Genomic DNA, 72,089 nt, shown 5'->3' with positions numbered 1-72,089 from the left:
ATCAAATTTCTTCTGTTGGTTCTACCAAATGCCCACAAACTTCCTTTGTGACGATCTATCATCCGTTGCCCTCCGGTCCTGATCCTGAAGAATTACATGTCGCTAGAGGCATACCCACAAATTCCAGTTCGCCTGAAATATGCAATGTAGTTCCTAGTCTCGCAAGCTCATCTGCTCGTTGTCACGAGAAGTGATAGAAACTAGCGCAACGGACGTTACCGTTATAGTTATTGAACAAAGGCATTTCACCAATCTCTTGATTGCTTACAAATTTCTTATGTGAAAATCATTTAATAATTTCGCCATGAAATTTCAATTTCATAAGCTTTCAAAAAAATTAAGCTCTATTTGTAATGGGCGTTACACTTCACTACACTTACTGTAACGGACGTTACGGAGTCTCATTATCCTTATATAACAAAGGACGTATTTTTTGATTAAACGTTATTTTTCGTAAACATAATGTAGTAAAATGTCGACTTTAAACATACTTGTTTGAAAAATATTGGGTTGCCCAAAAAGTAATTGCGGATTTTTCATATAGTCGGCGTTGACAAATTTTTTCACAGCTTGTGACTCTGTAATTGCATTCTTTCTTCTGGCAGTTATCAGCTGTAACTTTTAGCTTGCTTTAGAAAACAAGTGTAAAAAAAGTATATTTGATTAAAGTTCAATCTAAGTTTTATTAAAAATGCATTTACTTTCTTTTAAAAAATCCGCAATTACTTTTTGGGCAACCCAATATATTATCGGACTATATCTACGTCGACCGAATATGCCAAAATTTGATGAAATAGTAAGCAGAGGACTTTTGGTTTTTTTGAAAAAAAAAATTCTGGTTTTATGAAAAAACTCTTGGTTTTTCTTTAATCTTTGAGCTTAACTTTGATCGGACTGCAAAATACTTTCTCATTTACATTTTTTGAGCAAGGGGGTCAATTTTTGTGGAATTGCCTATAATTATATCTAATATAACGATAGTATGGGCATTTATTAATTTATATTTTAACAAGATTAAAGGCATTAAGTTAAGCCGGCCCGAACTTTGGACTCCTAGCGGAGTTGAGTAATAAATGAGTCCTTTATTACCAATCTGCGTGACCCAGTGATACAAATTGCCCGTTTGTGCGATGTGCAGGTTGCCCCCTGTGATATTAATCACTGCTGTTATATTTCTGGTGCTAGGATGGTGCTGGTCAAGTTCATATCCGATCATACCAGGGATTTGATTATGGCGAACTCTTCTAGGAATAACTTGATCAGGCTAAACGATGTAATTGGTGGCGAGGTTGACCCCCGTGTGTACTTAAATGATCATCTTACCGCGCCTGCCACTAACCTTGTGTTAAAATGTTGTAAGCTGCGGTCACAAAAGCAAACATTGAGATACGTCCTTATAAATTGAGATATTCCCTAGGTGTGCCTTACGTTTTTGAATTGTGACGTTAAAACAGTGAATGCGTCTGAATGTAACCAATTATTTGGCGGAGTTGATTCAAGCAATGATATTGTTGCAGCAATTTCATTGAGCCATTAGTGCTTTATTAGTTTCGAATACTTGCATCTTAGGCAATATTATGTGCGATAATTCATGTTTTGCTCCTCATTGTGTGCTTATAGTGATAATTTAAATGAAGGTCATCTAAAATTAATGAAATTAAAAATGTTGTTGTTGACAGTTTATTAAGTGTTTCCGAAACTTGACTTAAACCAAGTGTACCGTCGAGTCGATTTGAAATTTCGGGATATTTTGTGGCAGGAGATTCATATCCCCATCTCTGCCCCTTTAGCAGGAATAAAACCAAATCTGTTATAAGAAGAGTTAGTAGGGAAGCGAATGTATTGCAGTTTGAGGGCAATAAAAGCAATTATGGGCGTTGTTAATATCAAATGGACTTGACAGTTGCAAATCGTATGATTGTGATTTGAATGTGGAGGATTTGAATACGATCTTTAATAGACACGTGTTGGACTCCCAAAGTAAATCTCTTGACTATAATGGTTTTGCTTTCCAACCTGAGGGGTTGTGAGGGTTGGATAAGGCTTTTTCGGCCATTAAGTCAAATTGTTCCTAGTATTTTAATTATTATTTAATGTCGTTTCTTTTTAAGTTATTGAAATGCCGGTTCCAATTCTTTTTTTTTTTTTTTGTTAATGAGTTTAATTTTTGCCATTTTACCAGAACTAATCAGTTGGTTCTTCCGAGGGTAGATAATATTTTGAGTAGAATTTTTTTTGTTAGGGTTGCACGTTTTGTACAACACGCTGCCTGTGGATATAACAATTTCAGTTTTTCAACCAGATCTTTATCAAATCGTTTTAGTCTACACTTTCAACACTTCTGATTTTTATGTCAAATTGTCAATCCCTTTTATTATATAGCCTTACGGATTGTCTTTTTATCATGCGTTTTTTGTTAATTTGTTTATTTTTTAATTTTAATATTACTTATTTTTTAAAATTTGTTCAGTTCTTTTTTTTTTTGTTATTAAGTGATATTTTTAAAAAGTTTTTTATCTGTTTATAGTCCTTAATCATTTGTTTTTAAAGCCTTTTTTCATTATTGAATTTTTTATATTTTAATTTCAGTATTCCTTATTTTTTACATTTTTTAATCTTGCTGTAATCATTTTTTTTTATTTTATTACGTTGATCTTTTTAGTAGGATTTTTTTCTAATCAGTTATTGCTTATAATTTTTAGTAATTTGTTTTTTAATTATTATTTAGTTTTATCTAGAATTAGTAAGTGTTAAATATTTTAATTTTATTTAAGTATTTTTTACATTTGATAAAAGAGTGCGTCTTATGTATGGTGGGATTGTTTATAGGCCTAATAGCTTCGCATTGCATGGAATGAAGTAAATAAATAAAAAAAGTTAATTGAAAATTTCAATAATTCCAACTAAAAAAATTGGATCAATTAAAAACTTTAAAATCGTTCAATCATTTTTAATTGAGTATTCAATTTTTTTATTGATGATTTTTTCAATCACGATTTTCAAAAACTCTGATTGATATTATCATTTGCATGATTGAAGCAGTTTCAATTTAAAAGTTAATTAGATAAATTCTTTTCCTGATTGAAACCAATTATTTATTTGTTTCTATGTAGGGTAACGTTTAATAACATACAGTTTGCGCATGGTGCGTAACCAGGGCTGCCAGATTTGCGATTTATCGACATTTTCAAAAACTCTGATTGATATTATCATTTGCGTGATTGAAGCAGTTTCAATTTAAAAGTTAATTGGATAAATCCATTTCCTGATTGAAACCAATTTTTTATTTCTGTGTAGGGCAACGTTTAATAACATATAGTTTGCGCATGGTGCATAACAAGGGCTGCCAGATTTGCGATTTATCGAAATTTTTCCGATTTTTAGCTTAAAAATAGCAACGTGCCGATAATCCGGCGGTACAGGGTTAGTGTTGTTGTTGTAGCAGTGTGCCGTGTTTTATCTTTTGTCTGCGTTGTTGGGTGCGTCGGGCGTCTTGCTTGAAACTTTGAGTGGGACGGACGTATTTTATTTCGCTCAGCAAGAATTTTCTGTAACTCGTAACAGGTAGTTATTTTTCGAAGAAAATATTTATGTCACTTAAGGACAGGTACGATAGTGTTATCCGTTAGGCGGATAACACTATCCAGTGCAGCGGCAGATTAAGAACCCAGAAGTAGGCTTCCAATGTACTCCAAAGACACAACAGCTGCAGCGGTGGTGTCAAACGCAGCATGTCGTCTGCTACTAAGACCTTGACAGGGGGAGAGACGGCGCTAGGCTCCACTAGCCGACAGATGTCTGGTCAGCCGGGGGTTTTGCAAAGCCACCCGGTCAAGTCTTAATGACAAGGCCGAACCTATTTTACCTTCGCATGCCTATAATTTGCCGAGGCCAATGGCCTTCTTCTGCAAATCAATATGCTCTTTAAGAGGCTCAGATTTATTGATAGGCTTGGTGAAAGTGATCTTAAAACTCTCACCAATAAGGTGAGAGGCACCCTTAATTGGGCTCGGAGATTCGCTGCTCAGGCTACTCCAAAGGCTACACGTCTTGATTTGGAAACGGCACCGCAGTCAGCCAAAAGGCTGCGGTTGCCTGTATATCATTCCATACCCAAATAAACTAAAGCGAACAATAGTAATACGGGTCCAAGAACCTTTGCTAATGTCGCTAGGGACAGCTTGGTGATTGAAGTTGTCGAGAAGGGTGAAGATAAGCGAACTATACCTTGTAACAATTGGAATGGGATAGTTAATGGACTGTCATCTCTATACTCTGATGTCATGGGGGGTATCGCTCGGGCCTCCTCCAGTTTAACGATGCAAGCTGGTATCTGGGCCGATACAAACTAACCGCTTTCGGGGATCAACGCTCAACTGCGTTGCGCCATAAGATTGGCGAGATCTGGCCAGGCGCAGCACTAGATTTAGTCAAGAAGGACGAAACTCCGTCTCGACCCATGGCACGCGCTTGGATACTATGGATTCCCTCAGATACTGGATAAATACTTGGTAGGTTAAGGAAATGTAATCCCAATATTTCAACCACCGACTGGAAGATTGATAGATTGGAGGGGGCTGATGGCGACCGGGGACCGGGGACATGGCAACAACAACAAGTTTGAAAAAGTTATATCCAACGGATTCAAGAGGTGCATAGAAGCTGTGGCATTTGGGAATCAGAAGACGACTCACCAGTTGTTTCTGAACACTTGTCTGAGGAACTTTGACCTCATCTCTAAAATCAGGCGGATATCAGGAGACTGGAAATCCACCTGCCCCGGGGAAGACGCCAAAACGGGACTCGACAAGCTCTGTGCTGGTAGGTCGTTCATTTGGATTGGGCTCAAGATATGCACCAGCGTCGGGGATGGATCTAAAAAAGGTACTTCGACAGCAGCAGATAGTGAAGCATCTATGGAGGAATTGTCCACACCGCAAGTGTCCTGAGAAAGAGTGACTGCGCTGCTTTCTCAACTGCCCCTGGATGCGTTAGGAAACTGATCATCTTGTAACGCAAAAGAAACAAGCAGTCGAAAGATAGAATACAACACACTGCTACAACAACAATCAGATATCGAAAAGTCCGGATATCAAAGAAAGGGGTAAGCTGCTTGTCGGATATATTATAAGTTGCAATTTGGCGGTTTGTAATAAAGGGAATAAACCGACCTTTATTACCAGGAACAGGCAGGAGGTACTAGATGTGACCCTTTTATCGGAAGATATTAGCGGAAGGCGTTATATTAGTTTCTGCCTTGGCGAAAATACTGCAGAAATGGTCCCTCGGCTAACAGAAGAAAGGCGGATTGGGATAAATTTCGGCACACATTCTGCACGACTATTCCTTGTAGACCAGAAAATGAAGTGAAAACTGCGGAGGACATAGACATAATGGTCAAGCGGATCACGAAAGCCTTGAATGACTCGCTTGTGTCAGCATATCCTAGTGCCAAGCAAAGGGGCAAACAGCGACCGCCATGGCGGACCCCAAAACTGGTTGGTCTAAAGAAAGACTGCAGAAAACTCTTCAACAGGACAAAATTCACAAGGGCACCACACGATTGGGACGTCTAGAAGGTTCCCAAAGCTGCCGATTGTACGTACCGGATTGACCCGATGAAGTCCTTCAAGAGTTGCCCTTTCAGTGTACAACACACTGCTACTACAATAACCATATGCGATACAGTGAATGTCACGCAGTTCAAACGCCCCAACTGCAATATTCTCTCAACAATAGCTCTCCTGCAGGTGTGTAGGGGCTTTTTCTTTGGTCATGCGGCGCCTACAGACACTATGTTTTTCTTGATACAATATTCGATATCCCAGGCAATGTGGATTACACATTGCCTGAATCGCTTTCTGATAAAAAGTACTGTACCACTATTCCTTATAGAACCCATTGGAACTACAATAACCTTGATAATAGAAGTACATAGACTTCTATACGGATGGTTCCAATCTAGACGACCCGGTGGGCTTTGGGCCTTTGGACCTTCAAGGGAAGGTCGGTGGAGACTGCCCTGCACGAGGTTGTGCATAAAATAGCAGAATCCTTCGGTGCCAAACGTACACACTGACGGTATGCATTGAGGGTGGGAGCAGCTCATACCATCGCGGTGTAATCGAGTCGACGATAGGAAACCTGGAAGGAAGGGAAGAATTTTCCGATCGGATACATGATATTAACCCTGAAGTCGAGCGCAAGGCACTGCTGCCAGAGGCACAGTCTTGGATTGACGGAGCCCTAGTATTGCCATCTGGGAGATCATGTTACGCGGATAGATCAAAGCTAGAGGACAGAGTGGGCCTGGGGGTTTACATTAGACAAATTGCAAATTTTTTCAAATTTTGCCCATGAACATTCCACTAAGGAACAGGGGCAAACTTCTCACATATCAATGAGTGCAGTCCGATTCAAGTTTTACGCTCAATGATAAGGGACCTCCTTTTTTTATAGCCGAGTCCGAACGGCGTGCCGCAGTGCGACACCTCTTTGAAGAGAAGTTTTTCATGGCATAGTACCTAACAAATGTTGCCAGCATTGGGAGGGGAAAACCACCGTTTGAAAATTTTTTCTAATGGTCTCGCCAGGAAGGAGATTAACGCCTTCTCTGCGAATGGGAAAATCCGCATCGTTTAGGTGCCGGGCCATAACGGAGTAAGGGGAAATGAAAAGGCCGACAATTTGGCGGTGAAGGCCAGAGGACTACCGTCAATAAACTTGGTTAACCCGAAGCCTTTCGGGTCGACGCAGTCCGAATTAAGGGAGTGGGCGACGAATGCGCATGCAACATTGTGGAACAGCGAAACGGTCGGTAGGACGGCGAAAATCCTATGGGGTGATCCAGATCATGAGAAGACGAGGCTAATACTGAAAGGAAGCTAGAAGGAGGTCAGTATAGCTATTTGTATAATAACGGGACACATAGGACTACGAGCTCACGTATGTAAAATCGGTGCGGCAAATGATAGCATGTGTAGGACATGCGGGGAAGATAATGAGACGTTGGAGCATTTCCTTTGTCATTGCCCGCCTTTCGCGTCCAACAGATACCGGCACTTAGGTGGAGACACAATATCAGACATTAACCAGTTTAAGGGAGTGGTATTGAAAACAATTAAGGATTTTGTAAGTAGCAGGGAATTTCTAACTTAAAATTTTGTTTTTAGAGGTTACGTTTTAGTTTTTAGAGCGCACAACAAGCCGATTACTGGCTTATGTGTATGTCCATAGTGGCATGGGGCGGATTAATATCTGAACCCTCTTTTCAACTTAACTTAACCTATGCCATCTGGAGGAGCGGAACGGAGGATAGATAGAGGTTAAACAGTGCCGGAGATATCAGGGGTATTATAATTTAGTGCAAGCTCACTTATGTAAAATCGGTGCGGCAAATGATAGCATGTGTAGGACATGAGGGGAAGATGATGAGACGTTGGAGCATTTCCTTTGTCAATGCCCGCCTTTCGCGTCCAACAGATACCGGCACTTAGGTGGAGACACATTATCAGACATTAACCAGCTTAAGGGAGTGGTATTGAAAACAATTAAGGATTTTGTAAGTAGCACGGAATTCCTAACTTAAAATTTTCTTTTTAGAGGTTACGTTTTAGTTTTTAGAGCGCACAACAAGCCGATTACTGGCTTATGTGTATGTCCATAGGGGCATGGGGCGGATTAATATCTGCACCCTCTTTTTTCAACTCAACCTAACCTATGCCATCTGGAGGAGGTTAAACAGTGCCTGAGATATCAGGAGTATTATAATTTAGTGCATTTGTTTGTAACACCCAAAAGGAAGAGGGATAAACCATTTGATAAATATACGGATCGACTCAGAAAAAAAAATCGGTTCAAGTTTAGTTATTGCTCCCTTATATATTCGTCAATATGGTCAATTGTTTGCAAATGGGTGTTTTTCCACATTAATTTATATACAAATTAAAGATCACAAAAAGGCATTTATTTTGCCTAAAGAAGAAATCTATTGAAACTGGAAAATGTCGGTTCAAGTTTAGATACTGCTCCATTATATATTCGATTTGAACTTATATTGCAATAATATGGTCACTTATTAACCCATATTGTTTCTCACGAAATTGGTAGGAAGGATTCCTTTCTGAAATAATGGTGAATTTTAAAGAAATTGTTTCAGATTTAGCTCCCATATATACATATATATCGCCCGAATTCCACTTTTAGAGATTTTACAAGCGCATTTGTCAACCCATCATCCCAAAATAGAGAACAACCCTTTTTCGGTTCAGACCTAAACTTAGCTCCCATTTATATGCTTTGTCCGATCTTCACGAAAATTATCACATATCACTCTCAAATTTTTCCAAAGTCTGTTCAGATTAAAATATAGCTATACATCGCCCTAGTTATACGTATAGAACTGATTTGCTCGAAATTTGTTACGGATTTGTTCGGAATTAGATATAGCATCTATATGGTGGTATGACCCAATTTACACTTAAAGGTGGTCGGCACCGCACGACTTTGCATTTCCTTTCTTGTTTTGTAATACAAAACATTGTGATATGTATATTATATTTTGTTATACTTGTATCCTTTGCCCCACTTCCTTAGTGGAATGTTCATGGGCAAATTTACATTGCATAATTGTATCCTATTATTTTGCTTACAATCTTGTTTGAGATTCCAGCGTTTCATCCGATTCGCACTCCTCACAGGGATATATCCATGATCCAACAACCAAAGCAACGGAATATAGCGCTAGCATTCCAACGTAAACCAAGAATTGGAGGAAAAATTTTTGATTCCTCTCTCCAACACAATTGTTGATCCATGGACAGTGGTGGTCCATCCTTCTTATACATCGTTTACATATACGACAGTGGTGTGCGCGCGGAGGTCTATATGTCTCACATCTTGTGCAAACAGTCCAATTCCACTCATTATTGCTGTTGCCATTGTTTTTCCCAACAGTATGCAAATCAGAGAAATCCAAGCGATTAGCTGGTAGTGGAACTGTTCCCGGATCCGAAAATACTGCTTTTAAGTGCGACAATGCAAGCAGAAATACAACTGTATTGAATAATATTACATGTATGGGCGCCCATATGCTACATAAATATTTAAAACAAATAAATTAGAATGTTTTAATCGTGATTTGCTTGGAAGTCATACCTGGTCTGCATCGTTTGCAGAATTATCCATCTCATAACAACATAATCAGCGTATATAACCATCAGATACGTGATTATTAGGCAAACTACTCCGCAGGGATCTTTCACAAAACGCATTTTCTATTAAATACTTTCAAACACTGCAACACATCTGCTGATTGCCACTAAAGACTGGTCTTCCTTCAGTGGTTAGACCAATTTGCCGATATAAACAATTGTAAAACACTGCGATTAACATGCAATTTCAGCTTTATTTCATACCATTGGCAATGACATAATATTTTAATAATTGCCCCGAGTATTTGTTTGCAACAAAAATTCGACGACTTTTATTTTCCTCTATACAACAAATTTTATGTTTTCATCATAGGCTAGAGCGAAGTAGTTGAGTCTAGAGATGGAAAAATCTCTACTTCAACAATTTGTCGACATGGGAAGTACCAAGCGATAAGTACATTTCAAACATACAAAACTTATAGTGTATACTAACACAAAGTGGTCCAAACACAAATTCTAAAACATTTAGAATGGATAATTTTCAAAAAAAAAAATTTCGATGAAATACATATGTTATTGATAACTTTAAATTCAAGAAAAAAGGTTTTTTTTCGGGTTTGGATTATATCAAATTCAAAAGTACTTTTTCGGCCCCAATTTATGTTTTTTCCAACCCTGGTTGAGTCCCTTTTATTTATATGAATTTCTATTTGATGAGTTACGAAGCTAACCCGTAATTAATATCGACGGCGCTCAACAGAAATTGTCGGCGGTGCACTATTGGCAGAAATGCTTTGGGTGTGTGCCAACTGTTGGCAAAGTTGAAAGGTTTGTAAAAATTTAACTTTTGGGTGTGGTAATGTTTGGGGCTAGTAAGATATTTGACAGAAAATATGTTAATTTTAACGTGTTAGAGCAATGTTGCATGTTGGTGGTTTTTAATAGAGATAAGCAATTCTAATTCAATTTGTGTGCGGCGATTTCTTGGCGCTTAAGGCTAAAACATTATGGTCGTGTTAAGGTGCGTTTCGTTGAAAAATGCTATCAAACTCTGCAAACAAATCCCATAAAAGCAACAATCAAAAGTTAAAGAATTGAAAAAAAAACTAGTAGAAATCTGCCGCTTGAGTACGGTAGATATACCTCTTTGAAATTTTAAATGGTTAGAGCTGAGCTGTTACCGAGATCATATGCAAAATTTTAAGGCCTTTGGTGGTCCCGACGCCTCTTAGGAGGACCCTAATGTTTGTCACCTCGACATTTCGAAAACTTATTTGGGCTTTCAAATCTTCATTTGTGGACAGATTTCGAAATCATTTGTTTACTGGGTCTTACTGAAAATCCCTATACAAAAGTCCGTTTGAGATCTACAATGTCTATTCTGGTCTCTGGCATTATCGACTTTTAATTTTTGGAATTCTTGCCAAGATAGGCTTGTATTTTGTGACTAATGAAGGCATTTATGTTTGGAACCATTTCATTGCATTTTTCAGAAAACATTTCTTTAACATTTCAAAGATATATATCTATATGTTTTCAAACGGCAGACTTTTTCGATTCTATCCCACAGTGCGGCAGCGCAACTGAAAGAAGTAATGAAATGACGTCTAGCCCGTCTTTCTTCTAGTATTCGACCAGATATAGAACATACTATTTCGATAGTTGTAGGGCTGGCTGAAATATATGTATAGTAAATTCTTCGCTAATGCAAGCAACGGTAAGTCATGCGCATTTATTCCAAAATTCTAAGACGGTGGGACTATGGTTTATCTTTTTCTTTATATACGCTCTTATTTAATAGTCCACCACATCGTCATCAGAACTATGACAAAAATTTCCCCCTTTTCAATCATTTTGTTCCCTTTGAATTTCTAGCAACATTGCTTTGTTGTGTTCATTGTTTGAACTTTTTGACCTACCTTTATAAAAGTCAGTTTCTCGAATGGTGGATTAAGAAAAGTGGCCACAAAATAAAAAGACGGAAACAAGAGAGGTCTTTACCTTTGCTTTGACTTTAAGCATTACTTCCGAATGCAGTGGATCGTCGTTAAAATACACTCAGAAAAATGGTGTGTATAAAATAAAGTAAAAACTTAGTTTAAGTTTGTTAGACAATTTTAATCTAATTTGGTTAAAATGTTTATTAAAACAATGAAAAATTTCACGATTTTGTAAGTTTTACTCATTTGTAATAAGTGACAAATAGTTCATAAACTTGGGTTTGGAAATTCATTTTACTTAACCATGTTTCTTCTCAATATGTTAAATATTTCTACAGCAAAGAACGCTTTTATTTAACCAAGATAAACATGTTGTTATTTTGAGTTCAACATTTGCTACAATACTATATTCTTCAAACTGAATAAATATTCGTTCAAAATAGTTTCCGAATTTCCCATATTTGAGTAGAATTGAATAAACTTAGGTTGACAGATTTTGTAAGAGATTGGTTTAAATCTATTAACTTCTCAGTAATACCGAGCCTAGCCTTAATGCAATTATAAAAGTACGTTTTAAACAACTTGTTTGTCTGTCATTTAATCATCACTAAAATATCATAATACAATCACATTTGTGGCTTCACTTTGTATAGGCTATTATATCCATGGTAGAATCCCAAAATAAAATACCATTAGAAACCTTAAAGTTTGCTGACTGTCAAATCAATAGTCGAAATTCTATTCATTTCTTTCCTTTCTAATAGTTGTTTTTCAATTTTATTTTTGCAACGCCACGCTCAAAACCAAAGCTCAACGGGCTCATTCTGTTTTGGCCTTTGGACATTTACTTGTAAACTGCTCGTTAAAAAAATGATAACATAAACCATGTTTCCACTAGAGCCCAAATCCACTTGATTTGAGATAATCTCCAAAACCCGTTACCACTACGATCTATGCAGTTTTTATTTGTCAACAGTGACGTTTTTGACAATGTTTTTATTGTGTTCAGTGTATGCATTGCGGTCAGCAATTAAGTTTGTGAAACGATTTTATTTTTTTTTGAAACTGGAAGGAGATTTTCTGGAAATCTCCTCATAAATATAACGACATTTCCGAAATCTCATCGCATATCTAGATTCGCTCCAAGTGGAAACATTTAACAAGAAAAATCCGACTTTTACATTTTCCTCTGTTTACCTGGGCTGTGCAGTCAAGCATCATGCGCAGACTGCCGCTAAAACCTACGTTTTCGTCCATTGTGATACCACAGGAACAGAAGAAGGAAGATGCCTTCTAGTTCCTACCGTTGAACAATCTAGATCGCTTAAAAAAGCCCAATAACTTGCGAATGTTCACATCCGCTAAATCAGACAGGTTCTCAAAGAAATGAGACCCTAAATTGGAACTCCTTCTGACTGTTAGTGCGGGACACACACACAGAAGGTGTTATATAGTCTTTTCTTCTTCGATGTCCTCAAAGCTTCTGCAAAAGTCGTTGCTGGCAAACTCCAGTCTGTCAGCATGTTTTCCGATTAGACAGTAAGCTGTCATAACAGACACAATGACTGAGACATCTGTTCTAGCCAATGACAGCAAAGTGGTAGACCTCGTCGAGTCTAGATTGGGCCACATAGTTTTAGAATGACCATTTATCATTCGTTGTCCTTCGGGCCTGGTCCAGAAAACTTAGCTAACATGTCGCTAGTGGCATACCCACTGATTACAGTATCCCTGGAATGTATGGGTTAGTTCCTAGTCTTCCAAGCTCGTCTGCTTTACAATTCCCTGGGATATCTCTGTGACCCGGGACCCAGAACAGGTGATTTTTGAACTGTTCAGTCGAGGGCGGTTTTTGTGTTCAGAAATGCTTTCTGCAGCGATTTATATAGCTCGTGTATAGGGCAAGAGTTGCCTTTCTTACCCTTTCCAAAATGTTGGATTTGAAGTTAAATTTCCTGTCCAGCAAAACACCCAAGTATTTTCTGCTTTCTGTAAATGAAACATTCTCTCCTGCTGAAAAGAACTATTTCTGTCTTGCACGGATATATACCTAGACCACATTCGGTAGCCCATTTTGCTGTTGCACGTAGAGCTTCCTGAAGTATGGCAAATTTTCCCCTAACCGCAATAACCCCATTTTTTTTTTTCTTCCTGAGACAACAATATATTGTTAATGGGTACATTCCAAAGTAGAGGAAGCAGTACACCTCCTTGAGGTGTTCCTCTGCCGACCCATCTTTTTAGATCCACATATCCCAAGCCTGCCGAAATGCATCTTTTAGTAAGTAAGTTATTAATAAACTTACTTACGGTAGAGTTGATGCCTAGAAACTGCAACCCCTTCATGATTGACGTCGGTTTTACAATATTGAAAGCACCAATATAAGACTGAGTTAAGAAGATTTAAGTGCGAGCTGAGAAAGGCTCAGAAAAAATCCTGGATAGAATTCTGCAGCTAGAAAAGGAAGTGGAATTCTGCAGCCAGAAGAGGAAGTGGAAACTGCGGAAGACACAAAACATAGTGGTCAAGCAGATCACGCAGGTCCTGAATGACTCGCTTGTGTCAGGATGTCCTAGTGCCAAGCCAAGGTGCAAACAGCGACCGCCATGGTAGACACCAGAGCTGGTTGGTCTAACGAAGGACTGCAGAAAACTCTTCAAGCAAAAGCCACAAGAGCACCACACGATTGGGACTTCTATAAGACTGAGTTAAGAAGATTTAAGTGCGAGCTGAGAAAGGCTCAGAAAAAATCCTGGATAGAATTCTGCAGCTCCGTGGAGGTTACATCTGCGGCCTCTAAACTAAGGGCGATTCTTTTCTTGAGACCTACGGTGGGGTATATTCAGAAGTCAGAGAATGTATGGACACTGTCTAATGAGGAAATACTACAACTACTCGTTGATACATATTTTCCGGGAAATTCTCCAACGAACAACGTGGCGCAAGAAGAGGTTGCCACTGGTATGCATTCGTCGGAGGTTATTAGGGAAATTGTGTCTAAGCCGAAAATCCTTAGAGCGATAAGAAGTTTCGACTACTTTAAGTCGCCAGGCCCTGATGATGTATCACCGGTTGAATTACAAGCTGTGTCTGATAGACTGGTTCCCAGGCTTAAGGAGATATACTCTGCTTGTATCGGAATGTCATATTTACCTGAGATAGAGGGACACGAAAGTCATTTTCATTCCGAAAGCAGGAAAACGCTACCACACGAATTCGTAAGATTTTCGTCCTATTAGTCTGTCATCCTTTAAGCTTAAGACTCTTGAGAGGTTGATAGAAACATATCTTAGGGCAATGATTCATGGAGATCCCCTGTCGCGGCAGCAGCATGCATATAGTAAAGGCAAATCCACAAACAGCCCTTCGCTACGTAGTAGGCAACATAGAGGGTACTCTCGCTGTCAAGGAATATACAGGGGAAGCATTTTTTGACATTGAAGGTGCTTTCAATATTGTAAAACCGACGTCAATCATGAAGGGGTTGCAGTTTCTAGGCATCAACTCTACCGTAAGTAAGTTTTTTAATAACTTACTTACTAAAAGATGCATTTCGGCAGGCTTGGGATATGTGTTGACCACTATGTTTTGTGTCTTCCGCAGTTTCCACTTCCTCTTCTGGCTGCAGAATTCCACTTCCTTTTCTAGCTGCAGAATTCTATCCAGGATTTTTTCTGAGCCTTTCTCAGCTCGCACTTAAATCTTCTTACCTCAGTCTTATAGAAGTCCCAATCGTGTGGTGCTCTTCTGGCTTTTGCTTGAAGAGTTTTCTGCAGTCCTTCGTTAGACCAACCAGCTCTGGTGTCTACCATGGCGGCCGCTGTTTGCACCTTGGCTTGGCACTAGGACATCCTGACACAAGCGAGTCATTCAGGACCTGCGTGATCTGCTTGACCACTATGTTTATGTCCGCAGTTTCCACTTCCTTTTCTGGTCTAGGAGGGATAGACGTGCAGAATTTGTGCCGCAATTTATCCCAATCCACCTTTCTTCTGTTTAGCCGAGGGACCACTTCTGCAGAATTTACTCCAAGGCTAAAACTAATTGCAACTTATAATATATTCGTTGATATCCAGAATTACAGAAGCGGCTTCAACCAGCGACTTAAGGTTTGAAGGAGACATCTCTGAATCGTGTGCAATATATAGAGAAGCCAGCCAGTAATGAGACATATTTATTTAAAATCTGGCTACAACTGAATCTTCTATGTGCTAAGCGGCAGAAGAAGAAAAACATTTGGGCTACTCTTTGCAAGAATACAGGCTCCGTGTTTCCCATTCTCCGTACTCTTGAGTAACTTAAGTCCCGAAATTGTTAGTCCACGAACCATTCCTCCACACACCCATGGTTCCTGGATAAGAACTACTGCAAATCCCCTGCCATCAGGAGGAACTTTAGTGACACCGAAGCGGCTTTACAATGGTGAGGATTTGTCTGCAGAGACTGGACGATGGTCAGGATTCAGAACTATCATCACTGTTGCGTTAGCCTAGTCTTCTGATTCCGCCAGGAGTTCATCCAGAACTATCATCACTGTTGCGTTAGCCTAGTCTTCTGATTCCGCCTGGAGTTCATCCTCACAACATTCGTTAGATCTTGTCATGATGAGCTTCCGTACGCATCCAGGGGCAGGTGAAAAAACAGTGCAAACACTCTTCCTCAGGACTCTGGACATTTGCGGGATAGACGATTCCTCCTTAGATGCTTCACTAGCTGCTGCTGTCGAAGTACTTTCTGAGTTCCGTGCTTCCCCGCTGGCGCACACCTTGAGCCCAGTCCAACTGGATGATCATGCCCATGTGCCGCCGACCGATTTTGAATCTTGATTTCTTTAGCCTCTAGGTGGCGCAATTCTTATCCGGTTTGGATTGTATGAGGTGTTTTGTTATGATTTCTAACAAATGTGTTAAGTATGGTCGCAATCGGTTCACAGAAAAAAAAGTAAAAGATAGGTTCAATCAAAGATTTGTACATTCGATTAAAAAATTTGCTGAAATCGGTTTTATTAAAGGATTTGTGTTATTGGTTAACAATTTTGCAATTTGGATTTATGATAAGCTCAAAAATCCAATTAAGTGGTTTTAAACTGCATAAACCAATTATTTGAATGTCATCTTTTCTTTCAAGCAACTTTTTTACTGCTTTAATAAAACAATGAGTGCTGTCCGATTCAATTTTAAGCTCAATGATAGGGAACCTCCTTTTTATAGCCGAGTCCGAACGGCGTGCCGCAAAGCGACACCTCTTTGGGGAGAAGTTTTTACATGGCAAAGTACCTCACAAATATCGCCAGCATTAGGAGGGGATAACCACCGCGGAAAAATTTTCTGATGCACCTGCCAGGACTCGAACCTAGGCGTTCAGCGTCAAAGGCGGACATGCTAACCTCTGCGCATAGAAAATTTCATTTGCTTAAAAAAAAGGTGAGTGTAATTTATTTGTTTTTTGCGTTTTCATAATCTTCTCCTTGATAGCTTGCCTAGGGTTTAAGGAGACTCAAACAAAGGCGGGCATGCTAACCTCTGCGCATAGAAAATTTCATTTGCTTAAAAAAAGGTGAGTGTAATTTATTTGTTTTTTGCATTTTCATAATCTTCTCCTTGACATCTTGCCTAGGGTTTTAGGAGACTCAAAATCCTCAGATCCCATAGGTCTTTCCCGGGACATATTTTTAGACTTGTTTCTACATATTTGTAGTATGCTCGCTAATACCTTGCATTTGAAACCCATATTGCCTAGGTTGGAGCACCTCACCCCCATTCAGTTGTAGGCATTAAACGTAGGATTTTTAAGAGCCTGAGTCGAGTCAAAATTGCACGATTCCGTAGCCCTGTTTACAACAACAAACATTACATAATACTTTTGATGTTACATTCTGGTGTGTTCTGTGATTTACTTTCACTCTTCCACTAAACTCAATTTGCTAATAAGAAATATCTAATGACGAAAATTTGGGAAATTTTGAAACTTTATGAACGTGATAATAGAAGGTTCATTTTAAGGGGGAAAAAAGAACAGAACAGACATGAACATTTTTCTGATAACAAACCAACGACCATTGACCAGATGGAGTCCTTCATCGGCAAGGACTGCCGCCGCAGTGTACCACACACTGCTACAACAACAAAAACGGATAACAGAGCCAAGCCAGATGTAACCAGTTAATTGCTGTTTTATTTTAGTACATATAGTGCAAATCAGGAATAATCAGCGGTGGTTATTCCCTCCTAGAGCTGACGACATTTAGGCACAATTTTCTCCCCAAAGAGGTGTCGCAGTGGGGCTCTGTTCGGAATCGGCTATAAAAATGAGATCCCTTATCATTGATCTTAAACTTTAATCGGACAGCGCACATTGATAAGTGTTAGAATTTAGCCCCTGTTTCCAATGGAATGTTCATGGACAAATTTGCAATTTACCAGGGCTAAGTCGCATTGAAGATATCAAAGTAGGGATCGATGTTGGCATGTGTTTCTATGAATCTTATATAACTCAGTGTGTCAAACTTTAGCGAAATCGGGTAAAAAGCCTATTCTGAGTTCGAGGCTAAATCCGATCCGAGGCTCTAGCCCGATATAGCCAACTTTGGATTTATTATTTACATCTATAGACTAAAACTGTTGCGTAATATTTCAGCTCAAGAAATATTACACAACGACTATTGAAAGATTATCATAAATTTATGCCGTGTTCACACAGAAAAAAAAAACAAAATTTTTTTACTAATTTATTTTAGCATATGCCATATGAATAATATTAAATGTTCCTTCATGAATAATATAGTTACTTGTTATGTAATAAATGTATAGGCGTAGCTCAAAAGATTTGTAGACATTATTAATTTTTTTAAAAGTTGTGAAAACATTTTGCAACGTATTCAGTGCCGTAAAACATTCATAAATTATGAGTAGGTCCAAAATGCTTAAATCAACGAAAACTTGGAACAAACAAAATTAAAATTAAAAAACGGTTTTATTATAGTGATGATTACGATTTGCTAGGCAATGAATCACAAAACCGTATATTAAAATAAGAAGACCTTGGTTAAACTATTTTTTTAACAAAGGTCAAAAATCTGCATTTCCATTTAGTTCGAAAAATAATATTTACTTGCTATTCAATTGTTAGGACGTTCATCCAGCATATCTTATAAGAATGAAGCAAGAAACCAAATTTAGGCAAACGCAGGCTGGTGGACTTTTTGGAGCATTAGAGTAACGTTAAATTTGAATATTGTATACTATTATATATGTCTAAAAAGTTGGAGACGAATACAAGATTTTATTTTAATTGGAATTTAGGGGTTTTTCTACGAGGATGGCTATCCTTTAACATTTGAATTTTGTTCATATTTCTTTAGTAATGTTAGTTCACGAGTTTTACCGTTGTTGATACACTGGAATGTTTTGCTGCACATTGGTTTGGTATGAAGGTTGTGTTGCAACCGACATGTTCGACATTTGTTGTTGCAGTTGACTAAATTGATCTAGTGAGCTAGCAGCTGGTACAGTCGGTGGTAAGGATTGTGTTCCCATAAAATTAGGTTGGCCGTTTGGCATGATGGTGTTGTAAAGGTGTGAGCTATGCAAAAGTTGTGGGGAAGATCCATTTGCATAAGACTGAGGCTGTTGCAGTGAGAGATGTTGTGGAGACATAAAATGAGTGTGTGGAGCTTGTGAGGAGGATTGTGTAGAAGGTGGGGCCTGGTTAGTAGGGATTGCATTTGTAGTGATTGAAGGGGATTGTGGAGGTATATACTGGTGAGACAACATTTGATAGGAGGGATGTTGCTGAGAATCTCCAGATGATCCAATATTAACTGATGATTGCGGTTGTCCATTAGATGCCAAATAAATTGGTGGTTGTGGATGAGTTTGTGGTATGGATAGTGGTTGTTGTGGAATGATTTGGGAATTAGATTGCGAAGTTATTCCTTGGGGTGTAGATGTTTGTGTGTTTGGTTGACTGTTTTGGTATGGCATTGATATGTTCATTGTCTGATAGTTAGCTGATGGATTAGGATAGGGTGTAGAACTCAAATTACTCTGCATTTGGGGGCCAAAGCTTCCCTGAAATGGTGTATTCGTTCCATACAAGATATGCGCTGGTTGTTGTGGCATATTATGGTAGTTTGGTAGTCCTGGCATTCCTGACATTGATGCGCCGTATGGCGATCCTAGAGAGTTTCTGTCGTCCCTCATTAACGAATGATATAAATTTATAGCATCCACCAAATCGCTGGACAATTGAGAAAGCTGCGCATGCTTCCGATCTACTCGCTCTAATTCGGCATCTATCAAAGGACCCATTTGATGAACTTCCTGCTCCAAGCGCAACATTTCTTCCGTATCTTGAGATGGATCCTCTGGATTAGCTTCATTAATCAAATGCAATAAACGATCAATTTTTTTCTCGTCAATATCTATCCTTTGTGAAGCTGCTGCAGCGGCTGCTGCTTCAGTCTTGTGCTGCAATTCTTTGGTATCCTCCTCAAACTGTGCACTTTTTTTCAATTTGTGTTGTTGATTGATTTCTAAGCGCTCGGGATCAACGGATAGGTCAGCAGACACAAAATTTGATGGAAATAATCCTTCACCACGATGATTATACCCCTTCCACCAGTTCTGGTCGGAATCATCAAGCACATGAATTATATCACCGGCGACAAAAGTTAGTTCATTCTCCTCCGCTGCCTCAAAATCATACAAAGCTCTAACTTTCCTTGCTTCTATTTGACTATTAGAAGACGTCGTAGCGGCACTCGAAACAGCAGGGTATAAAGACGGCTAAAATTAAATGAACAGGAGACGGCACTTAACAAAAGTATGTAAAAAGTTTGAAAAAATTTTTGTTCTGTTTATGCATTGTTAAAAAATTTTAATAGTTAATTGATTTCATTACGTATTTTTTGCCGCTATATAGAGATAAGGCACACAGGTATACCCTTCGAACATTCGAAATTCGTGATATTTTTATTCAGACCTAGATAACTATTTGGTTGCCCAAAAAGTAATTGCGGATTTTTCATATAGTCGGCGTTGACAAATTTTTTCACAGCTTGTGACTCTGTAATTGCATTCTTTCTTCTGTCAGTTATCAGCTGTTACTTTTAGCTTGCTTTAGAAAAAAAGGGTAAAAAAGTATATTTGATTAAAGTTCATTCTAAGTTTTATTAAAAATGCATTTACTTTGTTTTAAAAAATCTGCAATTACTTTTTGGGCAACCCAATAGGTCTGAACAAAATATTTCGATCTAAATAATTTCCCTAAGATATGTATTCATATGTAATTACGTAATTTATATGTTATATCTATTAGGTTTTAGGTACATACTTTTAAGTTTTTCGAGACAAATTTAAGATTATTTTATGTTTAATTGATTTAAATTAGATGCAACCATCGTCAACAATCATTATTCGGAAAAATTTAATTTGATTTAATCGAAAATATGATATTCTTTGTGCAATATTTATTATTTTATTTTTCCAATTAGAAAACTGAAGCAACTAAAAGTCGAATACTTACATACTGATTAACACCGCCGCTGGTTGCAGCACTTGAATGTTTCGGACTATTCTTCACTTCTTTCAAAGACAATTCGATCGCCTTAGCTAAGTCGTCCTCTTCTTGCTGAGAATTTGCTGTTGTATCGCTAGCTGAAGGCATTTTTGCACTGGTTTTCGAAGGCTTGTTATTGGTGGTATTGAAATCGTAATAATTCTCCTGACGCAATTTTGCATACAGCGAGGGTATCAAGTTGAGTTCAGGATCGTTTTTAAAGTCTCCTTCAGCCCAACGTTTCAATACTTGGCACATTCGCTGTAGAAATCAATTGTGTATATTCTTCTTTAAAAAATATAATATGCTGCTTACCGCTGATACTTTTGGCTGGGCTTTGCCCAATAACCTAACAAACTCGTTTTGAAACTCACGGGAAGCTACTTCCAAATGAAATGCTTTACCACAATTACTAATGCAGGCATCTAGTAATGTAATGGCTTGCATAACTACATGTGGGTCATTGTGGCCCATTCGCTTCATAATGGCTTTCAAGCAGTCTTTAGCATTCCTACTGTTCGATGAGGTTTTATCACAAACATCAAGAATCGATGACCAGTCTTCTTTAGTATTTGATTCCCTCGTTGCGTTTTCTAAAAAATATAGATCAGTGTTTTTCTTTTTTATTTGTAGCTAATCTTTAGATTTACAATGTTCTACTGATGTATTGTTAATACCAAAAATCATCAATAGGTTAAAAATTTTATTAAATTATAACAATCCAGGCTGGAAGGTCGTGAATTTTGGGTATTTTTGAAAAAATTAAAATATCTTCGGAGCGAAAATTAAAAAAACTTTATTGGGCGAATAAATTGTATACTGTTACAGATATCCCATACATCAAAGCATGTTTTTGTTAGTTTAGCCATTCGCAGCTCTAGTTGACCAAATTTGAAGGCCAGTAACAGGCCCTTAAGGGCACGGAAATTTTGCACATAATCTAGTAACACAGCTTCAGCAATTTGCAATTTCGAGAAGATAGTTCTATCCTTTCAAATTTCTCCTAATGCATTACCAGGCTAGAACTGTAGTATTCTGTAAAGCTATCGTATATGTATAAGCATCGCAAGATTTTTACTTACAAAGACATAAGACACATTTATCAACGGACCTTTGCAAAATTTTTTTAATAAGTTCAGGCGGGCCGAATTTTGGGAACCCAACACCATGAATCTTGCTAACAATTTAGGCACATGAACTTAGTTAAAGGGCACATGTGTACTTTACGTACGAAATTTCAGCCAAATCAGATAACAATTTCTGCTTGCTTGGCCTCAAGATGTCAAATCTGGAGATAGGTTTATATGGGAGCTATATCAGGTACTGTCATAAGGCGATAACAAAACTCTGTTGCTAAAAACAGCAAATTCAATACTCATACTTTGTTTCGCAAAAATTCGTAAAATTTGTCGACAATTAAATTGACCCATCCTAGTTCACAGACCATTGCCCCTTGTTTCAGGGGTTAAAACGTCTGCATACCAAGTGTTATTAAAATCTGAAGTGGCCCTATAAAGTGCATATTAGCCACAGTTACAATATTTGTAACCTTTACAACATAGAAGCATTTAAATATGTGTGAAATGATCCAAAAACCGATTTTCATATATAGGTATAAAAAAAATTATAACCTTTCTGAAGACGTACAAATGTATTTGGCAATGTCGACGATTCAGCGAGTATTTTTCTTTCCAATAAAGAAAAAATTAACATTATACAAAAAAAACTGATTTACGCCATTGTATTCCGTTCTAAATCAATTTAATTTTTTCTGAAGATAAACGCGTCATTCGTTCACTTACCCACATCTGCATCAAAGCCAGTCGATTGACCAAATATACCCATTTTTCTTTGTTCGTATGCAACTTTTTTCGGAATTAATTATGCTATTTTTCCTTTGTTTTAAATAGCGCCAATGGGGTTTTAAAGTTGCAAATATAAAAGGGTAGTCAATTAGTCTTTACTTTGTAGACAATTTAAGGTTCTTTGGTTCAACAACACCCACCGTTGTTTTGGCAATTTCTTAATTTTTGCAGCAAGAAAAAAATGACTAACGAAATGAACTTTTTCTTCTTCTTATTGTTATATGGCATTCCAAAAATATGTTGACCTCCTCAGTGAATAATCAACTATTCGATTTCTTTTAACTTCGATTTTTTTTTTCGATTGCTTGCACACACACACATTTCACTTATTGGGAATGGAAGTATGAGTGAGGGAGGTTGTGGGGTTGTGTAAAAGTCGAAAAATCGAAGTCGACTTTTAGTGGCTAAAAAATCGAATAGTCGTACCCGTGGTGTTCATTGCTGTCAAGAAACACTCTTAACGAATACACAAACGACAGAAGTGAAATAATTTGGTGTTATCCCAGCGATTTTTCAGTAATTAACTTGACATTTATATGTTGGAATAAAAACTTGCCAATTTTGGTTGGGTCCTACCAAAACCAGTAAGACGAAAAGAAACTAAGCGTAAAAATAGCAAAGACACGATTATACGTCGAAGAAATGGGACAAAGATTGTGCCAAAGACCTAATGTCTAATACTATCTTCTTTTCATAAATTTTGGTATTCTAAGTGGAAGAAGAAGAATGTACTATGAATATTAGAATTGTTTGATTTTACTTACCAAGGCGGATTTGATAGGTGGTCTCACACGAACAGCCGTTAACAGCTGACCATATTTGGTCTTTCGCCATGCTTACTTATTTTCTTTACTATGACAGAACATTTGTCGCATTAGCAGAACGTAGAATAGCGTTTCAAGCGCCTCAATCTTCTGCGCTTGTTCTATTGGGTTGCCCAAAAAGTAACTGCGGATTTTTTAAAAGAAAGTAAATACATTTTTAATAAAACTTAAAATGAACTTTAATCAAATCTACTTTTTTTACACTTTTTCTAAAGCAAGCTAAAAGTTACAGCTGATAACTGACAGAAGAAAGAATGCAATTACAGAGTCACAAGCTGTGAAAAAATTTGTCAACGCCGACTATATGAAAAATCCGCAATTACTTTTTGGGCAACCCAATATAATCTCTGACACCAAGTTTCGAGATGTCTCCGACCACCTGATTTTTTAATCGGGCTTTTGCGTGTACCGTGGTTGTCTTCAAAAAAACTTCTTTGGGGGAGCTTTTTCATTCATTTTGATATCATGACATACTCAGAGCTACTGTTGTATTTAGATGCGTGTAACTATGCTATCGTCGTCTTACAGCTCGTAATTTATACGACGCCCATATTTTCCATTAATAAAGACGGGTTTCTACCCGGTAACTTCCAAATGCGTGGTATTTTTTGGTATTTATAAAATTGCAAAGTATGATAACTGAAAACATTTTGTAACATTTTTTTATAATTTCTTATTCTTTGCATATAAAACTGGTCTTATGATCTCATAAAACGACATATATCTCCAAATGTCCAGTCTCGAGGCAATTAATAAATCATTTTTTATCCAATTTTGATAAAATTTGGCAAAGTGAGTTTTGGTGGAACCCTACCCATTCCTGCGAAGTGTAGCCTAGATCGTAGCATATTTGGATATAGCTGCCCTATAGACCTTCCACCCGATACCCCGACATAGGGTATTAAGACCGTACAAGATCCATTTATTACCCGATTTTGATGAAATTTAGCACAGTGAGCTATGGTAGACCCCTAACTACCGATCTCCAAACGTCCAGTCTTGAGGCAATATATAAATCATTTTTTATCCGATTTCGATAAAATTCCAAATGCGTGGTATTTTTTTATATTTATAAAATTGCAAATAGTATGATAACTGAAAACATTTTGTAACATTTTTTTATAATTTCTTATTCTTTGCATATAAAACTGACCTTATGATCTCATAAAACGACATATATCTCCAAATGTCCAGTCTCGAGGCAATTAATAAATCATTTTTTATCCAATTTCGATAGAATTTGGCAAAGTAATTTCTGGTTGAACCTTACCTTACCTTTGATGAAATTTGGCACAGTGATTTTTGGTAGACCCCTATACCTATTAGATGGATGTGGTCCAGATCGGACCATATTTGAATATAGCTGGCATATATACCGATCTTCCGATATAGAGGGTAGAGCCCATAATCGATCTCCCGATGTAGAATGTTGAGTCCAAAGCATTTCTGATTCATGTTTTGGGTGAACACAAAAAAAAAGACATTTTGTCAGTATGATTTTATATTTTCTAAATTTATTTTCAGCTTTAAACTATTTTTTAAAATATATTTTTTTTACTGAGTCTTCACTGAATATGAATGATTAAAAGAAACTTTTTTTTCGCCACATTGACCGATCTCTCGATGTAGTGTATCGAGCCTATAACAGGTGCATATTTCATCCGATTTTGATGAAATTTGGGACAGTGATTTTTGGTAGACCCCTATACCTATTAGTTGGATGTGGTCCAGATCGGACCATATTTGGATATAGCTGGCATATATACCGATCTTCCGATATAGAGGGTAGAGCCCATAATCGATCTCCCGATGTAGAATGTTGAGTCCAAAGCATTTCTGATTCATGTTTTGGGTGAACACAAAAAAAAAGACATTTTGTCAGTGTGATTTCATAAATTTATTTTCTGCTTTAAACTATTATTTAAAATATATTTTTTTTACTGAGTCTTCACTAAATATGAATGATTAAAAGAAACCTTTTTTTTACTAAACAATTAGTATATTATAAATTATTTTATTTTATTGGGAAAATAATAAAAACCACACTTTCCTTTTTTCTTGATATTTTTGTCTATGATAGAAACTAGACATATATTTGGCTCATTCGTACTTCCTCGCATTGCATATGTGTGAAAGAGGACACTACAGAACACAGAAATAAATACTCACAATTTGTATTATTGAATAACAGTTTAATTCGTACAATAAAAAATATGTTCAACTTATGCCTTCGTTACCAATCACTTACCATGATATAAAAAAACCGATTTCAATGTCAAAAATTATTAAAGCAAATATCACCTTGTTTGAAAAGTTTTTTACCATGTTTAATCGGTCAAATTGAGGTTTATATTTTTTCTGTGTATAGAGTGCAGAATACGTAAATCATGGCCCTTAAAACATTTGCGGGCCGTCAACATGGGGGATCCTTGTTTTTTCTTCTTCGTTTTTTCAAAGTAATTCCTCTATGTTTTCCGGCTGATGGGATACTAACCCGACGCCCCAACCTATATTTTTATCGTTTTATAGTTGAGCTACCCAGGTGTCACCGCGGGGAGGTTTGAGTCCATATATGAGATGAAGGAAGACCAATATAAGCCCGAATTTTGCCAAGTCAAAACCACTTAGAACCGCTACTTGGTTTCCAGCATCCCCAAGTCACCCACAGTTTAATTTTAGTGCTATATAATTTCAAATAAGTGAGATGTTCTGGATATTATTTCAGAGCAATAAGACTATATTTTGTCTATTACTACTATTAATTTTATTTATTTATTTTTTTCTTAATAGTAATAGCCTCCTCGGACAAAAAACGTATTACAACGATATATACTGCTAAATAAACATTAAAAAAAAATTAAATACTTCACAGTTACAAAAAGATGTAAGATTCTTAGCATAATTCATTTTAATTGGCTCCCCAGCCATAACAAGATTATGCAAAAATTTAAATTTGATCCGTAGAATAGAAGTTAATAAGTTTTAAGCGAACAAACAAAACCCTTCGTTTTGGCAATATCAGTTTCTTAATTTTTGTAGCGAGAAGAAGGTGACTAAAATTAAATTAAATCACCTGATCGAAGGAGATTTATTGCAAATCTCTTTGAATAAGTAGATTTGCTCACACTGAAAATGTACGAGATTTCCGAACTTTCGTCGAAAATCTAGATTTGCTCCATGTGAACATGGTTTAAAGCGATATGGTTAGTACACGAGCCTGGTAATGCCGTATCAACCTGTCATATGCACGAAATGGTTGTGGCTTAAACAATGACATAATTAGCATTAAGTGTACCGTAAACAGCTGAGTAAAATTTTTTTCTCGCGAAGTGCGCTATCTCTCAACGAATTTTGGTTGTGTGCGTGTATAATAGTTAAGAATCATAACACACACAGGCAATGAAAAATGACGCGTACTAGTAACATACACAAAATCAGAGTTACACTTATCACTGATTTGTTGTTGGACAACTGTCACTACCTGCAAATGAATATTTCTTGGCTTAAAACGATTACTGGAATTTTTGTGGAAAATAAATCAAGTAATCGATTCTTATAAAACTTGCAAAATTTGTGATAAACAAACCAATGTAACTCTAGAGTATATTTATTACAAATCCTGCGGCAGTGGAAGTAACAACAAAAATAATAATATGTATTACATAGTCCTTAGTGGATAGTTATCAAAAACTTGGTGACACTGAATATGAATGAATTTCTTATGAAATCGGAATTGTCGTCAGTTGCGTGCGGGTTTGTAAACCAAACGGATTTGTGTAAACCACCCATAAACTTTACTGTCAGCTGATCTGTACAAAAAAATTGACGTTTGCTCGCGAAACCTGCTGATGAAATGTCACAGGAAACGACGGCAATCTAGCTATGGTAGGCTCTGTTCTCTTATTGCAAAGTGTTTTTTAAGGTTTTCCAATTTTTTTTTTGGTAAAAATATTGTCTGAAACCTTTAAACCTTTTGATATTCATAAGCAATATTTTTCTAGATCGTTCTACAAAACAGTGTACAAAGTGTTTTTTTTAATGAAATTATTAAAAGCGTCTCTGGGTCGATTGATGTGGTACAATATAATGCGCACAATGAAAATTGTAAAGATAAATGCCTGAATTCACTTTCTTATTTGGCATAATCAATAGTATCACTAAAAAGCTACCGCTGTAGGTTTAAGGCAAATAAATACAATTGTATTGCTCAGACGTCATCTAAATAGTGAAGTAGCGATTTATTAAGTAGTATGTAATTGTGTGCCAATTGCTAATTTGTAGATTACAACCACTATCGTTATTGTCATTGAGGGGTAAAAAGGCAGTATAAATAACATCCGAACATCCGTAAAAATCGTTTTTTCGGATTGGTCTGCCGCCCCCTGAGCTCCAATCCATATAAAACAAGATGAAAAAGATATTTTCTAAATTCGATAAAAATGAAAAACTTGAAACACATCACAGTTCGTCGACGAAGGAAGTCAACAGTTTTGTTGGGAAAGTTTTCACCGTGGGACGTGTCACTGTTACAATAGAGGATGTGCTGGCTGAAGGTAATTTACTTTTTTTGTCAAGTCGTTCTTAAGAGAAAAACTCGAATGTATTTACTATACTAATATAAAGGTCAGTGCATGGAGTGACTCACATCAAAGTTTTATTGATAAATTAATTTTTTTCATGTGTTGCACTTTTTGTACATGGCACAGTTGTTATTTGTCCCACATTTCACTTTTGGTATTCGACTGACTGTAACCATTGAGTTTTACACACAGACAAATTAGTCTGAGATCATGAAGTATTCCATTTAAACAAAACTTATTTCATTTCCCAAAGCTTGCCGCTGCGGATATATGTAATATTGCAATAATATAATTATTGTTGCGTATTTTACGCAATGATGCATAAGATATTTAAGTTTTAAATTAATTTTCTAACAAGAGTTTTTGTTATACAATATAAAGCTACGTGCAAAATGAAGCTATGCCTTCTATATAAAAAATAAAGTGAGCAGACAAATAAAGGCGGATAAGTAAGGCATTCATATGGTGATTTTTTATCATTATGATTAGTACACAAATTTTTATAAACTATTCTATTTACTGACTTGTTCTCGTTTTCAAGATTCGAAATATTGTACTACGAAATAGGAGAAATAGCTGTCCGTTGTTGTTGTAGCAGTGAGTTGTGCTCTATCTTTTGTATGCTTTTTTTTTTTTGATTATCCAGATCCAGGAGCTTTGCGACTAAGTTGGGGTGCATCCAGAGGGATCTGGATCTGAGACAAGTGGGTATGTCTGGACATTTAAATGCGTAGTGAGGTTCCGGGTCAGGATCGGACAAACTCTCCTCCAATCCTTCCCTGGAGGAGTTGGTTCTAAAAATCACCTTTACCAGGCAGCTATTTACTGTGTCTGCATGAATGCTGTCTACACCCGCCTGATTTAACCATAAGATTTCTGTGCGGTGATTACCTATCCACAAGACGACGATTTGGATGCTCCCTTCGATAACAGCCCAAAAGGTATTGCTTGAACAGCATATAGTTGTGTACGCGCTGGTAGGAGCTTTGTCTTGTGATGGTTTTTCTCCTTGTTTTTGTTGATTATGCAGATCCAGGAATTTTGCGATTAAGGTGGGGTGTGTACAGAGGGATCTGGGTCTGAGATGAGTGAGTATGGCTGAGCATTTAAACACAAGATGGTGATTTGGATGCTCCCTGCGATAGCAGCCCATAAAGTATTGTTTGGGACGCATATAGTTATGTCTTCGCACTGGAAGGACCTTTGTCACCTGATGGAGGTGGTCCACATGAGAACTGTAGAGACAGCCCGTCACAGTTAGAAGCGCTGCATTCTGAAAGTTTTGAACATTATTATTCAGGCGCTGTATAACTTACCACAGATCGTCCAATTGCTTTGTACGTGGTCAACAAGATTTCTTTGTCAGATTTCTCTCTAAGTACTGCCGGCAAGTGACCTGAGAGCCTTCTTTTTTACTTTGGACCTTATCGCAGAATGCTATGGCAAGTGGGAAGAATGTGCAAGAGCTGTCAAATGTGACACCAATTATTTTGAGACACTTAATGCTCGGAATTGTTACTCCATAGATTTTCACATTGAGCTCATTATTCACCACACTCGGCGGAGGGATCGTTGAGGTAGGCGTTTTACCTATCCCAGATGCCAACAATGAGTGGGGGACCTGATCGCACAATCGTCCGCATATGATACGATCACGTGCCGTCTGGAGAGGAAGGAATAGAAGATAGGTAGAGGTTAAACAGTGCCGGCATATTTAAACTTCTTATCTCTTAATTCTACAAATAATATCATGTTATGAGCTGATATTATTTGGAATTGGAGCCGATATTTGTTGGAATTTAAAACAAAACACTTCATGCTAAATTTCAGCCAAATCGGACAATTATTGCGACTTCAAGAGGCTCAAGAAGTCAATATCCAGGATTTGTTTGTATGGCAGCTATATAAAAACATGGACCGATATATCCCATTAACAACCCCAACCGACCTACATTAATAGGAAGTATTCGTACAAAATTTCAAGCGCCTAGTTTTATGCCTTCGAAAGTTTGCGGTTTTCAACAGACGGATAGAGAGGGCTAAATCCACTAAGAATGACAAGGCGATCAAGAATATATATACTTTATGTGGACTCAGATAAATATTTCCATGTGTCACAAACGGAATTACGAAATTAGTATACTTACTTTACTTTAATTGGCTATGACAGAATATTTCTTCCACTAGCTGAACGTAGAACTTTCCAAGCGCCTCGATCTTCTGCGCTCATTCTAAAATCTCTGACACCAAGTTTTGAGGTGTCTCCCATAACTTGATCTTTCCATCGGGCTTTTGGTCTTCCCGGTTTGCGTGTACCACCGTGTTTGCCTTCAAAAGACTTCTTTGCTGGAGCTTCTTCATCCATTCTGACAACATGACCTAGCCAACACAGCCGTTGTATTTTGATGCGTGTAACTATGCTATCGTCGTCATACAACTCGTGGTTCATACCCATGCTTCGGAACCATATAACAGCACGGGTAGTATCCGTGTCTTGTAAAGTGTAGTCTTCGTTTGTGGAGAGGTGACCTTGTTTCTAAACTGCTTACTTAGTCCAAAGTAGCATATGTTTGCCAGTATTATTCTTCGCTTTATCTCAAAACTGATGTCATTCGTTTCGCTTACGGCGGTGCCGAGGTAGATAAAGTTACTGACTGTCTCAAAGTTGTGGTTCCCAACTTTCTCCATGTTCTTTATCTGCTCGTTTGTGCAAGGCTTTTTGGGAGTGGAAACCATCCATCTCCATTTACTGCCGGACCCATTTTCACTGACTCTCTTTCGATTCTTTCAAAGGCTGCAGTTACTACTTCCGGTGACCGACCTATGATATCGATATCGTCGGCATAGGCGAGTAGCATGTGCTCTCTTGTGATTAGTGTGCCCTATCTATTCACATCTGCATCTCGTATAATCTTCTCCAGCAGGATATTAAAGACATCACACGATAGGCTGTCTCCTTGTCTGAAACCTCGTTTGATATTAAATGGTTTGGGGAGATTCTTTCCTATTCTTACTGAGGAACGCGTATCAGCAAGTGTCATCCTGCAGAGTCTTATTAATTTTGCAGGGATACCAAACTCAGACATGGCTTGAAATACCTTTGAACGTTAAGGAGTATCGAAGGCGGCTTTGTAGTCAACAAAGAGATGGAGGTGTTGATTTGTCCTTCTCGGGTGTTTTCCAGGATTTGGCGCAGTGTGAATATCTGGTCTAGGGTGGATTTACCTGGTCTAAAGTCGCATTGATAGGGCCCAATTATCCCATTGACTTTAGGTTTTAACCTTTCACACAGTACGCTCGAGAGTATCTTGTATGCGATGGGGAGGAGACTTATTCCTCTGTAGTTGGCACATTCCGTCTTGTCTCCTTTCTTGTGTACGGGACATAGTATGCTGAGGTTCCAATCATCGGGTATGTGTTCTTCTAGCCAGATTGCGCAGATAAGCTGATGCATACGCCTTATCAGCGTGTCGCCTCCGGTCTTAAATAGTTCAGCGGGTAACCCGTCGGCTCCTGCTGCCTTGTTGTTCTTTAGTCGGGTTACTGCTACTTGGACCTCATTCTGACTAGGAGGTAAACATTCTATACCATCATCAGGGATTGGTTCTGTGGTATCCTCTTCGCCGCCAACATCGGACACTAGTAGGTGGGTAAAATGTTCTTTCCATATTCTCAGCATGTTCTCTGTGTCAGTTACCGGATTTCCTTCTTTGTCTCTGCAGGAGGATGTGCCTGCGCCAAAGCCATCGGTTTGGTGTTTAATTCTTTGGTAAAATTTCCGGACTTCATTCTGACTCCTGTACATCTCAATTCGCTCGCACTCACGTCTTTCCATTTTCTTTTTCTTTCTGCGGAATAGACATTTCTCCTCTCTCCTTTTCTCCCGATACCTCTCCTTGATCTGGCGCGTTGCTACTGATAGCTGGGTTGCTCTATATGCCGCATTCTTGGCTTCAGTAGCATTTCGACACCTTGGTCGTACCATGGGTTTTTTGGAGGAGGCTTCCGGTACCCAAGTACGGATTTCGCGGCATTTTCCATGGAGTGGGCAATAGTTTGGCACTGCGCCATTATATCATCGGAACAAGGAGTGCTTTCATGAAGCAGTTGGGTCAGTCGAGTGGAGTATGCCGCTGCCATTTGTTGTTTGCAGCATTTGAATGTCCAGCCTCATGCCTCGTGTTATGGAAGCTATAGTATAGTTCGTCACCGTTTGGTGTGGTAATGACGCCATTCCCAGTCCACCGCACTTCCTGTAAGGCGGTTATATCTGCCTTGTACTTCTCTAAAACATCCGCCAGGGCGTATACTGCACCTTCTCTATAAAGAGTGCGGACATTCCAGGTGCAGATCCGCAAATCATGGTCCTTTTTTCGTTTGCGTGGGTCGTCAACGTTGGGGGGTCCGTTTTTACTATTCCTTTGTTTTTCATAGTAGTTCTATGTTTTCCGGGGGCGGGTTACTGGCCCAGCGCCCTAACCGCATGGGTTTGTGGGATTGCATGTATCCCTCGTTGTGGCGAGCCGCTTGCTCCAAGATCCGACGCTCGCCGCCAGCCGCCCCTAACCTGGGAACAGACGCTGATGTTGGCCATTGGTTATTTGAAGGCGCCAATAACTCGCCTTGTCATCTCGAGTATCATTGGCACTCAGTATTTAATTAAGAGCCAGTGCCACCTGACTCCTCACTAAGACTCTCCTCTCGAAAATCGCTGACTGCCCGCGGCCGCATTTGCAGCTACTCCGCATAAAAACGGAGCTTTCCACCATCCGCAACCTGTGGACACGCCCGGTAGCTTTCAACTAAGCTTCCCGTGATAACGATGGGCACCACACAAGTCGGAGCTCAAAGTTCCAGCCTGTGCTCATTGTCATCCCGTATCGGCCGGGACGAAATTAGTATACCTCCCATAAAAAAAATGAATAAAATTTTGTCTTTAAAAATGTCTTAAAAAGTGACCCTGAAATGTTGTTAAAAAGTGTCCCTGAAATGTTGTGTTTAGTAATTTTTTTATTAAAAAGTTGTCTGTGAAAAAGATTTCATTGAAAAATTATTTAAAAAACAAATTCATTAAAATATTGTTTAAAAAACTCTTTGAATTTTGTGTATTAAAAAAAATATCACTAAAATTTTGTGTTTGAAAAAAATGTTATTAAAATTATATTTTAGTATTGGAAAAATTTTATTAAAATCTTGTCTCTCAGGGCAATAAATGTTTTTTTTAGTGAAAATTTCGCGTTTCAGTTTTTTCATATTTAGCAAGTAAGGATGGGCTAAAGACGGATAAAGTCGACCTTTTGATACACTACACAACATTGGGTATGCAGGCTACTTCAGTTTTTTCATATTTAACAAGTAAGGATGGGCTAAAGACGGATAAGGCCGACCTTTTGATGCACTACACCACATTGGGTATGCAGGCTAACTCGTCGAAAATAAAAATTTGCTTTAATTTGAGTATTTTGACCAAAATCCGTATCCGTATTTGAGTCATAGAGGAAATCGTTATGCAAAATGTTGATAAATTCGTGCTCAAAGGCCTATGGGGGCTATATCTAAATTTGCTTTAATTTACGTATTTTGACCAAAATCCGTATCCGTATTTGAGTCATAGAGGGAATCGTTATGCAAAATGTTGATACGCTCGGTAGATAAGTTCGTGCTTAAAGGCCTATGGGGGCTATATCTAAATTTGCAACGATTTCTATAAAGCTTATCAGTGATTAGAAGAATCATTAGAAAACCTTTGTGGCTAATTTCGTGTGGATCGGTTATTAAATCACGTAAACATTGCAAAATTTGATAAAATTAAACTCCGTATATATAAGAGGTATAAAAGAAACTATCGAGCCAAATGTTGTGAAGATCGGTTAAAATACGACAAAATTATTGGAGTGTGCCGATTGACAGCTGTGTACTGATTGACAGCAAAGTTGTAGGGTTTGTAAAAATATGGCGTTAAATTTGGTGGCAGGGCTACAAAAACTAAAATCTTCAATGCATGTGTAAAGTGTACTTTGCTATACGGCAGTGAAACGTGACTTTATATTGAAGCGATGGGACAAAAATTGCAAACTTTTATAAACAAATGTCTGCGAAATATATGTGGTATATTTTGGTCAAAAAAATAACCAACGAAGAGCTATGGCGCATAAGAAAGAAGAACGAATAGCTAAACAAATAAAAAGAAAGAAGTGGGGCTGGTTCGGCCACACTTTGAAAATGTCACAAGATTCTATTACAGGAACGTGTTGGAATAGAGTCCGCAAGGAAACAGAAGACGGGAACTCCCAAAGATGAATGGAGGAGAACGCTGATGATAGAGATCACTTCTTTAGACTATGTATTTATTTGTTTGTTTATAAAATATGACGATACTAGTACAACAAGACAAAGAGTCTTATAATTGACTGTACGATTGGGTTGCCCAAAAAGTAATTGCGGATTTTTCATATAGTCGGCGTTGACAAATTTTTTCACAGCTTGTGACTCTGTAATTGCATTCTTTCTTCTGTCAGTTATCAGCTGTTACTTTTAGCTTGCTTTAGAAAAAAAGTGTAAAAAAAGTACATTTGATTAAAGTTCATTCTGAGTTTTATTAAAAATGCATTTACTTTCTTTAAAAAAATCCGCAATTACTTTTTGGGCAACCCAATAGAATTGCATGAGTAAAACACAGTTATTATTTAGAAAATAACGGATTTAAAAATATTAGTAATTTTAAAACATTTGAATCAATTAAAATGAACAAGAAAAGGTTGAAGTGGAAATTAAAGAAAGAAAAGAGTGTTTGTAACGATCCTGCTCAGTCACTCAGTGCATTTTTTTGCTTATTTGAAGAAGTGGAGCCATGTCTTTTCTGCAAAAAATCTATTTGTGTTTATAGACATAAAAACTTTATTAAAGTTTATTTAATACTGATCCAAAGTGTCTGCATCCTCCAACAGCCCCCCAACTAGACAAGCTTGCCGATTGGGCAATAGGGAATCATATGAAAGGAATTTGGAAGTAGAGTACGAAAGATTGGTCTGAAGTGTCAGAGGGAAGTTTCAAAAAAAGATATTAAAAAAGGTCTCAAATAAAAGGGCTTGAGTGTAAACTAGGGGAAAGTATTTAGATGACCGCCCACGCCAAAAAACCTCAAAATAGGACATGTTTGTCCCGGCCGCCCACACCCAAAACACTTCAACGGGCACGTAGACCCATCGTTGTTGTTGTTGTAGCAGTGTGTTATACACAGAGGCGGCAGCCCTTCCCGATGAAGGATCTCAACGGGTCAATCTGGTGCATACAAGGGATTGATTTTCTTGACACTTGCAGATTGGAATAAAACTCGATTGGTATTTGTGTCCGAACGGCGTGCCGCAAAGGACACCACTTGGTAAAGCAGTTTTAGCATGGTAGGATACGCCACAAATGTTAGCATTAGTAAGGGAAATGTTTGTGATGTAAACGCCGAGTCTACCATCAGACTCACTAAGACGTTTTCGTCCATTGTGATACCACAGGAACAAAAGAAGGAATATGCGTTCTATTTCCTACCGTTGAACCAGCCCGATCGCTTTAAAACGCCCATTAAATTGCGAATGTTCACATCCGATAGGTTCAGATAGGTTCTCAAAGAAGTGAGAACCTCAAGTGGAACTCCTTCCGACTGCTAGTGCGGGACACGCACATAGAAGGTGTTCTATAGTCTCTTCTTCTTCCTCTTTGTGACAATCTATCATTCGTTGTCCTTCGGGCCTGGTCCTAAAAACATAGCTTACATGTCGCTTGAGGCATATGCTCAGATTCTAAACTACCTGGAATATGTAGGGTAGTTCCTAGTTTTGCAAGCTCGTCCGCTTTTCAGTTCCCTGGGAAATCTCTGTTTCCCGGCACCCACAACAGGTGATTTTTGAACTGTTCAGTCATCTCGTTGAGATATCTGCGACAGTCGAGGGCGGTGTTTGTGTGATCAGAAATACGTTCTCCAGGGATTTAATGGCTGCCTGGCTGTCTGAGAAGATATTCATGCCAATCGTCGTAATGTCATTATATCTTAGCCATTCCACCACTTCCTTAATTGCAAGGATCTCCGCTTGATACATACTGCAGTGGTCGGGTAACCTTTTCGATATGAACAGTTCTAGATCTTTAAAGTACACCTCAAAGCCCACCTGGTCGTTTAGTTTGGAACCATCCGTATAGAAATCTATGTAACTTCTGTTATCAGGGATATCGAAGTTTCAAACGGTTCTATCAGGAATAGTGGTACAGTACTTTTTATCAAAAAGCGGCTTAGGTAGGGTGTAATTCACACTGCCTGGAATATCGGATATTGCATCAAGGATAACACAGTGTTTGTAACCGCCACATGACCAATGAGAAAGCTCTTTTAACCTCACGGCAGTGGTCGCTGGAATTTATCTAGCCACAATATCCAGTAGCATTGAATTCAGTGCATCAGATGGTGTCGTCCTCAGTGCGGCTGTGATGCACAAACAAGCCATCCTTTGGATACGTTTAAGTATTGAGCAGTAGGTGGACTTATGAAGCGTCTTCCACCAGACCCCAACACCTGCACGACACGCGGTCTAAACCCCCAATGTATAGGGCAAGAGTTGCCTTTCTTGCCCTTTCCAAAATGTTGGATTTGAAGTTCTATGTCCAGCAAAACACCCAGGTATTTTGGGCTTTCTGTGTATAGAACATTCTCTCCACCCGTGTATGGAACATTCTCTCCACCCGAAGTGGTTGAATAGTTAAGTTATAATGTCATAACGACGATTAACTTAAATATCTTCTCAGGCAGTCATTAAATCCCTTGATAACGTATTTCTGAATTCAATTGACTGCTGCAGATCTCCCAACGAAATGTCTGAACAGTTCAAAATTCGCTGGTTTTGGGTGCCGGGCCACAGGGATATCTAAGAGAATTGTAGAACTTGCAAGACCTGGAACTACTTTACACATTCCAGGGAAACTAGAATCTGTGGGTATGCCTCTGGCGTCATGTAAGCTAAGCTTTCAGGATCAGTCCCGAAGGGCAACGAATGATAGAGGTTTAATAAGGCGAGTTGGTGAGCATTCCAAAATTATGTGGCCTAATCTACACTTGAAGAGGTCTATCGCTTTGCCGTCGCTGGCTAGAACAGCGTCATGACAGTTCACTGTGCGATCGGGAATCATGCTGGCAGACTGAAGGTTGCCAATAACGACTTTTGCCAAAGCTGTGAGGACGTCGAAGAAGAAGAGGCTATAGAACAACCGCTGTGTGTGTGTCCCGCACTGGCAGTTAAAAGAAGTTCCACTTTAGATTCTTATTTCTTTGAGAACCTGTCTGATTTAGCGAATGTGAACATACTCAAGTTGTTGGGCTTTTTAACGCGGATGGTTCAGTGTAGGAACTAGAAAGCATATTCCTTCTCCTGTTCATGTGGTATCACAAGGACGACAACGTCTTAGTCTAATGGACGACTGGCACTTAATCCTTACCTAAACTTCTATGAGACAGTATTTCAAAATAAATCCTTAGGAAAAATATTAATAATTTTTTCTATAAAAACAAAATTAAAAAAAAAAACACTTTATGGACACAATATCAAGCAAAATTTTTCAAAGGACAAAATAAATGGAAAAATTTCTTAAAAGACTAAAGTACGTTTAAATTTGTCAAATATTTGACCCAGCTTGTTTTATCATTTTCGCACAAAATATGTCAAATTCGTACATTCTTGATTTTGTATTCACTAAGACAAATTAATTTGACGTATTTTTTTTGTCCAAAAACAAATCAAAAAGCGATAACCATCAGATCAAAAAAGACTTATTATTTGCCATACATTCGATTGCATTTAAAATATGTGTGTTCCTTGTTTGATTCAATAAAAAATTGTAATATCAAACAAGGAAACACAAATTATTGTATAAATCCAATCGAATGTAAGACGCTTCTGTTGTGATTGCTGGAATGGAGTAGCTTAAAATTGTACTATCATTATTATTTCTCGTGTGAAATGTAAATATACCCCTTCGTTAGAAATTCCCATAGCAGCAGCGTGTTTACGAGCCGAACGCCTGGGAGAACGCACAACAGACTGCCTCACTCTTTCGATATTTCCCAGAGTTCTGATGGACCGTTGAAGTCCATTTCTTTGTTAAGCAACACTTCCACACTCCCGAAATGAATTAACCTACGACAGAATCGAATTACGGTCAGGAACAAGTCTGTAAGGAGGAATTTCAAAGCAAACGCGGAAGGCACGTTGCGTAGAAAAAAGTGAGCGACCGTTAGAAAGAAAGCTCTTAACGTCGAAGGCCCGCTGCTTCCTCGACCAGAGCATGTTAGCAACTGACTGACAGGAGAATGAAAAAACGAACTTCCCCCTCAAGATGCGCTCCATCTAGACGCCCTTAGACTTCCCCTTAGAAATTAGGCGAAAAATAGAAAAACTGAACTTTTTGTAAAATCATTATGAAATGGATATGGGTCAAATATTAAGAAGAATGCACATTGTAGATGTACATTATTTACCACGCTTTCATTATAAGTGTTATTAATACATTTCAGGGGGATTTGCAATGGTTTTCCTCGCAAAATCAAATATTGGAAATACAAAATATGCTCTTAAGCGAATGTACGTCAACAACGAGCACGACTTGAACGTTGCTAAAAGGGAAATCCAAATTGCAGTGAGTTCCACGGTTCGATAAGGTCAAAGGACTCATACTCAACTAACTTTATTTTTTTTTTCTTTAAAGAGCAATCTCAGTGGTCATAAAAATATAATTGGTTATGTTGATTCTAGCATAACACACACTGGAAATGGTGTGTACGAAGTCCTTTTATTAATGCCATACTGTAGACATCATATGCTGGCCATGATGAATGCTCGGTATGTAATGACAAGTGATTGCACAAATAGTATTAAAGGGTTTTTCTGTTTTATAGTTTGCAGGTTGGTTTTACAGAGCAAGAAGTCTTGACCATATTCTGTGATATTGCAGAAGCAGTTTCAAGGCTTCATTATTGTCAAACACCAATTATACATAGAGATTTGAAGGTGGAAAACATATTGCAAAATGACGCTGGTCATTTTGTTTTGTGTGATTTTGGTTCAGCTACGGCAAAAGTATTGAATCCGCAGCAACATGGCGTTTCTACTGTAGAGGAGGAAATTCAGAAATATACAACACTTTCGTATAGAGCTCCGGAAATGATTGATTTATTCAGTGGAAAGAATATAACAACAAAGTCTGATATTTGGGCGCTTGGCTGCTTGTTGTACAAATTGTGTTTCTTTAATTTACCTTTTGGGGAAAGCACTTTAGCCATACAAAATGGAGCATTCTCAATACCAGACAATTCAAAGTATTCTAAGGGAATTCACCAATTGATTAGATTTATGCTCGAAATAGACTTGGAGAAGCGTCCAAATATATGGCAAGTATGCGACGTTGCATTTCGTCTCAGCGGCAAAGAAAATCCTGTACAGAATTTGCAGGTAAGTTAACTATAATACCATAATTTCATAATGACAATTTATACTTTCTTATCTTAGAAAATGCCCTCAGTAGTAATTGATCAGCTGCCTGTACCTACTTTCGAAAGTGATGCTAAGCGAATTTCTGCTTCTGCCAAAGCAGTAAAATCCCAGACAGTAAATATAATAGAGTCCGGTACTAGTGTGGCTCCTCGCCAAAGACCAAAGGGCTCAACAGCTGTCAACATTCAGAAACCCTTGCCTTTAGGATTACCTCCTAGTCCTTCTCCACGCAATAACATCACATCTCCTCATCCTCAACAGCCAATTTCAGAACAGTTCCAAGTTAGCTTTCCTACTATAACAACTGTAGTGCAAACATCGGAATCTTCAAGTACAGCTGTGTCAAAAAATCCTAATGAAAGTCAAGGAAACACTTCAAACAATATTCAAAATCCACCTACCGAAGTATTAAACAGCTTGTTTGACTCATCAGGTTTTCCAGATCCGTTTAGCGAAAATTCTGACGCAAAGCAGACATTATCAGACAAGAGTAAGGAAAACGCTGAAGCACTAGACTCAATGAAAAATACTGCATCAGCAGAATCGTGTACCTCTAACAAAGTCGTTAACACAGCTGACCAAATGCTCTCACCCCCAAAGAGTTCCCCAAATAATAATGCCTCTGGTCATCGCCGCAATGTCAGCGATACATCTGCGTTTAACAAGTGAGTAATAAAAAATTATACATATCAATTAAAAGTAATACAAAATCTCAACGACAGCAAAACTATTTAGGTCCGTTTAAAAAAGGGAAAGTTGAAAATTTCTCGGATTATGTGCATTCTATTGGCGGCGCACTTATCCAATACATATGTTCTTAATTGAGTTCAATTCTTGTATAAAAATGATAAAAAAAATTTAAAGCACCGACCCTAAAATGTTTAGAACGGTGCAAGCTTCTCAAGAAAATTTTCGAAACGAATTTTAAAAATTGTAGAACTTTGGACATAAAATCCACTTGCACATCGCTAATAAATAAAAATAAAATTGAATGATAGTCTGTAATTTTTGAACGGTCGAATGTGTCAAGAGGTCGATTTTGCTTAGCTCCGTTCTTACTTATTGTTTAATGAGGGTTTAGTGTAAATGTAGATTTTATGTAGACGCTGAAGCACTAGACTCAATGAAAAATACTGCATCAGCAGAATCGTGTACCTATAGCAAAGTCGTCAACACAGCTGACCAAATGCTCTCGCCCCCAAAGAGCTCCCCAAATAATAATGCCTCTGGTCATCGCGTTTAACAAGTGAGTAATAAAAAATTATACATATCAATTAAAAGTAATACAAAATCTCAACGACAGCAAAACTAGGTCCGCTTAAAAAAGGGAAAGTTGAAAATTTCTCGGATTATGTGCATTCTATTGGCGACGCACTTATCCAATACATATGTTCTTAATTGAGTTCAATTCTTGTGTAAAAATGATAAAAAAAAAATTTAAAGCACCGAAACTAAAATGTTTGGAACGATGCAAGCTTCTCAAGAAGATTTTCGAAAGGACTTTTAAAAATTGTGGAACTTTGGACATAAAATCCATTTGCACATCGCTCATAAATAAAAATAAAATTGAATGATAGTCTGTAATTTTTGAACGGTCGAATGTGTATTTAACTTATTCGCTGTGGGTAGAGCAAAGATGTTAACCAGAGGGTGTGCAAAATATCAAGGACAGTGGTCGATTAGTTGATCCCCAAGGTTGGCTGCCTCGGGCCTACGAAATTCCTTATGACTTTTTATAACACTTTTGAGTTTCATAGTAATCGCTTCAGGTTAGATATATTTATTTAAAAGAACTGTTAGGCGATGGCTATAGCCTTTACTGACTTTATTTAATGTACTTTCTAGTTATATTTATTGTGGGGTAGAGTTTTAAGAGGTCGGTTTTGCTTTGCTCCATTCTTACTTATTGTTTAATGAGGGTTTAATGTAAATGTAGATTTTAACCAATGTTCACACCTGAATTCGAAACGAATTTTAAAAATTGTAGAACTTTGGACATAAAATCCACTTGCACATCGCTAATAAATAAAAATAAAATTGAATGATAGTCTGTAATTTTTGAACGGTCGAATGTGTCAAGAGGTCGATTTTGCTTAGCTCCGTTCTTACTTATTGTTTAATGAGGGTTTAGTGTAAATGTAGATTTTATGTAGACGCTGAAGCACTAGACTCAATGAAAAATACTGCATCAGCAGAATCGTGTACCTATAACAAAGTCGTCAACACAGCTGACCAAATGCTCTCGCCCCCAAAGAGCTCCCCAAATAATAATGCCTCTGGTCATCGCGTTTAACAAGTGAGTAATAAAAAATTATACATATCAATTAAAAGTAATACAAAATCTCAACGACAGCAAAACTAGGTCCGCTTAAAAAAGGGAAAGTTGAAAATTTCTCGGATTATGTGCATTCTATTGGCGACGCACTTATCCAATACATATGTTCTTAATTGAGTTCAATTCTTGTGTAAAAATGATAAAAAAAAATTTAAAGCACCGAAACTAAAATGTTTGGAACGATGCAAGCTTCTCAAGAAGATTTTCGAAAGGACTTTTAAAAATTGTGGAACTTTGGACATAAAATCCATTTGCACATCGCTCATAAATAAAAATAAAATTGAATGATAGTCTGTAATTTTTGAACGGTCGAATGTGTATTTAACTTATTCGCTGTGGGTAGAGCAAAGATGTTAACCAGAGGGTGTGCAAAATATCAAGGACAGTGGTCGATTAGTTGATCCCCAAGGTTGGCTGCCTCGGGCCTACGAAATTCCTTATGACTTTTTATAACACTTTTGAGTTTCATAGTAATCGCTTCAGGTTAGATATATTTATTTAAAAGAACTGTTAGGCGATGGCTATAGCCTTTACTGACTTTATTTAATGTACTTTCTAGTTATATTTATTGTGGGGTAGAGTTTTAAGAGGTCGGTTTTGCTTTGCTCCATTCTTACTTATTGTTTAATGAGGGTTTAATGTAAATGTAGATTTTAACCAATGTTCACACCTGAATATATATTTTTACATCAGTCTTGATTGGGCAATCGCCGAGAACAGGTCGTTTTTCTCCGCTCTACCGAGGTTTGGTATTAAAAGCTTTTTCGATATCGAGCAATACCACTACTGTACTTTTCCTCTTAATTTTGTTGTCGGTAATTAATTTTAAAACTCGTTTCAACTGATGAATCGTTGAGAGTCCTTTACGAAAACTAAACTGGTATTTGTGGATAATGTCGTTTTGTTCAGTAAATCGTTTTACTTTTGACAGAATGATTTTTCAAAAACTATAACAGTCAGCATGCTGATTGGTGTATAACTTGAAGCTAAGTTTGCTGCTTTAGCTTTTTTGAGAATGGAAATTACTTTCCCTGCTTTAAGATATGGAGGAAAGTAGCCGTTGAAGAGACATCAATTAAAGTTTTCTGTTAAAAGTACAAAAAAGTTGTCACTCATACTTTTAATTATCAATAGTTTAATACCATCTAATCCAGGCGATTTTTATTTTTAATTGATCAGTTGCCGAACGGTCGCTCACCGTAATTTTATGTGCTCTCTCAAAAGTGTCAGCAATGACACTTTTGAGAGGGTTTAATGTAAATGTAGATTTTAACCAATGTTCACACCTGAATATATATTTTTACATCAGTCTTGATTGGGCAATCGCCGAGAACAGGTCGTTTTTCTCCGCTCTCTACCGAGGTTTGGTATTAAAAGCTTTTTCGATATCGAGCAATACCACTACTGTACTTTTCCTCTTAATTTTGTTGTCGGTAATTAATTTTAAAACTCGTTTTAACTGATGAATCGTTGAGAGTCCTTTACGAAAACTAAACTGGTATTTGTGGATAATGTCGTTTTGTTCAGTAAATCGTTTTACTTTTGACAGAATGATTTTTCAAAAACTATAACAGTCAGCATGCTGATTGGTGTATAACTTGAAGCTAAGTTTGCTGCTTTAGCTTTTTTGAGAATGGAAATTACTTTCCCTGCTTTAAAATATGGAGGAAAGTAGCCGTTGAAGAGACATCAATTAAAGTTTTCTGTTAAAAGTACAAAAAAGTTGTCACTCATACTTTTAATTATCAATAGTTTAATACCATCTAATCCAGGCGATTTTTATTTTTAATTGATCAGTTGCCGAACGGTCGCTCACCGTAATTTTATGTGCTCATTGCTGACACTTTTGAGAGGGTTTAATGTAAATGTAGATTTTAACCAATGTTCACACCTGAATATATATTTTTACATCAGTCTTGATTGGGCAATCGCCGAGAACAGGTGGTTTTTCTCCGCTCTCTGCCGAGGTTTGGTATTAAAAGCTTTTTCGATATCGAGCAATACCACTACTGTACTTTTCCTCTTAATTTTGTTGTCGGTAATTAATTTTAAAACTCGTTTTAACTGATTAATCGTTGAGAGTCCTTTACGAAAACTAAACTGGTATTTGTGGATAATGTCGTTTTGTTCAGTAAATCGTTTTACTTTTGACAGAATGATTTTTCGCTCACCGTAATTTTATGTGCTCTCTCAAAAGTGTCAGCAATGATGTTTGCTTTTATGCCAGCTCTCTCCATGTCTACACCATCTACGGTTAATGCTTCAACAGCTGTTTTCCTACATCTTACAAATTAAGGATTTTGTAAGTAGCACGGAATTCCTAGCTCCGATTTTACTTTTTCGAGGTTACTTTTTTGTATTTAGAGCGCACATTGGTGAGATTGTTTTTATTGTCGAATTTGGCATTTTATCATTGGCATTTTATCATTTATTTCTTGTAATGTTTCAGTTATGAGAGACAATCGTTGTTCTATGCTATTTGTGGTTATATCTTCTGAGTGAAAACATTCAAGTTTTAATCAACCCAATTGCGTATTTCATACTTCAATAAAACTTCTGAACAGGAACATGTGTCTTTGTAGTTTCCTTGTGAATCTCTTTCGCTAACCAATTAAGTAAAATCTTAATTTGGCGAGATTGTTTTTATTGTCGACCTTTCTGACCATTTGCATTTTATTATTTTTTTCTTGTAGTGTATTTAATGGGTGTTATACCATTTGTATATAAATTTGATGATGACGTTTTCATACCCTCCACCATAGGATGGGGTATACTAATTTCGTCATTCTGTTTGCAACACCTCGAAATATGCGTCTGAGACTCAATAAAGTATATATATTCTTGATCGCCATGTCATTTTAAGTCGATCCTGCCATGTCTGTCCGTCCGTCTGTCTGTCGAAAGCACGCTAACTTTCGACGGAGTAAAGCTAGCCGCTTGAAATTCTGCACAAATACAATCCTCTCCTGACCTTCAACATACGTGGCTAATACATTCTGAATCGATCAAATACTTGATACAGCTCCCATATAAACCTATCTCCCGATTTTGCTTCTATAGCCCCTACAAGGCGCAATTCCTATCCGAATGAACTGAAATATTACACAATGACTTCTACAATGTCCAGCATTCATTTATGGTCCGAATCGGTTTATAACTTGATAGAGCTCCAATAGCATAACAGTTCTTATTCAATATTTTTTGTTTGCCTAAAAAGAGATACCGCGCATAGAACTCGACAAATGCGATTCATAGTGGAGCGTATATAAGATTCGGCCCGGTCGAACTTAGCACGTTGTTACGTGCTAATAATAATCGATTTAAACATTTGCCATCTTAAATTTCAAAAATTCCCGTTCAATAAAGAGATACATAATTCACAAGAAGGATTTTACTCGTTCTCGTATGCGGTAATTCGGCCCCAGGATGAGAATGAATATTAGAAATTTGCAAAGATGAATTCGTCAGAAAAATGTCAACAACAGAAGGTTGTACAAAGAAGGTTTTTGAACCAAAGCGGGTAAAAAGAGTCTGGGGCGTGGATATAAAATTTATTTTGTAATTGATTATTGTAACGACAGTTACCAGCTGAATTATTACGAAGACAATGCCAGCTGGTATACAGAGCATTCAAATCTCCAAATATGAAATAATCCCATCACCAGCGGTAATTCTTATACCCACCACCATAAGATGTGGGTATACTAATCTAGTCATTCGAGGTGTTACTCGAAATATTGATCTAGGAACCCATAAAGTATATTTATTCTTGATCGTTTCGCCGCTCTGAGTCGAACTAGCCATGTCCGTCCGGGATTGAATATTTTATTGCTGATAACAACCGGCACCTCCATGATATCGCCTGTCTTTTCTGTATACTTTGTAGTTAGTTAATTTGAATTTGTAGTGTGATTTAAGAAATGTTTCGTTAATAAAGAGCAAATCTGTTTCTTTTTCATTTAATTAGTGTTGTAGATGTGATAAGTGTTGATCGCATTGCTAAATCTTGTACATTCCATAACACGAAGTGTTCTAACCAGACAGTTGGTAATTTGAAGTTTTAAGGATATATTTTCTAATATTGCGGTTGAGTGTGAAGAAATAAGCTGATGCGGGATTGAATATTTAATTGCTATAACCACACCACCTCCATGAGATCGCCTGTCTTTTCTGTATACTTTGTAGTTAGTTAATTTGAGTTTGTGGTGTGATTGAGGAAATGTTTTGTTAATAAAGAGCAAATCCATTTAAAAGCAAGGCATCGATAGCTTCAAAATAAATTTCCAAAATCTTTTCATTCGGTAGATCATCATTATCATGGTACTGACCTTGATTTTGGTTGAATCGTTGTTGATTGCCAGACTGCTGGTTGGGCCAAATACTGTTTAGAAGTCGCGAATGATAACCAACCTCTTGGGGAAGTCTTCCTAAGAGTAAGAATGCTTTATAATTTTAGTTTCTTGAGTTTCTGGGACCATTTCTTTAGGTTATTCTTTGGCGGATGTCTAAGTCTTTCTGACGGGAGGGGCATTTAGGGTTACCTGCCCTATGATTCACGTTTCTCCTGTTGCTTTTTATATAATTAAAGTATTTATAATCTTTAATCATTCAACGAGTGGCCATTACTTTCGTACCCACAGACATCCTTTTATATTTGGCATTTGGACCAAGTAGCTTAATTACATCCGTAAATGAATGGGATCAGTGAGTAACAATAGGCGGAACTTTGGTTGGGACAATTTCAGTTCCTTCTTGGTCATCATTATCGTCCAGAACAGAAAGTTCCTAGAACCTGTTCTCACGTCGAGTCTCAATAATCCTCCGATGTTTGTATTTTGGGCTATTACCCGAAAATTGCTAACATTTTGAAGCCATTAAAAATTCAGCCAACAATTATGGATAGTTTTATAAAATGTCAGCTGATGTTTATTTACGCACAACTGCTTGATTTGGCAGTCAATGGCAGACTGATTATTGCGGGTTTAAAGAAGGTTAAAAAAATGGAAACTGATACTTTTAAACAAATACATCCATCTCTTCGGCTAAAGGTTGGTTACACCATCTGCTTTGTAGGAATACATTTCAAATCCTTTAAAATGCAGAAACTGTCAAAAACTTGGCCACACCAAGAACCATTGTAAACGTATCACATTTTGTGCAGAATATGCTCAACTACCACCACACGACACCTGTCAGAGAAAATTTTTTATAAATTGCGAGCTCGATGCACCCACACACATCCAATGACTCTTAATGCCCAACATTTTTTAAACACATCCAATGACTCTTAATGCCCAACATTTTTTAAACACAAGTCAGTTAATAAAATAAAAATTTATAACCGTTGAACTGTTCGTGATGCACGGAAGATCTTTAATTTCAGTCCAACAGCCCATCTCAACAGTTATATAAAACTTACTCTTATAGAAAAAGATTCTGTAGTAGTAGTTAGTATATGTATAACACTTAAGGAAATCATTATTCGCAAAATCTTTTCATTGCAAAAAGTTTTTCTTGGAAGAAAATTAAAAAGTATTCTTTGCCAGAACACAGAAAATTAAAAAGTATTCTTTGCCAGAACACAACAAAAGTCAAACAACAACACATCACAAAGACAATATTATTGGAACAGTGTTAATTGGTGCCCATTTCGTGAGCTTTAAATAACATTGGCAGTTAATTGAAGCGAAATTAGTATTGGCGCAGCGACATGTCGCTACTATTTTGCTTATAGAACTCAGTATCACTTCTAAGGAAAGTGTTCGCATTTTCTTCGTCGCCATTTTTTTTTATTTTTGTTTTTTTGCGTTTCTAAACATTTTTCGGCCAAAAGTAGTCGTAGTCAGGCTTTAGATTTTTTTTACATTTTAAAAAGATGTATAAACATTTTGCTTTCAGAAAATTTAATTGAAAAGTCTTTTGCAAAAGTTTCATTAAAATTTTGTCTTTAACAAAATATTTTTCATGTTTTATCTTTACATAGAAAAAAATTCATTTTGTTATTGATTTGTGTCCATTGTGTCCAGATTAGACCAATGGGTTTTGTTTTTGTTTCTATTTATAATAGAAAAGCAAAATAAAAAACATTAAAAAATTTTGACAAAATCCAGTGTCGCAATGAGCAGGCACAAAAATTTTTATTGAAATTTTGGCTTTAAAAAATAATTTTGAGTTAGTATGAAATTTAGTCTTTGGAAGAAATTTTATCTTTAGAAAAAAAATTTTAAAAATTTTGTTAAAAATTTGTTCCGATTTGGACCAAATACTAATAAGTAAAAGTTATTGTTCAATTGTATATAACAAAATAATGGTCTTTTTAGTAGTAATAACTAAATATAAACCGATCTGAACTATATACGACACGGATATCGAAAAACATAACATAAGTCGGTGTGTCAAATTTCAGGGCAATCGGATTAAAAATGCGCCTTTTATGGGGCCAAGATTTTAAATCGAGAGATCGGTCTTTATGGCAGCTTGGCTTTAAATTTTGGCTTTAAAAATAAATTTCGAGTTAGTATGAAATTTAGTCTTTGGAAGAAATTTTATCTTTAGAAAAAAAATTTTAAAAATTTTGTCTTTAGAAAAAATTAAATTAAATTTGTGGTTTAGAAGAATTTTAGAAAAATTGTAATGAAATTTTATTTTAAAAAAAGAATTCGAGGGGCTCGGGCTCGGGCTCCGGCTGAAGTTTGTCGTTTGAGAATGTTATACTGAAATTTCATTAAAATTTTGTTTTTAGTAAGAATTTGGTACAATTTTGTCCTTAAGAAAAATAATTTTGAGGCGGCCCTGGAAATTTTGTGTTTAAAGCACATTTATTTTGAACACTACGTCTCTGGTTCCTATATATTTCACTCATCCGATATGGGGTTTTAAGGTTGCAGTAGCCACAATTTTGTTTCGATCTGTATAAAATTTAGCGTGAGATGTTTTATTTAAAGTCCTATTACGTGTGCCAAACTTCATCAAAGTCGGTCCAGATTTAGATATAGCTCCCATATATATCTTTCATCAGATATGACCCTTTAAGGCCGTAGTTGCCACAATTTATGTGGCAAGAAGATTCTATTCAATAGGTATGCAAAATTAAAGTCGGACTAGATTTCAAAATAAGTTCCGTGCATTAAAAGTAGTACGTGGACTTGTTCTATTGTAAATAGAAAAAAGTTATATGCATTTATATAATTTTCTGTTTAGCTTCAAAAGGCGTTAAGTTCGGCCGGGCCGAACTTTGGATACCCACCACCTGGGATATATATGTTAACCACCTTTCGTCTAAATCCGGTGCAAAATTCATACCTTATGTCCCATAGCAGCTATATCAATATATGTTCCGATTTGGACCAAATACTAATAAGTAAAAGTTATTGTTCAATTGTATATAACAAAATAATGGTCTTTTTAGTAGTTATAACTAAATATAAACCGATCTGAACTATATACGACACGGATATCGAAAAACATAACATAAGTCGGTGTGTCAAATGTCAGGGCGATCGGATTAAAAATGCGCCTTTTATGGGGCCAAGATTTTAAATCGAGAGATCGGTCTATATGGCAGCTATATACAAATCTTGATCGATCTAGACCAAATTGCAGAAATATGTGGAGGGGCTTAACTTAGCTCTTTGTCCCAAATATCGGCAACATCGGACAGTAAATGCGCTTTTTATGGCCCCAAAACCTAAAACCGAGAGATCGGTCTATATTGCAGCTATATCCAAATCTGGACCGATCTGAGCCAAATTGACGGAGGATGTTGAATGGCCTAACACAACTCACTGCCCCAAATTTCCGCAAAATCGGATAATAAATGTGGCTTTTATGGGCCTAATACCGTAAATTGGAGAATCGGTCTATATGGCAGCTATATAAAATCTGGACCGATCTGAGCCAAATTGATGGAGGATGTTGAAGGGCCTAATACAACTCACTGTCCCAAATTTCCGCAAAATCGGATAATAAATGTGGCTTTTATGGGCCTAAGACCCTAAATTGGAGGATCGGTCTATATGGCTGTTATATCCAAATCTAAACCAATCTGATCCATATTGACGGAGGATGTCGAAGGGCCTAAGACAACTTAGATTCCCACATTTCAGCAAAATCGGATAATAAATGTGGCTTTTATGGGCCTAAGACCCTAAATCGGAGGATCGGTCTATATGGCAGCTGTATCCAAATCTGAACCGATCTGAGCCATATTGACGGATGATGTCGAAGGGCCTAAGACAACGCACTGTCCAAAATTTCAGCAAAATCTGATAATAAATGTAGCTTTTATGGGCCTATGACCCTAAATCGAAAGATCGGTCTATAAGGCAGCTATATCCAAATCTGAACCGATCTGGGCCAAATTGACGAAGGACGTTGAAGGGCCTAACATAACTCACTGTCCAGAATTTCAGTAAAATCGGAGAATAAATGTGGCTTTTATAGGCCTAAGACCCTAAATCGGCGGATCGGTTAAAAGGGGGGGCTATATCAAGATATAGTCCGATATAGCCCATCTTCGAACTTAATCTGCTTATGGACCAAAAAAGAATCTGTGCAAAGTTTCAGCTTACTATCTCTATTTTTGAAGACTGTAGAGTGATTTCAACAGACAGACCGACAGACGGACGGACATGTCTAGATCGTCTTAGATTTTTACGCTGATCAAGAATATATATACTTTACAGGGTCGGAAATGGATATTTCGATGTGTTGCAAACGGAATGACAAAATTAATATACCCCCATCCGTCGGTGGTGGGTATAAAAATTATATGCATTTATTTTTTATTTTCTGCTTAGCTTTAAACACGTTTTTTTTTGTTTTTTTATTTTAATAAAAAAAGAGAGAAACCTATGGTCTGCACCAGACATTATCCGATTGTATGAATTATTTCAAGACCGAATAAATGTAGCGCAAAACGTGTGAATGGACGAATATGCTTACATCTAAATAATTCATACAATAAGATATTGTCCGGTTGCAAACAGTAGGGTTCTTTGTTTCTATTACAAATAGAAAAATAAAAAAACCTTATTAATTTTTTTTATATTTCTTTTAGTAATCGGTTCTCTGTTTCTATTAATCCTGTTAAACGTACCGGATTGACCCGATGGAGTCCTTTGTCGGCAAGGGCTGCCGTTTCAGTGTACAACACACTGCTACAACAACAACAAATACCAATTTATTTAATTTTCTGCCTAACTTTTGAAATAAGTTTTTTTTTTTAATTTGTATTTTTAATAGAAACAGAGAACTCTACGGTCTGCAGACGGACAATATCCGATCGTATGTTAAAATACAATAGTTTAAATTCTATTTTGCACACTTGAAGGAAAGATTTAGTATCGGAAAAAACGAATACTGTGTTTATTGCGAAATTGGAAAACATTGTGAATATAACTTCACCCCCTTATTTTAAGCTTTGCTCATCTGTTTTTTATTCTGTTGCGTTTACAATAACTTACATTACAAATTACGTACATTTCCTCTTTATAAAACCATGCGATTACAGAACCTTTGCCAATGAGACCTCACAATTTCTTGCACCGTATGACCAATCTGTGAAAAGCCGTAGCGGTAGCGGGGGAGAGCCCACGGTGGCTACCAATAACTATAGCGGCTCAAATCCAGGACTGTTTGTTGGACCTGCCTCCCAGTCATCGGTTTCTAATTCTGAGCTCACATCAACCACGCAAACTACGCAATTAAATCGTTCCGCTCTTGGTGAAACTATATCCGCTCGGGTAGATACCTGGAATCCATTTGAAGAGCAGCCATTTAGTCAAATGACGGAAGATAATATATTTGAGGCAGAATTTGATAAAATACGTCAACGAGGAAGTCAAGGAAGTAAGCACTGGCTAATAAATAAATATTTCATTGCGTTTTATATGTGTAATGTTTGTTTTTGCTTTAAGGTATTAATACTAAATCAGCATCAACTACTTCTACACTAACACCGACAGAATCAAATTTCATGCCCGTTTCTTCCAACTCAGCTGGAATACAGAATACGGGTTCCAGCACAACAGCAACAATTGCTACACCTTCGGTACAAGAAGATCCTTTTGGTTCAGCCCCATTTACGTTACCTCCCGGATTAAAGGAGAAGGCAGCGTCGTTACGTAAAACAGGAGGTAAATCATGAACACGTATAAAATGTTGTCAATTTCTACACTTGAGTTATTTTATTATTTTCAATTAGAGATAAAAACGTTACCAATCCTAGTATTCCATACAAAACGTTATGATTTTTAGGCTTATATGGCCAATACTTCTTGTTTATATCTTGTCCTGTTTTTACACTTGTTAATAATGTTCGCCCATATTTTCCATTCTTTAATATTATAAATGATATTAAACAAAGTTTTCTTTTTGTTTGTTTTTCTTCCTGTTCTTCCTCGCTGATATCTTTCTCAAAAACAAAGATCAAAAAAATTAATTATCTAAAGAAAATTCTTCCTTGCTTAAAATATATGACCTAAACATCTGTGCTTCATACCAAAAAAAGTTAAGCTAACAAATATATAGTCACATACATATAAGGTGGTTTTCAAAATGTTACTGTAATCAATATAATATTAATTACTATTAATATATATTTATTTAAATGATATATATAAAAAATGTGTGTTTCATTGTAATTATCACATTCAGTTAAGCTGTAAATTATGTTTCCATACTTGGTTGTGGTCTTACCTAACACGTAGTTAAAAGCCCTTAAAATAAAATGTGTGTATGTTTTACGTACATCAATAACTCTACGCAGCACTATTTACTATGGGAACAACTAATATTCTATTTTGTATTGTTAAAGAAATGCTTTAGATGCGTGATGAGGTTTTTTTAATATAAATATAACCTAAAACGCTACGTAGTTTCGTTTTAGGCAACTTCGAGGAAACTTTGTACGGTATGTCATAAATAGGTACGATTTAAAGTATTCATTTTTAGGCGATATGCACAAGTTTTAAAAACTATTTGCCGACGAGTAAAACTGTATGTATACATATCAAAACCTTTTTAGGGTGGCCGACTTCGCATCCCGCTCATCCTTTTTTATCGGCAATAACAGAAATATCTTATATATGTATAAAAATGAATTTGTGTTTGTTTGTCGGTTTGATAGACTCAAAAACGCCTGAACCGATTGCCTTGAAATTTTCACAGATTGTGTAGGATGGCGTGGAAGGAAACGTAGGCTATATAATTTTTTAATATTGGAATGGGGCAAACCCTCCCCCTACCCCAAAAGTACTACCCAAAAATGAATGTGTACCGATGGGGACAATATGAGACTCAAATGAAAGGTATTCAGGAGTAGATTCCGAGTTTCATATTAAAAACTGGGTCCAAAAGACAAGGAGGCCGCCCAACCCCAAAACACCCTAAAATAGGTTTATTGGATGAGCATGACAATATGGGAATTAAATGAAAGGTATTCAGGTGTAGATTACGAATATAGTCAGAAAGAAGAAATAAGCGTTTAATTTGTTGATATCGGAAGGGGGCGAACCCTCGCCCGTTAACCCAAAACAAAAGTGGACCAATAAGCATAATATGGGTATCAAATGAAAAGTATTGAAGAGTAGAATACGAATATAGTAAAAAAATTTGGGTCTCAGCACCCAGCGGGCCGCCCTAACTCCAAAACTCCCCACACAGTAATATTGGACGTTCATGTCAATATGGAGCTCAAATGAAAGATATTCGGGAGTAGAAGTATAGGAAGTCACTCCACCCGGTTTGTTTGTCTGTTCCGTAGAATCAAAAACTGCTGAACGGATTTTATTAAAATCTTAACAGATTGTGTAGGTTTGTCTGGAATGAAACATAAGATTTTGATGATCGGTCATAAAGGAATGTGAAACAATCAATCGAACCAAATTCTGAAAAATATGCAAATTGGTGAAACACGCCTTCTTAAAAATTTAAGATATTGCAGATTTTAAAGTAGAAATTATCTATAAAAGTGAATTCAAGAATAGATTTTTAATGCAATATGTGGAGAAAATTCAATTTAGAATATTTCATACAATAAAATAAGTCAAACCTGCTTTCTTTTAAATTTTATTCGATTTTAGTAAGAAAGTGGATTAGAAACATTATTTCACCTTTTTCGTACTCCCTCAGCCAATTGCATACTTATCAGAGCATTTAACCCACAGACAGAAAGGCGGATGTGAATGATTACAATGAAGAACTTCATAAAGGGATTTTCTTATTTGTTTGGATTACAAAAACCAAACAGTTGAATTAAGAGTTTTTAACTAAAGAAACAAGCCATTTTCTTCTTTCCACCATGCCATAAAAAATTATGGAAGAAAAAAGATTAATGCTTTAAAAACGAGCATAAAAGAATGTAATTTAAAAATATATTGGTTAGATATTTGCACTTCAAACTAATTATTAGGATAAAATACAATTGTTGGATGCAGCACTCTAAAAATTAAACACAGACACTAAAGGCCATGGCTCAACTTTGGTTGGGGATTATCTTCTTTGTGGAATTCAAATGCAAATGACATCATCAGCACAACCCATTATTTATTATTTACACGTTCCAATAGCATCCTGTGCAAATTGCACTTGATTTACACTTTTAACAAGAAGAACACAGACACATATTTGGTTATTTTTTTTTTCTTACAACACAATACAGTCTCCATATTAACCCATTTTCGACAAGTTTTCCATTTCGCATCAGTGACTTGGTGATCATTTATATGCAGGGTAATTATAAATGTGAATAAAAGAAAGTTAAATATAACTTGGACTCTATAGAAAAATATAAAAAAAAATTAAAATGATGCCAGTGGTATTTTCATAATATTTTTTTCGTAAATTGAATAATGCTATTTCCAAAAACAGTCCCTAATATATTAATGGAAAATAAGAAATATGTCATAATATTGATTTTTGTGCACGGTATGGTCAACTAGATGATAGAAAAATTTAAATCAAAAATATATCTTATCTATTTTATTTTCGGTTAGGTTTTGTCTTGAAAATAATTTATCAGCTTTGAAGTAAAATGACACAGCATGTCCGCCTGTGACACCGAATGACACGGTTCAAATCCTGGAGAGAACATAGAAAAAATATCAGCGGTGATTATCTGCTCATTTATGAGGTGCAAACTTTTTTACGGTGGTGGCAATCTATTCAGACTCGGCATAAAAAAGGTAGCAAAATCATTCCAGGTTATTATACCGTTATATACCGATTTTAACCAAACTTGGCTGGTATATTGAAAGTATTAACAGAACTCATTATAAAATTTCAGAAAAATTGGATTATAATTGTGCCCACTAAGGGTTCAAGATGTCAAATCGGGAGGACTATATCGGGTTATAGGGTAATTCGTTCACCCCAAATTTTGCATGTATGTAAATTTCAACCAAATCTTCAGCGCCCTCTAGGAGTTTAAGTGGTTGTCGGTATATATGGGAACTATATCCAAATATGAACCAAATGTGCAAAATTCGACTTCGCATTCCAGTTAACTAGTTGCAAAGAGAAAATAATTTTATCATTGCTACTTTTAATTCGGTAGTGGAAGGTTAAGAAGAATATTTTGCTTCACATTCATACATTATGCGAATGAACATTCCTTTAAGGAACAGGGGCAAACTTTTCACATATCACTGAGTGCTGTCCGATTCAAGCTTAAGCAAGTTAATGGCACACGCCGCACAGCCACCCAATTGTATCATTGCTCCCACTATATTTGGCCTGGCCATTCTCTGCGATTCAAAGCTTCATAGTTTCACGCTCACACTGGTTTATTCAAATTGCAGACTGGCTGCTGGCAATTATACGGATCCTTCTTTTTACAGCCGAACGGCCTGCCACAGTGCGACACCTCCTTGAGGAGAGGTTTTTACATGGGATTGTACCTCACAAATGTCGCCAGTATTAGGAGGGGATAACGGATTATTATTGGGCTCTCAAAGGGTTCAAGAAGTCAAATCGTGAGATCAGTTAATATGAGAGCTATATCGGGTTATAGCACGAATTGCACCAAACTTTGCATGTATGTTAAAATTCATAACAGAAGTCATCGTGCAAATTTTCATCCAAATCAAAGCGGTTGCCTTTATTTATGGGAGCTATATCCAAATATGAACCTATATGATCATTTTCAATATTCAACGACCTACAACGTACAACAACTATAAGTACAAACAAGTATACATGTGGGTGAATGAACATACGATCAAGCAGTTTCAAAATATTTCCATTGCATCGGAGTCTTTGAGAAAGTGTCATTAAATCTTCTACCATCAGGCCATTGAAGAAATAATTGTAATTAAATAATTTGATTTTCAAGAAAGTATTAAAATTGCGATCTGTAAAGAAAAAAATGCATTGTTTGATAGTATATCTTTGAATTGAGGTATTTTTTAACCATTATCATTATTTTTCATTTACGTAACATTTCGTACTGTTTTGTTCATTTCCTTTTTATCACATAAAAGAACTTGATTTTCTTTAACAGCTAACTTCTTCACGGCGGGCAGTAATATATGTGGCGCATACGGTCCGAATGCCATACACGGTGGTAGCACTGGTAATGCTACCTCATCTACATCATCAAAATGGCTTTTGTCCCCCACCATGGAGGTGTCAAGTGAAGAGAAGTCGTCATTAATTAACAATCTAAAATCAGATTCTGAAGGTAGACGCCAAGACCAGGATAATTCTATGGCGGCAACTTTGTCAGGAACGTCGATGGCTTTTGTAAAATTACCACTTGATGATCGTAATAAATATGAAAAACTACGTTGCAATGACATGGCAACATCAGATGATTCTGATTCCGAATTTTTTCAAGAAGACTGCAATGTCGTTGGAAGCACTTCTAAAAAAGCAATTTTTAAGCAGTTGGTGACGAGCAACATTCCTGACACGATTCACAAGATACAGCAGGCTGCATATCATAAAGTTGACAAGACACAAATCAAAGTGCCAATAGTGAAAAAGTTAAAAGAAAAAACAACGACTAAAAGGCCATCCACTGCAGGTCTGCAAGCGGCTCAACAGGTTAATGCTGTGCTAGAAAAACACGTGATGCAACAAAAGCAAGCAGAAGCTATGGCAGCTGCCGCTAAATGCAACGAGGATGAAGATTCCATTGGATCCGCTTCTGACTTAAGAGCCGAAGACGATGACTATTTCGATGAAAATCGAGTTAATCACTTAACCAGCAATAATACCAAAATAAAACGCTCCGAAATGGACGTAGATGGTATTAGTGAAAGTGTAAACACATGCAATTCTTCCGCGTATCACGCAGAATGTGAATCCGTTACTACCCACGAGGATGACATAAGCCGAGTTGTTGTAAAAGTGCGCATGCGAAAAAAGGATAGAAGTTGTTATGCCGCAGAGGTCGAGGTAGGGTCAACTGTCGCGTCCGATATATCTGGAGTAGACTGCGATCGGAGCGTAAAGAGGTCAACTTCGTGTGAATTTCTTAATAAAATAGGCGACAAACCCTTGCTTCTGGATGACGAATTGGATTACGGTTCGGAAGACTCCGACTCGATTTCAAAATCTAACACAACTCCAAATATATTTAGTGGCACAAATGCCGATGACAATAATCGAGTCAAAATTGAGGTAAATCTGCAGGACAAAGAAGAACTTGACGTTTTTGCAATGGCTCCATTCACTAAGCCAGAAATGTTGCCATTTAAGAAGAAAAGTGGAGGGAAAAACGACAGCAGAAGAAAATCACTAAACGCTGCCGAAACAGCGATATCTAATTCAACACAAGAAATATGGACATCAACACCTGTCAAAAATGCAAAACATTCCAAAAGCTTGTGCATATCCAATAAATCAGCAAAGAAACAAGAAGATCCTCACGCTGTCGAAACATTTATGGAGCCATTATTTAATCCATTTATGAGCTTTTCCGAAAAACACAATGTAGAAAAAATTACTGCTGCACCCATTAATAGCACATCTAACTATGGCACGGTAACAATTGTATCAAAAAATTCTCCAAACGAACGAATTTGCGAATTTAAGGCATGTGATCTTTTCGATTCAGAACCATTCCCACAGATAACTACAGAAAGCAATAGAGTTGATGCTTCTAAAACATACTACAATAATTTTCAACCACAAGAACCAATATCACAACTTGTTACCGTTAACCGCTCCATAATTATTAATAGAACACCTGAACCTAAACATCCTGATCTAGATGTTATATCGCCTAACGTTACAACACCATTATATAGACCAAACCCATGTGCAAATATTGAAGTAACCCAAGGTAAAACATTAAAGAACAGTATTACTGGATCTGTCGAAGTTGATGTGCAACCGCATCATATAATAGCATGCTCTAGGGGCAACCAGCCAATATATCCTATCGCTGACAAGGCTTTTGTAAACATTTCCCAAGAATCAACTTCCGATTTTAACCCTGATGATGATGAGGAACCGGTTATTGCTTCCTCCGAAGAAATTTACGGAAGTGAAATAAACAAATCTAACGGATGTGAAATTCCAAATACAATGTCTCATTCGAAAATCAGAGACAAAAAACTAAGTTTAGTAGCACGAACAATGCCTGTGAAACTTTCACAAAAAGTCAAAGGACATTCTTACAAGAAAGTTTCTGCAAACTGTCTATCGTCAACTCTAGCACAACCAGATCTAGGATCTACTTCTTCTTTAACCCTCAGCTCATCAAAACCGACTCAGCAACATCCGAAATATAATACACAGGAAGATTATAACGAAGCAACATTTAAAGCGGCGATACCATCGGTTAATAATCTCGCTGGCTCACGAAAACAATTCAACTCTTCTTCTTCTTCTTTCCAATCTAATCTCATTCAAAATTCTGCCAAGACGGGGTTTAGTAATATGTCCTTTGAAGACTTTCCATCCGATCCAGAAATGGAAGTCATACCACAGAGAAAAGCCTTGCCTTTCGAAGTGGTGCGTAATGACAAAACCCTTCTTGAGGCTGAAAAAAAATTTGGTTCTCTAAAACGACGGAGCAATCTGTTTTCCTAAGCACGTGGTTTGCAGTGAATCTTGTCTATGAAAATATGATAATAGTACACATTTCCCAGCAAGAGTTGAATCATTTCCGGCTGATCTGTGCCTGAAACACATTTTCAGATTTTCTGCTCTAACTAGCAGAATTTAAAACAGTGAATTGCACACAGAGTCATATTTTCTGCTTCTGAATGAAAACTTACCGCAATCATGTTAAAAAAGATTAATAATTGTAACTCCATGCAATCTTACAATCAAAATGGGAAAACGCTATCATACAACCACCAAATAAAATAAAAAAAGCAGAATTTCGAAGATAATTTTGAAACAAAACGCATAAGTGCATATCTAAAATATTATGTGTTTATTTTAAAGTAAATTTGACGCAAAATTTATCAATTAGAAAATATTAGCTGCTATGCATTTCAAGAGCCTTACATCCTACCATATAAGTCATATTAAAACGATTTCGTGCGTTTTCTACATATTAATGATAGTTTTAAACTGTCGGTTTTATCTATTCTCAGACGTATTACCATTCACTTTATTATATATATTTTGAAATGTTTATAAAGAAAATAAAATTGTTATGGAACAAGTATACAATATTAAGCTTGATATTGAAAAAAGCAATTAAAAGCAATGATTTTAGACGGCGTAAATAAATATATATGTGTTTCATGTATTGAATACTAAATAGCAGCTGCTATCAGACGACATGGTACATAAGGCAAATGACAATAGAGCTCGCTCTTATCGAAAAAAAAACTAATATGTATGTAATTCCACATCTGATTGAACACGTGAATATATCTGACGCTGAATATATATGAGTGCATGTCACGCGGGTGTCCAAAAATCACAAAAGTTGGAATTAATCCACAACTTTTGGTCATTGCTCTTAGTAGTACATATCGGTCCAAAAATTTGTACAGCAGGCCAAATACCTTTAGTAACGACTTTTTGTTGGCTGTACAGGGTGAGATACAGCGTATCTCTTTTTTTTTTTTGCTATAGCTTGTGCTGGGCCGCATCGGTTTACCGAATTACAGATTTGTTCTACGCTGAAAAGTAAATCGAATTATTCGCCACTGCTTATGATATCAGTTTTTAGGCATGCACAGTTTGTGCTTAGGGCGAAACGGCACATAAGTAACTTTGTGTTAAGCGTTTGTCGTTAGAAAACATCGGATATGTATGGAAAATACCGCTATTTGACAAAATACATCAATTGGGTATCACTTATCCGTAATTTTCTGTTTGGTGTAGTTCACATAATTGAAATTAAGAGTTACAAGCATAAGCAATAGCGATTTTACACGTCAAAGTACTAATAATGTATGAAATAACTCGAGTTGAAAAAGAGCAATTCTCAGAACAGCTCTTTAAAATTCGGAGACAATCATAAGTAATAAATTAGAATATATTTTTGCGAATTTTACGCAAATTTTAAATAGATTCCCATAGAAATTACTGTTTTACTTATGTGATTACTGTTTCATATAAAAGGGAATTTGGGGTGATAAAACTTTTTCAGTTTGGCGGTATTTTCAGTTATTCGATTTTCACTTAAGCGAACTCAATTGCATTGAACTACACAAAAATTAATGGTTCTTTCCGTCAATTTTCACTTGAGCGTGATTTCTGACTAAAACATATTTGTCAGTAGCTGGTTTGCCGAGTACTGTAATGTATACCAGCAGAGATCCTTGTAATAGAAAAGTGGTGGAATGGCGAAGATATACGGGTATATATTGATGATTATGTCTCACATATTACAGGTTTTCATTTTTCCGTTCACCCCTTGAAATATTACACGAGTGAAGTGTCAAAGATTCATTAATTTTTATATAGATATCATATTATATATTATAAAACCAAAGAAGTTTTTCATAACAATTTTTCAAACTTGTTTTTAAAGCAAAGTAAAATCCCGAAAAACACGTTTGTTGAAGTGTCAGCTTCCCTAATTCTGTTGTCGGTTTACTGGGACATTGTTGTTGACAGGAAACAGTTTGTTCCAGTTTAATTTGAACAGCAGCGTATTCTTGAACTCCCTGCCCGCGACACATCTGATATAGCTATCATTTATACTGGGAACATTGCACTAAAACTCGATGATTTTTGAATAACAGTTCAGAACAGGCAATAAAAAGCGAAAATCAAAAACAAAACATAAGACTACAAGTAATTGACCTTAACCGGCATTGCTTTTGACTTCAGCTAATTAAAATAAAGAGTCACAATCGCTTTTGCCCATTCATTAAGATCCAGCACATTGACATTTGTGCACGCCATCGGCACTGAAAAGGGCCAGATGGATCTTTTTAAAAGACATGCGGAAAGTTTACATTTGTGTGTGCTACTTCCTTCAAATCTTCTCGTATTTGCGGAACTTCATTTTTATAATCGAGACGAGCTCAATGATCGGAGATTGCAAATGGAAAAGGAAAGCCAGAGATAGCAACACACAACAACCACTATGGGACGCGTTTCGTCTTTGGTTAGAAGACTTTTCAACCCTATTAGGTGTGATGGCTACAAGGGTATGTTGTATTTGAATCGTATTAACAGCTCGATACCGTTGCAGCTGCTCCCTGTGGAGCATTCTACTATCCGCAACCTGTGGACGCGCCCCGTAGCCTACAGCTAAGCTTCTCGTAAGTGCAATGAACATCACACAGATTGGACCTACATGTTCCAGCTTGTATGGTGCTTACAACTATCCAGTGTCGTGTAATAATAACTCGTTGTTTTAAGAGGTGAAATAAAAACTGAATTCCGAAACAATTTTTATAAATAGATAAAATACTGTGAAAACGATATCAAAGAGTAGTTGTTGTTGTTGTAGGAATGCGTTGTATACAGAGGCGGCAGCCCTTGCCGATGAGGGACTTCATCGGGTCAATCCGGTTCGTGCAGTCGGCTGTCATGGGATCGAATTACTAGTTACATCTTATAACGTCGATTTAATACTGTTTTGCACCATTTCATCTATATATTGCAACGGCTTGACAGTATGAAGTAAATTTGCATGTTTTTGACTGGAGAGAAGTGCGTCTTTCAAACATGTTTTTACATCTTATAACGTTAATTGAGTATTTTTCACAAACTCCATTAACCCAAATTGCCCTGAAATTTGTTGGTGAATTTATATTTTAACAATTTTTCATAACTTATTTTTTGGACATAAACTAATAAATTACCACTTGTTTGAAAGAAGCACTTCCCTCGTGTCAAAAACGTGCAAATTTACTTCAAGCCGTTGCAATTTTATTGATGGAATACTGTAAAAACTCATCACAATTGTCGAGTTGTCATATAACAACACCAGGGCGATTCGCGTTAAGGAAATGGAGTGCTGTCAGATTAAAGTGTCTAATTCCTTTGCGTTTTAGTCATAATTACATTCGTCAGATAATTATGACTTTTTCTTGTTGTTGTTGTAGCAGATTATTGTGTTCTATCTTTCGTCTGTTTGATTCTGTTGAGTATCAAGATCCAGGAACTCTGCGACTAAGACGGGTTGCGTCCAGAGGGATCTGGGTCTGAGTCGAGTGGGTTTGGCTGGGCAGTTAAACAGATGACGTGTGTCGTTGGTCCTGGTCACAATCGGGACATACATCCTGCACCTTGGCAATAATCCTCTAAGAGTTGAGCGGCTGCATCTGCCGAATTATAATTGAGCCAAAAATACTCTGGTTTGCCGGAGGAGGTCGTGGATACATATCCACAAGATGATGACTTGGATGGTTTCCGCGATAACAGCCCAAAATGTATTTCTAAGACAGCATGTAGTTATGTCTTCGCACGAGTAGGATCTTTGTCTCCTGATGAAGGTGATCCACTTGAGAACTGAGGAGTCAGACCGCCGCAGTTCGAAGGGCGGCATTCCGACAGATCTGAATATTCGGGTGTGTTCTGTGTTTCACCTCACTTTCACTTTTCGAAAACTTTTCACTTTCCTGCTTCCAAAATTAGAAGTTCTGTGATAGCGGGGAAAAAAATTTTTCGAATTCCCGTTCGAAAAATTAAAACATAATTTTTCTACAAAGCCATATTATTTGCAGACTGAAATGTAAAAAAAAACATTGATTTTAACTGCAGCAGTGGACACTTTTTCAAATAATTAAAAAAAAAATAAAAGGAAATAATTACCAGCAGTTTGAACTCCATCCCTAAATACTAAACAAAAATCAACATCCAAATGTTTACCAAATTTGTGCTGTTTTGTTAAGTTTGATTTAATTTGACATAAAAGTGATGAGATTGCAAAAAATATAGCTGCAACAAATAATAAACAAGCTAACAATCGTTAATTAATTGCTTATTTGTGTTTACATATGTTTTTTTCATCGTAAATTAACGCAATTCTGTTTGTATTCCCTGCCAAAAAATGTATGAAAATTTTTTACATTTTTCAGGGACAAAAAGGGCCACGGAACAACTCAAAGGGAAAAGTTTTCGTTTCACTAGCTAAAGCGAGTTTCAGAACACACCCGATTATTTCACTGCGTGTCACAGAGCTGACGAGACCACGCTAAGTGAAAAAAGTAGTTTTTCTTTTTTGTGACTGCAATAACTTTTATTATCCTGCATTGGTATTTGGACCTACACATGAGTTTGTGTTGAGGGCGAAACGGCAAGAATATGGTGAAATAATTCGATATGAACGAAAAGTAACCTCTGTCAACGATCATTGCAAATATGCCCACGAACTTACCATTAAGGAAATTTCAGGTCTGAATGGTGGATGGTTATGTTAACGACTGGCATTCTGCATAGTATTCAATCAACAACAACTGTTAATTGGGGTTCAATTGTTGTTGTTGTAACCACACTCGCTGAGATAATACATACAGATTCATTCTAAGATTATTCTGATCCAGCTTAGAGTTCTGTTATTTTTTGATTGAAAGGTCTGCGTTATTATTTAATTTTAGTGCTGAGCCGCACCGTGGTACAGAATGACACTTTTGTCAGTCAAGTTTTGTTTTTTCTGCACTGAAAAGCACAAAAGGAGAATTTTAGCGAATAGATAGAGAAATAAAAAATATGGTTCGGCATTGATTCTGACTTCAATTCTTTTTGAGTCGGGAACAAATGGCATTATATTGTATAAGTGCCATAGTCCAGCACATTGACGTTGTTGTTTTTGTAGCCGCAGATTTAGGTAAGGAAAGTTGTCATTGGCTGCAAGGAATTATCCGGAATCGATCCCTTTTGTTAACTCGATATCACTGGAGATTGGTTGTTGATATTTGATTGTCGCCGAATGATTAAAAACAATAAAGAGAAATGAATGCATCTTATTTTCGATCGATAAAAATAATTGCTCTTTATTTCTCTACCGCTCAAGATAAGCTCTTTCTGCACTGAAAAGGAGCGAAGCGAGAATATTATTGAAAAAGCAGTTGAAACAGAACCGTCCCGCTTCGAATCCTTGCTTGTATATTAAATCGGTTTGAAATTAAAAAAATTTACTACTAAATTTACAGACGTAGAGAATGGACATTTTATACGAAGCTATTGCAGCTGAAGATTCCCTTTTGACTTAAGAACCGAATATGATAACTTTTTCAATGGAAATCGAGTTACACGGCGTTAAAACACGAAGATTAAAAACACTGTTGAATTACAGTTCAGAACAAGCACTAAAAGCCAAAATCGAAAACAAAACAAAATACTACATGTAATTGGCCTTAGCCGGCATTGCTTTTGAGTTCAGTATTTGGCCTTGCACATGGCTTTTTGCATGGCATGAAAAGGTGTTTTTGCATTGGCATGGAATCGTTGCAAAAAATAGCAATTGATGGCAGGCGATGTTGGCCTCCTTAAATGCTCTAGAATATGTTTAAAAACCTCTCCGGGTTGTAAAAACTCTTGGCAAAAATGTGTCTAATTTATTGGAAAAATGTTTCACAGTACATTTTATACCATGGAATAGAAATAAATTAAAAACTTGACGATTCTGTTAAAAGGCAGCGATCGTTTTGAAAAATTGCAATTATTGCCAGACAGTATTGACCTACTTAAACGTTCAACGATATGTTTAAAAACCGCTCAGGTTTGCAAAAATTCTTGGTAAAAACAGGACCGGTCCGCTCTAAATCCTTGCTTGTATATAAGATCGGTTTCAAATAAAAAAGTTGCAAAGTTATAATCATTTAAGGGACAGAAAACATTCTTTTGCGCTTATTAGATTTATAGGCTTAGAGAATGGACTTATATACGAAACATTAATTTGATATTTTATCTTTGCAGAAGTAAATTAAAAATTGAAAAAATTAAAACATCATTAGAAGAATGATCCTCGTTCTAACAGGGAAAAAAACTAAAAGACAAAATATCTACGTCTAATTTGAAGATAATGGGATAAAAATGTGCTACATTAGATTGCCAAGGAACGGGGGACTCTTATCATGTTGTTGCTGTCCGACTGAAGTTTCGAATCAAAGTGCCGGACGACGTTGCAAAATTGCTTCTTTTTAGCGCTGAAAAGAAGAATTTTGGCAAACAGATATTAAAGTAAAAATAGATAGTTCCCTCTTGTTTGACATTGCTTCGGATTCTATATGTTTTTATAGTTGAATACTTCGATACCAACGAAAAGTTACCAACGACCATTACAAATATGTCTACGAACACCCCATTATGGAAATGGGGACGGTGCTCCAAACGGTAGCAGACTGATTTCGAGGTTTCGTTATCCGCTAGCTAATTGACAACAACTGTTATTTGCGATTCTGCTTTTCTTTTGTTGGAAGGTCTGCGTTAATAATTTTAGGGAAGAACCGCACCGTGTGAGCGAATGCCATTTTTGCCGCTCATGATTAGCTTTTTCTGCATTGAAAAGGACAATGTTGGCGAATAGACAGAAATAAAACAGATTGTTTGCTTACCTTTGCCTTGCATTGTTTCTCATTTCAATTCTTTTTGTGACGGGGAATAAGTGTCATTATCCAGCATAAGTGGCACAGTCCAGCACATTAATGTGATAGGTCTTGTAGCCGCAAATGAAAAGGAAAGATAGAGGTTCTCACACACCAACCATGGAAAGCCGCGTTACCACATCAAAAATCTTCAATCATTAAGCAGACCGATAGTTTCTATTCGACAGCGGCAGGTTTTAATTTTGTCTTTATTTTATTAGAAGGTCTGCGTAGATAACTATCTTTTGTTGCACTGAAAAGGAACAAAAGGAAAATTTTAGCGACTAGATGAATAAAACAGATTGTTTGCATACCGTTCTCCGGCATTGGTTCTGACTTCAATCCTTTTTGTGTTAGAAATAAGTAGCATTATCCAGCGTAAATGGCATAGTCCAGCGCATAAGTTTGTGTTGTGGGCAATTTTATATCTTAGACATCTTTTGTCAAACTAAAAAAAAAAACAATGGTGATTATATAAAATAACAAGAATTGAGCAGAAATTTCCTGTCTATGATAAAAAGCACCATTTTATTTACTAAAATTTTTTTACAACAATAATAAAATAATGGTTTTGTTTTAACATTTAATATTAAAAAATCAAAAATTAAAAAAAAAAAATTAATTTGTATTATTTTTTGTATGTTTTTTAGTCTATAATTAAAGAAAAACATTAACAAAAACAACATTTATATAACATGTCAAAATTATATAAACAAAATAGACAATAAGGAAAGACAAATTGTTGCTGTGGCCCTCTTGAAAAAAGGAGTCCATTGCGATTTTTCAAATTTCTTTTTCATGTTTTGAATTTCCTGCTCGCATTGAACCACTTTTTCCCGGGCTTCGGACAATTCAATCAACAGACATTTCTGGGTCTCTTTGAGTTTGTAATTTTCAAAAGATAAATTCATATTTACTTGCCTCAATTTGTGTATTTCTTTAAAGGCCATTTCTTTTGTATATGCACTTAGAGAACCATACCCGCCAGCAGTGTCTGATGCATATGAGAACGCCGCCTTTTGTTTACCTCGGACGGCTTCCTCTTCCAAAAGCTTACGCGCTCTCTCATAAAGCCCTGCGCCTTTGGTAGAGGAAGGGTTCATTTCGATTTCTTGCTTACCCATTTGCATTTGCTTTTCTATGGCTTGCAAGGCTTCCTCACCCAAAAAATCACAAACACTTGCCTTTAAATTTTCTCCACGCAGGCGTTCGTCGTTTAGAAGCTCTTTTCCATTCATTTTAATTATTCTCACCAATTTTTTTCCTTTTCCTTTTCTTTTCCAATTACCTCTTCCTTAGGCTTCCACACAGGAATGAATGAAATCGTTCGGAAGCTCGCCCTTTTATAGACTTTTTGTTTGTTATTTTTGTTGCCTTGGTAACATCATTTGACAGGAAAATATGAAAGATTAGTAGCTTTGTTCCGAATGTGTATTCAAATTAAGAAATATTAGGTCTGTTACGGAAAATTCAGCTAAAAATCAGAAAAATTTCCGCTCCGGGTCCCAAGATATTGGCCGACGAAAATATTTTTGATGCATTTTGCGAAAAATTCTTAATTGGGTCCCTCCGTTCGGCTCTGGAAGGCTCATGTACAAGTCTATTGTCGAACTATATATATTGTGGGCGCTAGTTAGCAGTTGAGAGATGTTAGTTACATATGCGTCATAGTTCGCGCCAAATTTGATTTTGGAGGGTTTTGGGAGGGAAATTTGGACGATAAATCAGAAAAATTTTGTTTGTTGCATTAGTTGGAGCCTAGACGTCGGATCTTCGCGAAAGTTTGCATGTATCTAGATATAGTGTAAACCTATAGGTGTGTGTAATCTCAAGACCCTAGGTGGTCCAGGTCTCGAGATAGAGGAAAATTCGACTAAAAATCAGAAACATTTTCTATGTTGGATTTGTTGGAGAATATACGTCGAAACTTCACGACATTTTGCATGTATATAGATATAGTGATAGCCTATCCGTGGGTGTAATCTCAAGACCCTAGGTGGTCAAAGTTCCGAGATCTAGGAAAATTCGACCAATTAACTTTTTTTGCATTTTTCAAAATTTGCACGATCTTGATGAAATTTTGCATGTAAATAGAGGAAGTTCTTACCTATACGTCGGTGTAAATCTCAAGACCCTAGGTGGTCCGGGTCCCGAGATATAGGCCGACGAAAATATTTTTGACGAATTTTGTGAAAAGTTTTTAATCGGCTCTTGGAAGGCTCATTTGCAAGCCTATTGTCGAACTATATTTGGTGGGCGCTGGTTAGCAGTTGACAGATGTGTCATAGTTCGCGCCAAATTTCATTTTGGATGGTTTGGGCGGGAAAATTCGACGAAAAATTAGAAAAAATTTGTTTCAACTCAGGCATTCAGCGTCAAAAGCACACATGTTAACTTCTGTGCTATGGCGCCCTGTGCTCATTAGAGAGAAACTAACCACCAAACATGATGGTGAGTACATGAACCCACGATTGCTATAAATAAGTATTGTATGTCTTTGCTACATTTCAAATAAAAGGTGCATGTCTTTGCTACATTTCATATAAAAGGTGCATGTCATTGCTACATTACTTTTTGTTTGGATGTAGCAAAGACATACACTTTGTTACTAAAATATAACTGAAAAGTAGTGTTTTCGCTAACGAGTTCTGCCATCCAAAAGGCACAATAGAATTTACGTATTTTTTTGACCAACGACACCTGCTAACCACTACTTGTAACTAAAATATAACTGAAAGATGCCATTTTTACCAGCGACACCTGGCATCCAAAAGGCGTAATTAAATACACTATCTTTACGTATTGTTTCTTTGATTGCACGGCTTTGACATCTTTTGTCAAACTAAAGAACTACAATGGTGGTTGTATAAAATAACAAAATTCAACCAGAAAGTTCATGTCTTTGATAAACTAGTACTAGAATTGCATGTCTTTGCTACATTTCAAATAAAGTGCTTGTCTTTGATAAAAAGTACCATTTTATTTACTAAAACTTTATTAACTACAATAATAAAATAATGGTTTGGTTTTAAGATTTTATATTAAACAATCATAAATTCTAAAAAAAAAATTTAATTTCTATTATTTTTTTGTATGTTTGTTTAGTCTATAATTAAAGAAAAACATCAACAAAAACAACAAATATATTACATATCAAAATTACAAAATTAATTAAACAAAATAGACAACAAGAAAAAACAAATTCTTGGTGTTTCCCTCTTAAAAAAAGTACTCCATTGCGAGTTTTCAAATTCCTCCTTCATTTTTTGAACTTCCTGCTCGCACTGAACCACTTTTTCTCGGGCATCAGAAAGTTCAATCAACATTTTTTTCTGGCTCTCTTGCAATTTGTAGTTTTCAAACCATAATTTCAAATTGGCTTGCCTTAATTTGTGGATTTCTTCCAACATATTATTCTTACTCACATCCATTTCCTTTCGTTTGGCTTCACTTATTATTATTTCCATTTCCTTATTACCTTTCCTTATTTCCTTTCTTTTCCTTATTTTCTTCCAATTACCTCTTCCTTAGGCTTCCACACAGGAATGAATGAAATCGTTCGGAAGCTCGCCCTTTTATAGACTTTTTGTTTGTTATTTTTGTTGCCTTGGTAACATCATTTGACAGGAAAATATGAAAGATTAGTAGCTTTGTTCCGAATGTGTATTCAAATTAAGAAATATTAGGTCTGTTACGGAAAATTCAGCTAAAAATCAGAAAAATTTCCGCTCCGGGTCCCAAGATATTGGCCGACGAAAATATTTTTGATGCATTTTGCGAAAAATTCTTAATTGGGTCCCTCCGTTCGGCTCTGGAAGGCTCATGTACAAGTCTATTGTCGAACTATATATATTGTGGGCGCTAGTTAGCAGTTGAGAGATGTTAGTTACATATGCGTCATAGTTCGCGCCAAATTTGATTTTGGAGGGTTTTGGGAGGGAAATTTGGACGATAAATCAGAAAAATTTTGTTTGTTGCATTAGTTGGAGCCTAGACGTCGGATCTTCGCGAAAGTTTGCATGTATCTAGATATAGTGTAAACCTATAGGTGTGTGTAATCTCAAGACCCTAGGTGGTCCAGGTCTCGAGATAGAGGAAAATTCGACTAAAAATCAGAAACATTTTCTATGTTGGATTTGTTGGAGAATATACGTCGAAACTTCACGACATTTTGCATGTATATAGATATAGTGATAGCCTATCCGTGGGTGTAATCTCAAGACCCTAGGTGGTCAAAGTTCCGAGATCTAGGAAAATTCGACCAATTAACTTTTTTTGCATTTTTCAAAATTTGCACGATCTTGATGAAATTTTGCATGTAAATAGAGGAAGTTCTTACCTATACGTCGGTGTAAATCTCAAGACCCTAGGTGGTCCGGGTCCCGAGATATAGGCCGACGAAAATATTTTTGACGAATTTTGTGAAAAGTTTTTAATCGGCTCTTGGAAGGCTCATTTGCAAGCCTATTGTCGAACTATATTTGGTGGGCGCTGGTTAGCAGTTGACAGATGTGTCATAGTTCGCGCCAAATTTCATTTTGGATGGTTTGGGCGGGAAAATTCGACGAAAAATTAGAAAAAATTTGTTTCAACTCAGGCATTCAGCGTCAAAAGCACACATGTTAACTTCTGTGCTATGGCGCCCTGTGCTCATTAGAGAGAAACTAACCACCAAACATGATGGTGAGTACATGAACCCACGATTGCTATAAATAAGTATTGTATGTCTTTGCTACATTTCAAATAAAAGGTGCATGTCTTTGCTACATTTCATATAAAAGGTGCATGTCATTGCTACATTACTTTTTGTTTGGATGTAGCAAAGACATACACTTTGTTACTAAAATATAACTGAAAAGTAGTGTTTTCGCTAACGAGTTCTGCCATCCAAAAGGCACAATAGAATTTACGTATTTTTTTGACCAACGACACCTGCTAACCACTACTTGTAACTAAAATATAACTGAAAGATGCCATTTTTACCAGCGACACCTGGCATCCAAAAGGCGTAATTAAATACACTATCTTTACGTATTGTTTCTTTGATTGCACGGCTTTGACATCTTTTGTCAAACTAAAGAACTACAATGGTGGTTGTATAAAATAACAAAATTCAACCAGAAAGTTCATGTCTTTGATAAACTAGTACTAGAATTGCATGTCTTTGCTACATTTCAAATAAAGTGCTTGTCTTTGATAAAAAGTACCATTTTATTTACTAAAACTTTATTAACTACAATAATAAAATAATGGTTTGGTTTTAAGATTTTATATTAAACAATCATAAATTCTAAAAAAAAAATTTAATTTCTATTATTTTTTTGTATGTTTGTTTAGTCTATAATTAAAGAAAAACATCAACAAAAACAACAAATATATTACATATCAAAATTACAAAATTAATTAAACAAAATAGACAACAAGAAAAAACAAATTCTTGGTGTTTCCCTCTTAAAAAAAGTACTCCATTGCGAGTTTTCAAATTCCTCCTTCATTTTTTGAACTTCCTGCTCGCACTGAACCACTTTTTCTCGGGCATCAGAAAGTTCAATCAACATTTTTTTCTGGCTCTCTTGCAATTTGTAGTTTTCAAACCATAATTTCAAATTGGCTTGCCTTAATTTGTGGATTTCTTCCAACATATTATTCTTACTCACATCCATTTCCTTTCGTTTGGCTTCACTTATTATTATTTCCATTTCCTTATTACCTTTCCTTATTTCCTTTCTTTTCCTTATTTTCTTCCAATTACCTCTTCCTTAGGCTTCCACACAGGAATGAATGAAATCGTTCGGAAGCTCGCCCTTTTATAGACTTTTTGTTTGTTATTTTTGTTGCCTTGGTAACATCATTTGACAGGAAAATATGAAAGATTAGTAGCTTTGTTCCGAATGTGTATTCAAATTAAGAAATATTAGGTCTGTTACGGAAAATTCAGCTAAAAATCAGAAAAATTTCCGCTCCGGGTCCCAAGATATTGGCCGACGAAAATATTTTTGATGCATTTTGCGAAAAATTCTTAATTGGGTCCCTCCGTTCGGCTCTGGAAGGCTCATGTACAAGTCTATTGTCGAACTATATATATTGTGGGCGCTAGTTAGCAGTTGAGAGATGTTAGTTACATATGCGTCATAGTTCGCGCCAAATTTGATTTTGGAGGGTTTTGGGAGGGAAATTTGGACGATAAATCAGAAAAATTTTGTTTGTTGCATTAGTTGGAGCCTAGACGTCGGATCTTCGCGAAAGTTTGCATGTATCTAGATATAGTGTAAACCTATAGGTGTGTGTAATCTCAAGACCCTAGGTGGTCCAGGTCTCGAGATAGAGGAAAATTCGACTAAAAATCAGA

The 72,089-nt window shown here is 36.7% G+C and overlaps 3 protein-coding genes and 1 long non-coding RNA gene across 10 annotated transcripts in view; 1 reads left to right on the top strand and 3 right to left on the bottom strand.

Annotated features, from left to right (window-relative positions):
• The window catches only part of LOC106088540 (palmitoyltransferase ZDHHC3), a 14,105-nt gene extending 4,408 nt beyond the window's left edge, over nt 1-9,697 (bottom strand). Inside the window, exons 1-2 of the mRNA XM_013254111.2 lie at nt 9,157-9,697; nt 8,652-9,092 (exon numbers count right to left, since the gene is read on the bottom strand). Of these exons, the coding sequence (XP_013109565.1) occupies nt 8,652-9,092; nt 9,157-9,272 (557 nt within the window). The 5' untranslated portion in view covers nt 9,273-9,697. The remainder of the gene's footprint in view (nt 1-8,651; nt 9,093-9,156) is intronic.
• An 8,349-nt stretch (nt 9,698-18,046) lies between these two features.
• On the bottom strand, nt 18,047-22,760 carry LOC106088532 (signal transducing adapter molecule 1). The gene is made up of 4 exons (XM_059365134.1): nt 22,454-22,760; nt 20,967-21,244; nt 20,619-20,912; nt 18,047-19,879 (listed from the first exon to the last, which is right to left on the bottom strand). The coding sequence occupies exons 1-4, from the start codon at nt 22,494-22,496 to the stop codon at nt 18,473-18,475; spliced, it is 2,022 nt and encodes a 673-aa protein (XP_059221117.1). The 5' UTR covers nt 22,497-22,760; the 3' UTR covers nt 18,047-18,472.
• A 4,413-nt stretch (nt 22,761-27,173) lies between these two features.
• On the top strand, nt 27,174-59,397 carry LOC106088534 (AP2-associated protein kinase 1). 7 transcript variants are annotated; one of them, XM_013254104.2, is made up of 9 exons: nt 27,174-27,225; nt 27,622-27,893; nt 38,473-38,594; nt 38,664-38,797; nt 38,854-39,406; nt 39,464-40,113; nt 51,295-51,632; nt 51,701-51,919; nt 56,284-59,397. In XM_013254104.2, the coding sequence occupies exons 2-9, from the start codon at nt 27,749-27,751 to the stop codon at nt 58,821-58,823; spliced, it is 4,701 nt and encodes a 1,566-aa protein (XP_013109558.1). In that variant the 5' UTR covers nt 27,174-27,225; nt 27,622-27,748; the 3' UTR covers nt 58,824-59,397. The 7 variants fall into 7 exon arrangements, with proteins under 7 accessions (XP_013109558.1, XP_059220715.1, XP_059220719.1 ...); XM_059364732.1 differs by lacking the exon at nt 27,174-27,225 and adding an exon at nt 27,244-27,282 and having other exon boundaries at nt 27,342-27,893; XM_059364736.1 differs by lacking the exon at nt 27,174-27,225 and adding an exon at nt 27,296-27,416.
• A 5,413-nt stretch (nt 59,398-64,810) lies between these two features.
• LOC106088533 (uncharacterized) lies at nt 64,811-66,184 on the bottom strand. Its single transcript, XR_001221466.2, has 3 exons — nt 66,055-66,184; nt 65,711-65,993; nt 64,811-65,651 (listed from the first exon to the last, which is right to left on the bottom strand). It is a non-coding gene; the product is annotated as an uncharacterized LOC106088533 (long non-coding RNA).
• Nucleotides 66,185-72,089: the final 5,905 nt, after the last annotated feature.

The sequence above is a fragment of the Stomoxys calcitrans genome, chromosome 3 (assembly GCF_963082655.1).
Source record: "Stomoxys calcitrans chromosome 3, idStoCalc2.1, whole genome shotgun sequence".
Lineage (NCBI taxonomy): Eukaryota > Metazoa > Arthropoda > Insecta > Diptera > Muscidae > Stomoxys > Stomoxys calcitrans.
The sequence above is the reverse complement of the archived record's forward strand: the minus strand, read 5'-3'. Positions and strand labels throughout refer to the sequence as shown.

Coding starts and splice junctions, on each gene's coding strand:
- LOC106088532 (XM_059365134.1), bottom strand. CDS start 22,496: ATGGGTATATTTGGTCAATCGACTGGCTTTGATGCAGATGTGG. Junction 21,245..22,453: donor TGGCTTTGATGCAGATGTGG/GTAAGTGAACGA, acceptor TATATTTTTTAG/AAAACGCAACGAGGGAATCA. Junction 20,913..20,966: donor CCCAGCCAAAAGTATCAGCG/GTAAGCAGCATA, acceptor TGATTTCTACAG/CGAATGTGCCAAGTATTGAA.
- LOC106088534 (XM_013254104.2), top strand. CDS start 27,749: ATGAAAAAGATATTTTCTAAATTCGATAAAAATGAAAAACTTGAAACA. Junction 27,894..38,472: donor AGAGGATGTGCTGGCTGAAG/GTAATTTACTTT, acceptor AATACATTTCAG/GGGGATTTGCAATGGTTTTC. Junction 51,920..56,283: donor GTCGTTACGTAAAACAGGAG/GTAAATCATGAA, acceptor TTTCTTTAACAG/CTAACTTCTTCACGGCGGGC.